This window comes from Miniopterus schreibersii, assembly GCF_964146895.1.
Source record: "Miniopterus schreibersii genome assembly, chromosome: 3".
NCBI classification, from domain to species: domain Eukaryota; kingdom Metazoa; phylum Chordata; class Mammalia; order Chiroptera; family Miniopteridae; genus Miniopterus; species Miniopterus schreibersii.
In genome coordinates this window covers 40950912-41023000 of record NC_138103.1, presented here as the reverse complement: position 1 = coordinate 41023000, position 72089 = coordinate 40950912, and the positions used below count along the sequence as shown (strand labels likewise).

At 39.1% G+C, this 72089-nt stretch overlaps 1 protein-coding gene across 2 annotated transcripts; it reads right to left on the bottom strand.

Annotated features, from left to right (window-relative positions):
- Window positions 1-26109: 26109 nt before the first annotated feature.
- FEM1C (fem-1 homolog C) lies at window positions 26110-55563 on the bottom strand. Of its 2 annotated transcripts, none has more exons than XM_081132413.1 (3): window positions 55385-55563; window positions 53795-54529; window positions 26110-32419 (listed from the first exon to the last, which is right to left on the bottom strand). In XM_081132413.1, exons 2-3 carry the CDS (start codon window positions 54336-54338, stop codon window positions 31110-31112), a joined length of 1854 nt encoding a protein of 617 aa, XP_080988539.1. In that variant the 5' UTR covers window positions 54339-54529; window positions 55385-55563; the 3' UTR covers window positions 26110-31109. The 2 variants fall into 2 exon arrangements, with proteins under 2 accessions (XP_080988539.1, XP_080988540.1); XM_081132414.1 differs by having other exon boundaries at window positions 55441-55534.
- Between the last annotated feature and the right edge of the window lie 16526 nt (window positions 55564-72089).

Below are 72089 nucleotides of genomic sequence, written 5' to 3'. Positions count from 1 at the left end.
TGCAAGCTCCTTGAGGGCTGTGGCTGGGTCCTGTTCACTGCTGTGCTGAGCCCCAAGCCTGAGCACATGGTTGGCACCGAGCAAATATTAGTTAAATGTTTGGGTGGATGAGTTATCTCCATTTTCTGAAAGTTCTTAATACATCCAGGATAATAAGAAGTAAAACCACAAGGAAGAAGTAAATCGATTGGAAAAGAAACCAAGTTTGTATGATCGGTTGCACTCTGGGTCCACGTGGGCAGAGTTGTCATTGGTACCTGAAAACTGGTGCTCAGGGAACGGCCACTCATAAACTGGCACAACCTTCCTCTCGGATAATTTGGCAAAGGGCATAAAACCTTGAAAAGAAGCACAATTTGACACAAAATTCCAAGTCCAGAAAGCTATCAGAAATACTCATAAAGACATGCATGAACATGTAACTATAAGGACATTATATACAGAAATGCCAGAAACCACTTTCTTGCCCAACAATAGGGAATGGCAAAATAAATTATGTATATCCAGACATTAGGACACAGTGCAGCTAGCCTTTAAAATTATTGTCTAGAAATGTGTTTATTAACAAGGAAAGATGTCTAGAATACACTGAGAAGAAAAAAAAAGATTGACAACTAATAAACACAGAAGAAAAAAATACATGTTACAAAATGTTAGCAAGGATGACCTCTGGGCTTATTCTTACTTCTTTGTTTTGTTTTTCTGAATTTTCTCATGTTTCTATAATAAGCATAAATTCTTTGTGAAATTTTAAGAAACTGGTTAACAACACAAAAAGAAAATATAGTGTCAAATATACGGTGTCCCCCAAAAAATGTATACACGCACTTTGAATAATTATAAAGGGAGTGTTTATTAAAATACCTTTCATTTTCAAAATTGAGCTATCAGCTATTAAAGTGTGTATACATTTTGGGGGGACACCCTGTATGCTTTAAAGAATTTGGGAAGATTGGGAAATACATTAAAAAGTCCTAGAAAACAAAGCCCTATGTTTGTATAGCAGTGAGGCAACTTGAAGGGTGAGGCGGAGTCTACAAGATGCCAAACCAACTGGTCACTTGACCAGCTTTTGTCCAAAGAGTCATTCGGTTGAAGGAAATGCCAATGATCTCTACTCCAGCTTCCCCAGCCTGTGTGGCACTGACTTCTAGTCAGCCTCACTTAGAAACCGCTCAGCATCACCTCCTTGTCTCCCCCGCTTGAGGTCTGGGCATCTGTATGAAGCAGTGAGGAAATGTCCATGCTCCATGTTACTCAGCCAAGACCCCAGCAGGAGCTTACCTCCCAGAGGATAGGTGAGCCAGGAGACTTCAGGTTGCCACCCACAACCAGTCCTCCCCAGAACCATGAATAAGGCATGGGCCCAAGGCAGAGTGAGTGCTAGGAATAAATGCACAGACAACTAATTTCCTCCTGCTTGGTAAACCAATCTGACGACTCAATTTTTTTAAACTTGGTTCCATGAAAAAAGAAAAATGAAAAAGTGCCCACGTAGTAAGAGCAGCCAAGGAAGTATCAGTTCTGTTTTTGGGTTTTTTTTGCAGTTGCTACATTTTCCAGCTGAAAATTGCTTCATTATCTACAATGTCCTCTCAGCTTCATCTCTCTAACTTTCTTGCTTTACTGACGCTGGGAGACTCCCCATGTTTTCAGAGCAGTGATTTTCAACCTTCTTCATCTCATGGCACACATAAACTAACTACTAAAATTCTGTGGCATGCCAAAAAAAAGTATCATATTTTTTGTTGATCTGGCCAAAAAAAGAAAAAAGGTATAGTTTTGATTCATTCACATCGGACTGCTATTGTTGTGTTGGCTGTTGTCATTTTTTTATTTCACAAGCTAAGTGAAAAGAGGCCAATGCCCCTGACTAGTCAGGTATTGCATGTTCTAAAAGTTCTTGCGGCACAGCAGTGTGGGTGGCACATCAGTTGAAAATCACCACTCTAGAGTGTATAAACTTGTTCAAAAATCCACGCCACAACCATGAAAGTATTAGAAATTCTCTATAGCCTGTCCTTTTTCTGATAATGCCTACTTGTTGCTGTATCTCTAACAACCTTCAAGCTTGTGAAATGTGCCCAGGTCCCTCAGTCTGCAGAGGGGCAGGAATGCTGGGCAATTTCAGAAAAGGCCCGGCACCAGGTTTCCCCAAGAACAAAGGTCCTTTGGCATAAACATCACACTGGGCCCACAATTCCATTTTATAAAGCTCTGAGGAACTGTGCTCTGTTCCTTCTGTGCATGGATTGCTGTTCTGAGGACAAGTCCAAAGCCAAGGCTCACTCTCCTACACTCCTTGGGAGGACAGGAGGAAGGCAAGGAGGAACTATAGCATTTGTTGTCGTCTTTGTTGAATGAAAAATACTTCTTTTTCTAGCAAGTGTGGGCTTAGAACACAGGTTTAATAATACACTATTGGAAACTCCACTTGTTAGTGGATGAATCTGTTGGGACTCTTTGTGAATTCCAACTGAGAAATAGCCCAAGACTACGTAGGCTTAAGCAAAAGGGAATTTATTGTCTCAGGAGATGAAAATTTCCTGATCTCGCCCCCAAAAAAGGGTGAGTCTGGCTGGATACATAATTCAGATCAAGTGATGCCAGGAATCAGACAATCTCTCTCTTGCTAACTATTAATCTAATTTCCTCGGTGTTGGCTTCATTTCCAGCACACTTTCATGTTGAACCCCCAAAGAGCCCAGGCTCTCATCCAATTAGACTAAGGAAAGAGAACTTCTTTCCTTTTTAATAGCTCCATGTAAGTCCCAGGGCTGATTCATATTGGACTGACTTGAGTGGTATGCTGTACTTGAACAAATCAGGTGACTTGAGAGATGAAATAAGCTGATTGACCACACTTACCCTCTCCCTGCTACTCCAAAGGAAGACTGAAATGATATCACCAGAAGAAGGAAAGGATGGAAGTCAGACAAGAATATTAATGCCCTCCACCTTGGGCTTGTGATGGTCTTGGGTAGCAGACTGTGTCAGGTTCAGGCAAGGAGTGCTCAAGGGTCAGCAATTTCAAGGATCAGTTATGAAATTGCCCATAAGCTCAAAAGGCCATCAAGAGAGCAGGGAAACAACTTTTAGGCTCTGGGTGGGCAGAGGTGAAGCCAGCAGAATCAAAGAGGTGGCCCTTTTGCCCTCGTCGAGGGGAGATACTACATACAGCACAGGTCTGCCACACAGCAAGGCTCTTCTGGGTTGCCTGGCACCACACTGCTGGCCTGAAACTCCAGTGACAACCCTACCACACCACTCCAGGGACAACATCCAATGGCCAAGCCCAAGTTACCTGTCTTCCCTAAGGCTATTCAAGGCAGGGCTCCCTCCCAAGACCACATACAGAAATGGAGAGGCAATCTGCCAAAGAAAATCAGGGTGCTGTGGGCAAAGGTGATTGGTCAGACAGCTCTAAAGCAACAAATATGTGTAGCTACCTCTTAAGACTCGTGACTTTTCGACTCATAACAGTTATTCACTCTGTGCTAGATCTAGAAGCATGACCATTACCAGTCATACCCACAGGAAAAGAAATCTCTAGTCAATACTAAATTTTTTTCATATACTCATCCATAAGATCGAAGGACAAAAAGGTGTTTATTTATTTAATCATTGCTGTCATCAATCACATCAATTTATCTTCCACATCCTTCTACATATCCTCAACCCCTACCCCAAAATGATCTTCACTACCCTTGGTACTTATGTAAATCAGCAGGAGTACTAAGAAAGATATCATAGAATATCAGTTTAAAAATCCCTCAAACAGCCCGGCCGTCATGGCTCAGCAGTCGAGCATCGGCCTATGATCCAAGAGATTGAGGTTTGATTCCGGTCAGGGCACATGACTGGGTTGCAGGCTTGATCCTTGGCAGGGGACATGCAGGAGGCAGCCGATCAATGACTCTCATCACTGATGTTTCTATCTCTCTCCCTCTCCCTTTCTCTCTCTGAAATCAGTAAAAAGAAAATAAAAATTTTAAAAATCTCTCAAATGGGACAGAATCCTTTTACTATGGCAATGAGGAGAGACTCAGTTCTAGGACAGGATTGTGCTGGCATGGGACCTGAAACAGACACTCCTGCTGTGGCACCCTCCTGACAACAATACCATCTTGGACACATGCCTGAGACCCAAGGCAAGGAGGAAAACAGCAGAAAAGAAGTTGAGAGCACGACAGAATCCTCATTATGCAGTCAGACACCATAAGTTTCTATAACTATTACTTTATTTATTGAAAGAGAGAGATCTAAGCATTAAGTGTGCAAAAAAATTATTAATGAAAGCTTCACATGCACATGCATATACACAGGAGGGGAAGAAAATCACCCTTTAGAAACATGGAAACCTTTGTGTACTGATTTGTAATACCAGCCAAGACACTATTCAGAGGAAAAGGCAAGTTGATGAACACTGCCATGAGGATGGGACCCGCTGTGTAAAAATGAGTAATTACATAGACATTCATACTTGTATATGTTTAAAATGTCTCAGAAGGGTATATGAACAAACTAATGAAACTGGTAGCAGGGACTGGTGGTTGAGGGACTGGGAATGGAGGGATACTTTTCACCAGTTTCTCTGGTGCAGTTCCTCTTGAAAGCAAAGAAAAATGTTGAGATGCACTTGTTTATATTGCACCATAGATGTACAAAAGAATGGAACACCCACATGTATTTATCTATTCCATACTGTAAATGGAAAAGCGGGAAGTGAGTTACACAGTTAAGCCAGCAGGAAAGTAAGCTGCAGTGCTGGGGCTTCCCAGGCGACCCCACCCCCCTTCAAAGAACACAGCCTTTACCCACCTTCCTAGCAGCAAAGTATTGAGCAAATGGGACCTTTTTAAAGAAGTCATTGGGAACTCCTCAATTGCTTGATTGATGTGTGATTAATCGAAACCTGAAATTTGCTTCAAGAATTTCTTTTGTTTTCTTGCTTCTTATTTATTCCTTATGTAGAAGCACAATCATTGGCAACATGATTTTCTAACCTTTGGAGAAACAATGAAACATGGGCAAAGGAGATTCTAAGAAGCTAAGAAGCTCAGGAAGAAAGAAGCATCCAAATGCTTTCGTCGATTTCTTGGAAATTTCATAAACATACTCAGAAATGTGGAAGGGCAAATTTGTTGAAGGGAAAGGAAATTTGAAGGCCTGGCAAAGGTGAACGAAGACCATTATGAAAGGGAAATCAAAACGTACATGCCTCCCAAAGGGGGATTCAAGTTACTCTATTAACTAACTGCTACTCTAGAATTTCAAAATAAAGAGTTGCGAGTATATTGTTGACACTCTGAATATATCTATATTACATTTTTAATAGTAAAAAGGAAAGAAAGATGATATCAGCTGTTTGAAAAAATACCGGAATCCTCCAAAATTGCTTGAATGCTTGTTTTAAAAGGTTTGCTCTTCTCTGTTAAAAATGTGAATTGTGGAATAATGGACATGTGGTGCATGGGCACTTGATAAACAGCACCAGATTTAATCCTTACAAGCACTTGGTGAGGTAGGTACTGTTCTTCTCCCTGTTTTTCAAACGAGGAAACAGGCCACAAGAGGTTAAGTATTTGCCCAGAGCCACCCAGCTGGACCTGAGAAGTGAGTTGCTCTGTTGGGAGTGGGCAGGGAAAGAGTGCTGATGGAAGGGGGGTGCTCAAAGGCTCCCAGTTGCTCCTAACCTCACTTCTATCGGGGCCAACCTAATTTCACGCATGGCCTGAATTCCCTTGTGCTCAAGTTAATTTGTAAGATTGTCCTACATTTTCCTTTAGAGAGCAACTATTTGAAGGCTCTTCGTCACAAGGGTGTGAGCATCTTTTCTAAGTGGGTACTGTTTCTGCTAATTAAGGAAGGCCGGACGCTGGAACAGGCAGCAGGGCAGTCCCTGACTCACCCTCTTTGGCTTCAGCTATGAAAATGGACCCTGGAGATTCAAAAGAAGAGAGACAATAAAAGGCATGGCTGGGGCACCACCCTTTAACTGGTCGAGAAACATCTGAAGATGGCTCTGTCTGACCCAGAAATGAGGCTTCTACAACTGAAATTTGTTCAGATACTCATCATACATATTGCTGCCTCTTCTCTCTTCCAAAGTGCCTCTGGAGCCACAGAAAATCTCAACTCAAATATTCCAGAATACCTCCTCCCATTGGCAAAGAAGGACCAAAACTGTCTAATTTTAGGGTCTAACAGTTGGCATGCAATTAACACTCTATTTATTATGGGCTTCAGGGGAGATAATTTATTTATGGGTAAATTAGGATCATTGCAATACAAACATGCTCCCACGAATCAGGATTTAGCTACGTTCAACCAGGGACAGTAAGAACTGTGCCATTTTTACAACATGGAGCTTATTGTTTCAAAACAAGCAAAACACCAGACACTTCTTGTCCACTTTTCAACATCAGCCCCCAATACTGCAACAGAGTTCCAATCAAGGCTATATTTCAGCATTGCTGATGGTTTGAGATCAAAGGAAATTATAAATAAGAAGGTGTGTTTCCCTTCCTGAAAAGAAATTATATTAGTGTTAACGTTCAGGAAAGCAGACTGAGAATATTTGTTTTTGTTTTGCTTTAAAAACTTTGCTGACCAGAAATTTAGGCTGGGATAGATGAGTTTAATTATGCTGGTTTATTTTGTATTATTGATTTGCTAAAATAGAGTGGAGAAATGCATACTTATTATTTATATGAGAAAAAAAGAAAAATAAATAATACAGCTTACAGTAGGCAACCACTGTTCTCCTGAGAACAAGGTTACCATAATACCCTTGTCACTCAGGATCACCTTTTATTTAGTTTAAGAGTTTTCCAATCTAATCAGAATATGTTTCCACCTCCATCATAGCTGCTTTACAAAAAGATATAAAGCATATAAAAATACACAAAAGTATATGTCCCTCCCAAATAAAAAACTATATCACAATGTTCTATGTGGGGGCAAAACATTTTGTTTTTGAACTTGTTTTTGTGTTCTGATAGAGAAAAACATCTAAAACCTAGAGCAAGGATTTAGTTTTGCAGCTCTATTATTTTATTTATTTTCCCCAGATTGAGGACTTTAAATTATTGGTCACCTACAACTACATACTCTGTGTTATGTTTCTGCTGTTCTTTTTCCTGCTCACTCACTATTAGGTGTTGGCCCAGGCATTAGTACTTACACCTGACTTCTAACTAGTACCTTTATGGTCAAACCCATTTAGCATGAAGAGAAATGGAGAGCTGATAATTACCCCTGAACACTCACCCTAATTGATTACACAGACACCCTCCCCTTAGGTCAGTCTTCATTATAGAGCCTGTTTTGTTTTCATGGAAACATTCATTGCCATATGAAATAATCTTGCTCACTCATTTGTGTACTGGTTTATTGCCTGTCTCTTCTTACTAGAACATGCTTTCCATGAGATTAGAAAACTTGTCTTTCTAATTTATCTGTGTCCCTAGCACCTAGAAGAGAGCTTGGCACATAACAGAGATTCAACAAAAGTTTGCTGAAGGAATGAATTACCTGATGCTTTGGGGAGTATAAACAGTGGGTCTCTACATGAATCCCTAAAGATAGCACAAAGATATTGGAATATTCTAGATAGAGGGAATCTCACAGGTGACTCAGAGTTGGCAAATTTTTGTTAAAGGAACAGATAGTGAATATATCAGACTTTGTGGGCTATATGGTCACTGCCCTGACTACTCAAGTGGGCCACTATAGCATGAAAACAGCTACAGACACTGTATGAGTGAGCACAGCTGTGTTCCAACAAAACTTTACGTACAAAAATAGTCGCTGGTGAGCTGAAGTTTGCTGACCTCTTCTAGACCAACAGCTTTCCAACAGAAGAACTGTTTCCCATCCCACACTCATGCCCAGCCACTGCCTTACTTTACTCACACACTTCTCCTAGTCTCACACACACTTGTCAGATTAGCTGAAGCAAAGTCACATGCAGAACCCTCATTGCAAGGGAGGTGGAGAAATGATTGTTAATTTCTCCAGCCTCTTTTAACAGGAAATCAAGCTAGAAGGGGGTTGGAATGGGTTTTGAATAAACCAGTTCATAGCATCTTACACAGGGATCCTGAGGTCCAGAGCTCTTTCCCTTTATCTCCACAGCAGTTTAGACTATCCAAGAGGACAAGGGAGCTTCAGCCCAAGGATCTGTGGCATAACTATATTTTATGGAAGAAAAGTAGAATCTCAAGTGGCCTAGAGAGTTGACACCCCAGGAATATTTTCAGCTTGTTAGTAAAGGCCACACAAGTAGAAAAGTGAAGAACTGGGATAATTACCCAGGTAATTCAGATCTCAAAACAACTTTGCCTGATCACTAAAGCAAAAAAGCACAAACAAAAAATACCCCTCAAAATTCAAATAATTGCTTTAGTCATTTTTTGCACTTGTAGACACACCTTTAAACCCTGAAGTTCAATGGGGTGGGGTGGGAACTGCTCCTTCTAAGTGCTGCTCTGCACGCACCTTCCAGCTCTCAACAGGAATGTCAATGAGGCTACTCACCCCTGAAGACAGAGGGTAAATGAAATAAACCAAGGAAATCACATTAGCCTCTTTTATCTATTAATAGGTAAGAGCTGGAAAGAGCGCAATTATACAAAGACAGTTTGACTTATAATGAAAGTTGTTTGATGTGGTAGTTCCACTAATCAGAGACCAAACTAAACCCACCAAAATTTCAGTAGTTGTTATGTCTGAATAGTGGAATTGAATGGCATTCTTCTCAAATTTTCAAAACTACATATAGACTGTGTATATGATCCTTCCGTGGTAGATTTATTGGTTATTTATCGGTTATTCTGTGTTTACCCCTCCAGAGTTGTTCTCTGTCCCGCTCTGCACACAGGAGGCTTGCCTGCGTGGACTGCAGCACCCACCCACCTTGCTGCCACAGGTGGCTTTCTCTAGAAGGAGACACTGGAATGGAGTTTGGAATATATAATCCTTTTAAAAAATTCACTTCCAAACAATGTGTCAATATAGAGATATTTATTTATAATGCATTTATTATTTTTAACCCTTCATTAAATATTTATAGTCCATTAAGCACAGGATGATATCTAAGACAAATGAGCCTACAAGATGCTTGAGATATGAGCCTTCTCTCAAGAAGCTCACAATTGAATAAACAAAACTTGGTTACAAATGATATCATTACAAATACTACAAAAGGCAAAGTGTCCTTAAATATATTTATGTTAAGAGAAACTGTTCGTTTTTTAAGGAACTTCAGCTCTTGGATGCATGAAGTTTGTTATTCCGTGAGCAGCCGAGGGGGGTGGGGAACAGCTGCAGGGAGAACCTCACACTGCAGGGAAGAAACCAAAGACATTCGCGCAGGGCGCTTGACGTCTCTGAGAACCTCAGTTCAGTGGCGTCCTCAACTTCTTACTAGAACCCGGGGACCAAAAATATCATGTGTGCACATATATCAGGGTTAAAAACACATCGGAAAAGTCATGGCCACTGAGTTTTCTAATGAAACGAATCAAAACTAAACATGTGTCTCAATTTGTTTGGGCTGTTACAACAAAATACCAAAGACCGGGTGGTTTATAAACAATAGAAATTTATTTCTCGCAGCTCTGGAGGCTGGAAGTCCAAGATCAATGGGCCAGTAGATTCACTGTCCTATGAGACCCTGCTTCCTGAGTCATAGACCGATGGCCTCCTTCTCACAGGGCAGAAGGGGGAGGGAGCTCTGTGAGGTCTCTTTTATAAGGGCACTAATCCCATTCATGAGGCCTCTGCCTAACCACCTCTCAAAGGCCCTACCTCCAAATACCACCACACTAGGGATTAGGCTTTGACATGAATTTGTGGGGGAGGGGACACAAATATTCAGTTCATAGCATTATCTCCTGGCATTTGCAAACATCAGGTTAAAAGACAGGAGGGTGCCTAGCCCGTTCTGAATGTCAGAGCCAGCCCCCTGCCCCATCCCGAACTTCTTTCTCTACCAAGTGTTTTCACTTACTAAAGCAGAAAGCAAGACTTGAAAGAGACTGGGCCAAACCCTGTATTAACCCTCTTTCTTTAGATTAATGGGAATATTCTGTCCTAGGCTTGTGGTCAATTTCCAATCTTAGATTCTTAGAGCAGAGTCTACTCAGTGGTCTGAGAACCTTTTCTCCACCAAACTGGAAACACTGGTCTGCTGCAGCCTATGAGATGTCATTTACTTTCAAGGAATTCATTTACAAGGAAATAGTCCTGTTCACCTCTGTCTAGGTTGCAACTTCATCACAGTTTCATAAAAACAGAGTTAGTATTAGGACAAAGCTGAGTTCATTGGCTATGAAGAGGGAATGTATCACCAGGGGACAAAAACTGGAACCAATGTGTGGTCCTCCCCACTAAAGGATCTCTAGCCAGAACATTCGAATACGTATTTAGAGTTGGACCACACCCTCCCTCTTCACATCTCTTCACATCTACTAACCTAAATTAAGGCCAAGAAAAAAAACAAAAAAGAAGCACGTCCACAGAGAAGTCCAAACATATACAGACAGGCTGACAGCCTTCAGGCTCTGACAGAAGCCACCTTGCAGGGACAGAGAGGCTTCTAAGAGCAAGTTCACCATTTTGACACAGCCTGGCAGAATCAGCAACAAGATTTGGGTGTCAGAGGTAAGTGACTTCAAATAAACAATAGTTGAATCCATTCTGACCCAACTACCTGGTGGCATGTCTGTGCCCTGGGGAAAAGAGCCTTGTGTTCCAAGGCTCACAAAGCTCTCTCCAAACTGCAATGCTCCAGATCAGACGCAGCCCTCTGCAGGGGTAGTGGAGGAGAGGTAGCACTCTCACCACATGCGGGGAAGCTGAGAGATATTCAGGTTTCATAGGAAGATTTGTGCTCAATGTAAAAATAATGTTTTAAAAAATAGTCACATTAACATGACTTTTTATCTTACAAAATATTGAGCCCCCTAGCCCTGGAAGTGTTAAGTAGAGATTTAAAAATCTACATTGGATGGAAAGTTGACCTAGGCAGCCTCTAAAGTCCCTTCCAGGGTATCTATGCTTCTAGCTAAAAAGTGGACTCAAATGTGCCATTTTTCTTTGCCACTTTTGTCCAGCTCACATGCATATACATGAGAAAGTGTTAGGAGAATGAAAGAAACCAACTTTCCTACCTCACTATACTGCTGTGATGGTTAGTTTCATGTGTCAATTTGACTGGAGCACAGGATGCCCAGATATTTGGTCAAACATTGCTCTGGGTGTTTCAGTGAGGGTGTTTTAACCAGTAGAGTAAGTGTGGGTGGGCTTCATCTAATCATTTGAAGGCCTGAATAGAACAAAATGATTGACCCTCCCCCAAGTAAAACAGAATTCTTCAGCAGACTGCCTTTGGACTTTGTCTGCATCATTGGCTCTGCATCACTTGGTCTCAAGCCTAACAGTTCACACTACAGATTTGGACTTGACAGCCTCCACAATCTTATTAGCCACTTCCTTAGACACACACACACACACACACACACACACACACACACACACACACACACTCCCCACTGGTTTTGTTTCTCTGTAGAACCCTGACTGATACAACTGCTTTCTCAGTCTCTTTTGCTGATCCAGATTCCACTTCCCAATTTCTAAATATTGGAAGCACTTTAAATCTCAGTCCTGAAAAATCTTCTCTATATACAACTCTCCATAGGTGAGATCAACTAGTCCCATGGCGTTAAATATCAGCATGTACACGTTGGTGGTTTCCAGGTTTATATCCAGCCTCAACCACTCACTGGAGCTTCAGGCTGGACTACACTTCATGTTTCTTCTTGAACATCTAATCAAATCTCAAATTTGACACACTTCCAAGACAAAACTTTACCCTCCTACTGCCACTCTTTCCCCCTCACTCACCTATCTTAATTAATGGCTCGACCATTATTTACCAGTTGCTCAGGCTCAATACCCACAAGTCATCCTTAATTCCTTCTTTTTCCTTCATATCCAACATACCCAACATCCAGTCCTTTATTAAGACCTACCGGATATATCCAAAATACACCCTAGATCTGTTCACTCATCATCTTCACTACCACCTCTGCTTCTATTCTTGCTCCTTTCTGTCTTCTCCTTAGAGTTGTGATTTTTGTAAAAAACATGAACCTGATCACATCACTTCTGTACTCAATACCCTCCATAGTTTCCCATCTTGCTCAGAATAAAGTCCAAACTCCATACCAGAATACTTCTAGCATTCTTTTGCTTAACAGTCACAGTTTTATTAAAAACCAGGATTTGTTGCTGCACATGCCTTGTCTCTCTGACCTTATGTCCTACCACAATCCCACCTTTCTGCTGTTCCTGAAACATCCAAGCCAGTTCAAGGCCTTTTTATACCTGCTGCATCCTATGCCCAAACTACTCCATCCCCAAATCTTCATGACAGCTTTCTCCTTCACAGAATTCACATCTCAGCTTAAATACCACCTCCTCTGAGGGGTTTTCTCTAATTACCCAGCCTCCTTTTCTCCCCACTTCCCATCCCCTAACATTGATTTCCTCATGGCACTAAGGTCTGGCTTGAACAGGTGACCTCTAGATGGAATCCATATCACTTGCTTCCTGGGTCCACCTACAAAAGAGGCTGGGCCTCCAGACTACCCGAAACTTACCTAGTCAGCGCCAGAGGAAATTGCTGCCTTGTAACCTATAGAGCCCTGATGGTAACGACAAAGAGAAAAAAAATTTTCCAACGTGCATCCAGAAGGTGGGTTCAGGGCCTGACCAAGGTGAGCTTACTGCATGGAAGAAAGTGCAAGGAGAATGCATCTGTGGTGAGGGCCAGGCTGGCCTGGGAGAAACCTGACAGAGCTGAGCCTCCAAGCTCTACAATCAGATACTGCTTCTCCTTGGGAGTAAGGGACAGAGAGGAGGCCTGCAAGTGGAAGATCGTTCATGGAAACACAAGGCCTGGGGAGTAGGGATTTCTCTATCAATTTAGGGTAATAAAAATATTGTTTGACATAAAGGGCTGAAAACCAAGTTGACTAGTTTATCTCTAGAAGACCCTTCTCCAATCACAACTCAATGCTGGAAGAAATGCAGTCTCTGTGATGACATCCAACCTCTTATTATTTAATATGAACATTACTCACGCTTTACCAGTACCTTAACTTTGGCAAATTAAAGCACATGTTGCCCTACCCCCATCCCCAACACCTCTTCTACATGAACTTGGTTACATAAGTTAATGATCTTCCTACTTCTCCTGTCTTTCATGTCATTTGCAAATTAAGTTGCCTTTCTCCCTGGTGGCTTTATTATCCTTCAGTATCTCTGTGACTATCGTGCTAAATTGTAGGTTCTTTATTTCAACCAAGGTAGCAATATAGCAGCAACAGACTTACTGTGCAGAATGACACCATGTTGAAGGTGCTTAAAAAAATAGTAAAGGAAAGAAAAAACCAAAACACCCTCTCTTTCTCCCATCTTCCCAAATGCACCCTCATCATTCTCCTTGTGTTGAATGCTAGGCGAGGCTTCGCCCTGGTCAAGTCACATGACCCTGCAAGCCTGGCCACCCTGCCCTGATCTGTGCCTTGGGTTTGATCTGCACTTGTACTATTTCTCTTAACAGCAAATCACAGATAAAAGAGTGGCATTTTAATTAAGTGTGAACACTTTTATTTTATTATTATTATTATTATTATTAATCCTCACCTGAGGACATGTTTAGAGAGAGGAAGGGAGAAAGAGAGAGAGAGAAACATCAATGTGAGAGAGAAATATTGATTGGTTGCCTTCCGTACTCGCCCCGACCGGGGATGGTACCCAGGTATGTGCCCTGACCAGGAACTGAACCGCAACCTTTCAGTGCATGGGACAACACTCCAACCAGTTGAGCCACTCCTACTGGGCCATTGTGAACACTTTTGAAGACAAAAAAAGCAACAGAAACTGAATACGGACCTTTAAAATATGTATGACATGTAGTTGTTTTTTTAAAATACATACAAAGAACACTTATAGGAATAAGGGCAGCAGTAGCTTGAATGAATATCTGTATCACAGCAAGGATTGACCTGAGAAAGTCATGGGAACTGATGTGACATCTAAAGCCATTGCTAAGTACACAGGTTCTTAACACCATTATCTTTGAAGCCTGCTCTGGGAATCTAGGTAGCTGAAATCAACAGGGAGTCTCTTTAAGATGCCACTGTTGAGTTTAATAAGTTCCAGTCATTTTTGTTTGTTTGTATTAAGTCTGCAGAGATAGTGCATCGATTGCCCTGCGTTGGTCATGTCAGTAGGACATCCCACTAAGACTGTAATCTTTGGGAGAGGGGTTAGTCTATCAAACAAAATCAGGAAGCTGTTACTAGAAGACAAGAATGGATGATGTTGGGGAGTGGGGTTGAGGTTTGGATGGGGGAGAGATGGATAAAGGTCCACTCTAGACCAACAATGACTTATTGATGGAAGATGTTTTCACCTTAGTCCTGTACTTTAAGTATTAATTTGATGACAGTGACTAATACATTAAGAAAAGTCTCTTTATGCATTGGCTTAACAATCAGGGACAGCTACCTTACATAGTGAATGGCTTGAATTTGCACCAAGGAAATATCCTGCCTTCCACTGAAGGCACTGTCTTCATTCTCGTTAGCTCATAAATTCTTTTTGTCAATTTCTCGTGGTGTATATTCCACATATTTAGTTTGTGCTTCTCTTTCAGTTTTGTGGCTCAGGTGTATCTAAACTCCTGCACTTCTTGGAGACCCATAAGCTGAATATTGTTACTTTTCTTTTTCTTTTTGCTTTTGCACTACTGTTATTTGGGGGAGAAATATGTACGCCAAACATGGATGGTTAGATTGCCTTAATATGTCCTCTCGTGAATCTCTAAATAGGCAAACAATGTTTTAAAATGACTTTTTCACTGTGGATTTTATTTTATTTTTTTAATCCTCACGCTAGGATATTTTTTCCATTGCTTTTCAGAGAAAGTGGAAAGGGGAGCGGGGAGAGAGAGAAGAGAGAAGAGAGAAGAGAGGAGGGAGAGGGGAGAGGGGAGAGGGGAGAGGGGAGAGGGGAGAGGGGAGAGGAATATCAATGTGAGAAAGACACATCGATTGGGTGCCTCCTGCACTCACCCTGACCAGGGCCAGGGATCAAGCCTGCAACCGAGGTAAGTGCCCTTGGCCTGAATTGAACACGGGACCCTTCAGTCCGCGGGCCAGCATTTTAACCATTGAGCCAAACCACTAGGGCTGGATTTTATTTTTATGTTCCATGTGAACCAAAGTGATTTGCACAGTTCATTTATTTATGCCTTTGGGGGTTTTTTTCTTTTTAAAAATTCTAACACCTACTTTCAGTAGCCCCTGTAAAGCAAATATCATTTGCAGTGGTGTGTGTATGTATGTGTATTGAGTGTATATGTAGATGGATTCTTTTTTCTTTTTAAGATTATGATAGCTAAGGAAATATTTTCTCTTTCCTTTTTGAGACAAAATTAAAACAATAATTTAAAAGAAAACATTTTAAAGCTTCAATTTTTAAAATCCCATCATCACTCACAAGTGCAAATATACACTGCTAGTCACTGCTGCTTTTTCGAGGTGTGACAGAAATGACTGGGAAATCATCAGCAGGTGGCCTTTTGTTTTATAACCGTAAGAAAGTGACGAGTTGCCAAGCATTTGTTGAGAGTCCCTGATTCCTCTTCTTTCCCTCCCACTCATCTTTCAATCCTTTAGGAACTCCCTCTAAGCATTAGCGTATATCCTTCCACTTCTGTTTTAATTCTCTAACCCTAGGCCCAGCCACCATCATCTTTCATCTAGACTACATAGTAACAGCCTTCTAAAGTCTGCCAGCTTCCACTTACAACTGATTCTCCAGATAGCAGCCAGGGTTATCTTTCAATAACACATAGCATGTCAATTTGAGGTCAGAACCCTCTGATGACTTCCCATCACACCCAGAATAAAATGCAAACTCCTCACACGGACAAGGCTGATATGATGCACCTGCCAGCCTCTCCACTCATGTGCTCTGTCCTTGTCATTCCTTAAATAACCAAGCTGAAGCCCAGCTCAGGGCCTTATACGAGCTAGTCTGCCTCGAACACTCTATCTCCTGAAGGATGAATGAATTCTCCTACTTCTGGATACAATGGTTATTCCCATGAGCTATTTATGAGCCCAGTCATAATCATAGAGAAAACTTATTTCAGGGCTGAAAATGTGAGAACAGATGTCTGAAAATACGGTGGTATAACAGAAACAAAATCCGAAGGGGCCCTAGAAATCCCAACGATTTCAGAGTCTCCTACATCATACCAGATCACATTGCCACTGAACGACTGTCAGTAATTCCCTGCTCTCTGCACCCTAAAGACCTCTAACAAGTCCCTTGAGGGACTTGAGGGTATAGTACTACAGAATGAAATATAGTGAGAAAGCGCCTGTTCTTTAGCGGGCAAAAGAAACCAGAAATCTGTGTCTTCTTAACCATCTAGGCCTGTGTCTTGACAGTACAGAATCTGCCTAACCTCCTTGGCAGTTGTGGTCTAACTCTGACTATACTTTCTTTAATCTTTTAAAATGGAAGCTGTGTCTGGCAGGGCGTGGCTCAGAGATTGAGCGTCGACCTAGGATCCAGGTGATCGGGGTTCGATTCCTGGTCAGGGCACGTGCCCGGGTTGCGGGCTCGAGGCAGCTGATCAGTGACTCTCTCATCATTGATGTTTCTATCTCTCCCTCTCCTTTCCTCTCTCTGAAATCAATGAAGATATATTTTAAAAATAAATAAATAAATAAAAATAAAATGGAAGCTGATGGGTGGTAGCTATAGTGGCAAGAACTCTGCACCTGGAGTAAAAAACATAAGCTTGAAGTTAGGAGCACTGACATTTTACAGCCTTTGGTCAAGTTTCAGATGAACTTACTCCCTTATCAGTAAAGTGGAAATAATGCCACGTACTTCACAGGTGATCAGGGAGAGTCAGCAAGACATGGTCATGACAGAGTCCAGCCCAGTGTTCGTGTGCTCGGTGCATGCTAACTTACTTCCATCCTTCAAACTCTGTAGCTGTTTTCCTTTTGTCCTTCACTCACAAAAGAATGATCTGGCAGGCCATATATGCTTTTAGAGCGTCAATATATAGGCTTTTAAGGTTTGTTTTCTGAGCTTCACATAATCAGATGAGTTATTTCTAATCAGCCAGAGATGCAGTCTTCTTTGAAGAGTAACAGCTTTAGATTTTGAAAATACATTGCCTTCACTGCATTTCATTCTCAGTGCATCACTAAAATGACAAGCTGCGTTCCTCAGAACGTATCAGAAATTCTGTTTCTTAGCAACACCCCTCCCACAGGCAATAAAAGACAGAACATAATTCCCTTTGGGCATTAGGAGACTGCTTGCTCATAATACTGAAAATGTGGCCAATGTTCCCTTAGATGCAGAATCAGTAATCAGTTCTCCACCTCTGAAAGACAATACATTTGAGACCCTTCAAAGTAAAGCTTTTTAAAAGTTTGGGACATTTCTCATTCCAATACTTGCTATTTCATGGCTTGTTTTTAAAGGCATACAGAATTTTAACATATTAGGTCTTATAAGTTGCTCTTCATGATCCAAAATTAAGTAATGAAGCTTTTCTAATTCTAAGCTGTTTCCTCCTACCACCTTCCAAGTACACCATTCAAGAAAGTATGACAAATTTCTAGTTTTGAACACCAGCTGCACTCTTCAGTTTTATATTCTAGATTTCAATTAAAAAATTTACATTTTTGATCAAGTATAAAACAAGTTCATTGTACATGTAAAGTTTATTTAAAGGTTACAATCCAAATAAATCCAGTATTTATCTTAATTTATTATCAACTTTGTCACCAAATAATAATAGTTACTACATTTACTAAGAGATTATGTGCCAGGCATTCTACCTAGCACTTTAAATGCTTTATTTACTCTTCATAAAAACCTTATGTGGTGACCTAAGATTGAAGTTCTCCATAGGATGTAACAGACACTTAAAAGTGCTATGTTTTCCAGAGGAGATATAAGATTTATCAATGATTGGTGATGAGTGAAAGTAAATAAATGTTCCCCAAGTTTTAAAAAAACACTTTATGTTGTAGGTATTATTAATTCTCATTAACTGTAGAACGAGGGCTTAGAAAAGTTAAGTAACTAGCTCAAGGTCACACAGCTAGTAATAGAGACCCATGCAGGTAAGTAATATATTAATTTTTATATGCTAATAAACAAGTTATGCATTAGTTCCCTTTTTATTTTGTGTTCTGCTCATCACTGCCTTTCACCTACTTTGTAAAATCTAATGAAATGAATAGATAAAATCACATGTAGTATTATATTTTAGAAAAGTTAGTCTTCAGTAGTTACCTAAGGAAATTTGAACACATTCACAATACTTAATCCTTTAACACCATAATTGAATGTTACAAAGAAATGTTGGATGAATTCAATGCAGTAAAAAGGCTCCAATGAGCTTTGACTTGCTTTCTGAACAGATAAGTTTCTCATCACCAGAGCCAGACTATTTTTTCAGCTGTTTGACAATCAGAATAACCTACCACATCTTCTCTGCAATTCTGTCCTGTCCTGTCCTGTGGGTAACTAGGAGACCAGCAAGCACAACAAATGTAGTCACAATTATTTAAAGTGTGTTCCCATCTGATGGATCTAATTTTTTCTTAGACACCTGACATTTGAATGGCTATCATTTTCTATGACGAAAAACATTCTTGCCATTGTAACTTAATATACCTCTCCTTAACTTTAACATAGTACTCCAGCAAATATACTATGCGCTAGGCTTTTGGCACAATCCAACAAAGTACATTATTATTTAGCCATATATTAAACAGAGTTTTGGGAGGGATTGCTCTCTCTCATATGTGTGTATATATAATGTAAATTAAATATATCAAATATATCACATAGAGATATATATAACATATATGTATTTGCATATAAATTTATACATTAAATGAAGTACTTTGAGGGTCAATATATAATATATAGTAAATGGAATGCTTGTGATAAAAAGATATATTAAGTACACATTTCTTCTTTCAGCTACCTTGTGATGTTAGTCCATTGATAGAGGCATGACATTCTCTTAAAGAGCCATTAAACACTAAACGCTTCACATATGTGCAAATAAAAACAAAAGTTGTACTTTGTACACCAAAATAACCCATGACTTTTTCTAGTAAATTAGAGGAAATGCAATATACAAACTTTCACCCTCCCCTTCGAACTGGACATGCAGGAAGGTTTACTTGAGCTAGGGCTACAGTGACTACAAAATGAAGACTGCTCAGTGTGGCTCAAAAGGTTCTCAGTCCCAAATCTTGGCCTCATTACAGGTTGCTCTAAGCAACTTTGCCTTCTATTGTGGCAGAGGGAAAACGATGTTCACATTCAGAGCTAATCCAGGGGCATACCCAAGGTCATACAGGACTCTCAACACAATTATAATTCTATGTTTTGTTGATCCATTAACAAAGTACAACTAAACTCTAGGGATAACATCAATGTAAAGAATGACGTTGATTGAACTCTAATTTATAAAACTGAAAATCCCTTAATAACTCTGGTACTTGTGATCCAGCACAATTTGAAAAGGGACTGGTGGACTAGCTTAGTACAGAATATCCACTCATTCCAAACACATGGAAATGGTGGATAAACATACCTTCCCTCCCTGCCTCTCAATTTGTTTTAATACATAGCTGAGTTTGAAAGAAAGGAAAACCCTTAAGTTTCAGAAATAAAGAGAGGAATTCAAAGTGTAAGTGCACAAGCTAATGCCAACACTGATGGAAGTGGGGTGTCGAATGGCCAGGGACTGAAGGTTTAGCACCTACAGAAGGCATCTCCTTGAGTCCCAACTGGACAGGGAGCTGAAACTAAATTCTACATATAAGAACTGGGGAAAGACTATTCCTTGAGTAAATGAGCTAAGAAAACATTAGCCCTTACTACAAAGCCACTATAATCAAAACAGCCTGGTGCTAACACAAGAACAGACATATCGATCAGGGGGACAGAACGGAGAACCCAGAAATTGACACATGCCATTATGGTCAATTAATATTTGATAAAGGAGGAAAGAACATACAATGGAGTAAAGACAGTCTTGTCAATAAATGGTGTTGGAAAAATTGGACAGATACATGCAAAAAAATGAAACCAGACCACCAACTTACACCATACACAAAAGTAAATTCAAAATCGACAAAAGACTTAAATGTAAGACATGAAACCATAAAAATCCTACAGGAAAACATAGGCAGTAAAATCTCAGACATCTCTCATAGCAATATGTTTGCTGATATATCTCCTAGGGTAAGAGAAACTAAGGAGAAAATAAACAAATGGGACTGCATCAAAATAAAAAGCTTCTGTACAGCAAAATAAACCATCAACAAAATGAAAAAGGAGCCCACTGTATGGGAGAACATATTGCCAATGACACATCTGATAAAAGGTTAATATCCAAAATATATAAGGAATTTATACAACTTAACAAAAGGAAGACAAACAATCCAATTAAAAAATGGGCAAAAAACCTAAATAGACACTTCTCCAAAGAGGACACACAGATGGCCAAGAGACATATGAAAAAATGCTCAACGTCGCTAATCATCAGAGATGCAAATTAAAAGCACAATGAGATATCTATCACCTCACCCCTGTCAGAATGGCTCCATCAACAAGTCAATGAACTACAAGGGCTGGTGAGGGTGTGGAGAAAGGGCACCCTGGTACACTGCTGGTGGGAATGCAGACTGGTGCAGCCACTATGGAAAGCAGTATGGAGTTGCCTCAAAAGATTAAAAATTGACCTGCCATTTGACCCAGTGATCCCACTTCTAGGAATATATCACAAGGAACCCCAAACACCATTGCTAAGAACTTATGCACCCCTATGTTCATAATAGCAGCACAGTTTACAAAGCTAAGATTTGGAAACAGTCCAAGCGCCCATCAGTAGATGAGTGGATAAAAAAGCTGTGGCACATTTACACCATGGAATACTATGCAGCTGTAAAAAAGAAGGATCTTTTATCCTTTGAGACAGCATGGAGGGAACTAGAAAGTATTATGCTAAGTGAAATAAGCCAGTGAGAGAAAGGCAAGTACCACATGATCTCACTTATATGTGGAATATAATAAACAAAATAAACTGATGAACAACGTGGATCCAGAGACATAGAAGCATGGAACAGACTGAGGGACCTCAGAGGGAAGGTGGGGGGGGGCCGGGTGGGGAGAGATTAATCAAAGAACTTATATGTTTATAAGCATAACCCATGGACATAGACATTGGTATGGGGAAAGCTTGGGGGTAGGATGGATGTGGGGTGGAGGGGATCAGTGGGGTTAAAAAGGGGACATCTGTAATAGTCTCAACAATAAAGAAACATTAAAAAAAAAAAGCTATAAAAAAAAAAGAAAACCTTAGCCTTCTAGTCCAGTGAGGCAGCTAGGAGTCTTTGTCGTCTATCCATATGAATTGTATTAAAAACAATATGCTCCCATGAGAAAGCAGAACTTTAAGCCTGAACTTTCTGCATAAAATCCAAATGAACTTCAGCCTCTTCATATAGGATGTCCAAGCTGAAATTTTAATATAAATACTGATTCTGGAACCCCTGGGGCCCTGGTTGCTCTGGAGAGATATTTCCAAAGCCTGGGACACAGAGGTATCCCACTTGAAGAAATACCACCTGCTGAGGACAGCTACAAAAGTAAAATTACCACCTCCAGGAGGAAAGTCTCCATCATGAAAAAAGCAGCACTATAACCAAGAGAATAAATAGTGTAACTACAGGGGAGCACAAGGTAGGAACGTTTAAAGACGTGAGAGAGAAACTGAAAAAGCAGCAAGAAACGTTGAACAAAATAGAACTTCTAAAAATAAAAACAGAGGCATTGACGTTTTAAAACTTCATAGATGTGCTGGCAGATTAGATTGGTGGTAACAGAATTAGTGAATGAAAGAAAGTTTTAAGAAAATTACAGAGCATAGCACAGAGAGACTAAAGATACCAGAAAGGTCCAGAGACAGATTGGAAAAGTCTAACAATATGTCTGATAAATTCCAGAAGGAAAGAATAAAGAGGAGGGGAAGAGTCAATAGACAAAGATATAACGGGTGATAATTTTCCAGAACTAAAGGACATGAGTACAGACTCACACTGTCACAAGAAAGAGAAGTAAATGCATCCCACCTGATCAAATAATAAACAGTAAAATGCTAAAGACAGAGAAAATCTCAAAGAAAACGAGAGAAAAAACAATGAGTATCCACAAGGAAACAAGGAATGACAGAACAAGGCAACAGTACAGGCCAAAAGACAATGAAATGGTATCTTCAAAATGCCGAGAAAAAAGCCGTCCGACTGAGAGAAACATAGTTCAACACACACAGTACCCCTTTCCCCTGCCTCAAACTAAGAATATTAAAGGTACTTTATAGATCTCTAAAGTCTGAAAATTAATCAACAGGACCCTCATTTAAATGGAGTTGGGAGGCTAGAAAAGAGAGCCCTCACGCACGTGTCACTCCCGGCGCAGGCTGAACCCCGACAGGAAGAGGCACACCTCGCACCCAGCAGGAAGTGACGCCTGTTACCACCTCGGCAGGAGGAAGAGCGGTTTCTCCCGCCTGGTAACAGCCCAGCCAATGGGAGGCTGCCGCAGCTCTGCTTCGAAACTCCAGTTTCCTCCAATGAACGCGTCATTCACAACAGCCCCTCCCAAGTCGGTAAGAGTGTTTTTCCCCTTTGTTTCTCTGGACTTGCACACAGCTCACCACTGGACCGCAGGCATGTCCCAAATTACAATTATTGTTTTGTTCCCAAATATACCCATTTTGCTGGAGAAATATCTTGCTGTTTGTTACAGGTTAATAGAAGTATCTAAATTACTTTAGAGGTAAGAAAATTTTTCCCCGAAAGTAAGGTATAGAGTGTAATAAATAAAACAAGAAAATGACTCATTTGCATGGGAGGAATATTAAAACCAAGGTGAACTACCATTTTAGATTTCTAGCAATCTAGAAAATTAGAGATAGGTGGTAAGAGTTAAAACATTTAAAAGTCCCTGCAGCATGTATAGCTCTGGTAAGCCAGGATGCATGTTGTGTCAGTTTTTTAGGGCTGCCATAACAACTTACCACAAACTTGGCTTAGAACAATAGTGATTCATTCTCTCACAACTGTGGGAGCCAAAGTCCAAGATCAAAGTGTCCACTGGGTTAGTTCCTTCTGAAGGCTCTAGGGAAGAGACAGCCATGCCTCTCTCTCCTAGCTCTTGGTGATTGTCAACAACCCTTAGCATTCCTTAATTTGTAGCTACATCACTCCAATCTCTGCCTCTATCTTTAGTCTTCCCCTTTGTGTTGGCTCTGTCTTCACATGGCCTTCTCCCCTGTGTCTCCATGCCTTCTACTATTCCATCTCTTATAAGGCTATTTCCACCCACCCTAATCCAGGATGATCTAATCTCAAAATCCTTACCTTAATTATATCTTCAACGACCCTTATTCCAAACAAGGTCACATTTGGAAGTTCTGAGCTGACTACTCTTTTGGGGACCACAATTCAACCCAGTATAAAGTATGTTAAAAATGTAAAGGTAGCCACTAAAACATTTTTTTAAGTAAAATATATAAATTCTAAACAGAGGGAAATAGAAATACAAAAAGCAATCTCCTTGAAAGTAGGAAAAGAGAAATAATAGCTAAGCAAAAGCATAATAAGATGGTAGAAGTTAAGTCAAAATGAACTAGAAATAACTGTAAATTTAAGTTAAAAGTAAAATTCAAATTAGGTTCAAAACAAAACAAAACCCACATATACCACTGCTGATCAAAATATTCACAGACTTGAGTTGCAGTCTTTTATACTTTCCTCAGTGCCTTAGCTTAGCAAGGCAAAAGTATATTCCCACTTGATTAATGTCCTGAAGTCATTTTCACCTGTGACAACATTAAGACTAGGTTGCAGAATAGAAAAAAAGAAAAAATTGCTTTCAAACCAAATTTCCCCAATTCTAATTGTAGTTAAGGAATTACTTTTTTGAGATCAGTTTCAAGACTTTTTAAAAGTAGTTTTAGATGGCTTAAAAGATTAACAAAAGGTTAAAACTGTGAAATTTATTTTTGATCCCTCATCTTTGTGCTGCCAAGTCTCTCTTAAAAAAGTTTTTTTTTTTAATTCCAGACTACTGAAAACAGATGTCATTACTGAACCTGGTAGACTATGACTGATTTGCAATCATGGTGAGCACGAATTCTGCATGCACCACATGGGCCAGATTTAATGAGTTCACAATACAAAAAACGTCACACCTGCAAACACACACACACTCCTACAATTTTATGTAAGAAAAAAGGTAAACATTTCAAAATAAAATATAAAGTACAAATTTTAGCACAATAATGATGTCAAAACATAGATGAAGAAAATTCAGTCAATGGACTACGCACTTTTCCTCTAAACATTTTGAAAAAAAAATGAAATAGCCAGCCAAATAGCCAGTCCAAATGTGAATTGTTTTGTTTTGTTTTTTTTAAAAAGGTATACAATGTAATATATAAGCAATTTTAATTCAAGACCTATCTCAACTCTTATTAAACCAAAAAGTCAGAAAAATCCACTGCCCTTCAGAATACAATTGAAAATTAGCTTTGTTTGCCTCCCCCAAAATATTGCTCTCTTTAATGATAGGATTGTATGAGTAATCTTTACATCCCTGACTAGCTGCAGTGTTTGATGATCAATAAATTTATTGAATGTATGAATTTACATTATAAATTTCCTCCAAATACATTTCCCTTTGATCATAAAGACCCTTTATCCTAAACTTTCAGCACACTGCAGTCTAGAGGAGTTTAAGTTTTGACCCAATAATATTCTTTCGTGTTATGGTATATACAAAATAGTGGGAGCCTAAAGAGAGGCCAACACATTCAATACACAGCACCATGAGGTGTTATGAGGTTTACCAGCAATTCTCACATTTTGGTTTTTAGCACAAATTAAATTATTTCAGTATTTAAACATGGAGAATAATTTCGTTTTAATAAAGAGATACTTAAAAGAGTCTTTCCTAACTTTGCCCCCACCTACTCCTAGTCAGCCTCAAACATTTCAGTTTTTAAGGCCTACTAAAAACGGCAGGAAGACAAATTTCATCAACTGAAACATTTGATTCTATTTCAGTAGTCACAACTTCTAAATTTAACATAAAAGTCTAGAAAGTCAGCAAAAGAAGGATACTAGTTAGATTCGTTGAACATTCAGCTAAGACAGGAAGGAGAGCCATTTTAGTTGGCAATAGATTAAATGTAAACATTTCTACTTTAACATTTTATATAGTCTTTTATATACTTCCTTATTTTGATGGTGAGCTATAGCTTAGTCAGAATCTTACATTGCACAATAGTTACTCTTTGATACCTATATGAAATAGTCATTAAAAAAAAGTTTTGTTACAGACAAAAGGTGCTGCCTTAAGTTACCTTAGAAAATGGTGTCTGGATACTGTAAGGCTAACAACAAAAAGAAATGGAAAAAAAATAAGCATTGTACTTTCGTAGGTAAATTTCTCACAAGGATAATGGGTTAGCAATTTGAAACTACATAATATGTGCACTAGAGTTGAAAAAATAAGTAAATAAATTGTAGATAATGGGAGTTAGGTTTCTCACTGACAGAGAAATAAGCAATAAGCAAAAGGAGAAAGCTGGAATAAATTCTGTGGTGCAGGAATTGGCGATATCAGTATAAACTCAGGCTTATTTTAAATATGTACAGATAAATACAGAATTATAGATACATGTGTGTGCATGTAAACACATACTGTCAACAAGAACATCCAACAATCAAGTCTTGGATTCTAAATGCCATTCTCTGATTAAAGGAACAGGGTTCCTTGGAGAAATGGCTGATTCTAAGGCCGGGGCAGAGAATATATATATATAAGATGAGCTTGGAGTATCTTGTAGTGCCAGAAAGTAAGGAAGAGCTGATGGAGGAAAACAGCTAGAATAATCTGAGCATCAAAAGAAATAATCATTTTATTACAACACACAAAAATAAAATACATATCCATGAGCCTTTATGAAAACTGATTGAAAGTGACAAATCTTCCTTACATTAGAATTCCAAATAATATATGTGAATATCCCCTCTAGGGAGAATTCCTCTTCTCCATGAGCAAGGGTTGGACTTAGTGACTGACTTCCAAGAACAGCATATGAAACTGAAAAAAACCAGCTCTCCAGTATACAAAGAACCTGGCAGATACTATCTTAACCAAGTGATCAAGGAAAATATCACCAGTGATAAATCATACTGGTATCACGTGCCAACTGATGTGATGAGAAAAGCAACTCATCTCTGCGGTATTCATCCTCAGAAAATGAAAATCCCAGTAAAATCATGAAAAACTATCACATAGATTCAAATTGTGGGACAATCTACAAAATATCTGACCAGTGGTCTTCCAAAATGTCAATGTCTAAGAAAACTGTTGGAGAAACTGTTACAGACTAAGGAAACATGATGACTGAAAGCATTATAGTGTCCAGCAACAGAAAAGGGACATTAGTAGATTAGAACAACTGTGAAATCTAAATAAAGTCTATAGCTTGGTTAATTGCATTGTATCAATGTTAATTTCTTAGTTTTCATAAAGGTACCATGTAAGATGTTAACATTAGAAGAAACTAGATAAAGGGTATACAGGAACTCTCTGTAACTACCTTTGCGACTTTTCTTGTAAATCTAAAATTACACCAAATTGCCCTGGCCAGTTCGGCTCAGTGGCTAGAACATCGGCCCACGGACTAAGGGTCGCAGGTTTGATTCTGGTCAAGGGCACCTCAGTTGCAGGCTCAATCCCGGGGCCCGGTCGGGGCGCGTGCAGAGGCAACCAATCGATGTCTCTCTCTCACATGATCTCCCCCCCACACAAAAAATTCCCACAACCAAAATTACTCAAGAATCTGCTCATACTTCAGAGATAGGGAAAGGGTAAAAAAAAATCTTTAAAAAATAGAGTATCCTGAGGATATAAGACTTTTCTTTTGTTCAAATCCTTAAAAATGTAATATCCTTATCCTAATAAATTTAAATTTCCTTTTAAATATTGGTGCCGGTGCTCAGAACCACCACAGAACCAAGGGTAAAGAAGACTAAGGTTTAAAGGGGTCCTGTCAAAAGGATGACAAAGCCCGTATTTGTTACAGGTATGGAAGGTTAATGATTCAGAAGGAGAAAGCCTACTCAATTGGATATTTCAGTCTATGCTTGGAGTTTAGAAATTACAGCCAGTGCATTTTCTGGACCTATTAAAGTTTTTTGTATTACAAAGCTTACATATAACGAAAAGACAAGGAGCACTTTTTATGATTTTATGATTTAAAAGTGATGGAAATAAATTTATAAAACTTACCTTTATAGTAATATATTTATGACATGCTTCTGATACTTAATACCAAAACAGTTTAAAAAAAAGCAAGAACAAAAGTTAAGAGCAATCTGTCTCCCATGCATTTGACAACAAAAGTCTTCCCATCTTTAGTTTCTATGGTCTTCACTGGAAAAAAAGTTAGAATGAACTGTACCTACATCATCTTTTTTTACATAGAAGTATTAATAATAAACACTCTCTCTTAAGTTCTGACCACAAATTGTTTTTTTGAAGCAGGAATCTACTATCAAAAGCATTAAGAGTACATCAATCAAGTATTAAGAGTTAATAAGAATACACTTGTATTTGGTGCAAATTTAATTTTATTAAACCTTACAATGAATGTTGTGGCATATCATTTTCCATTGTGTGACAATTTATTGGCTGGCACCTGAATACAGTACTTCTTCTGAAAAATACACAATGGGAACTGACAAAAGGGAGAGAAACTAGTTGTTCAATGACATGTAAGGGAGGAAAAAGATGATAACCAATTAATTTTAGTTTCCTTAGTATCTAATTCTAAAATGGTTAAAGTTCCAAGCAATAATGCTGTTACAGTGCACAAGAATGATTATTATCTCATTCAGCCCCCACAATTCTGAAGAAATTAACTTACAAGGATTATTATACCTGTAAAATTCAACCTTAGGTTTCTGTTGGGCAGTCTGATTTTAAAGAACTACTTTTTCACATATAGCCTAACAATTTTCCCAAGTCACAGTAGATGGGGGTCTCTAGAATATTATACATTAGGTAGTCACTTTATGAGTAAGCAATTACTTAACTTCAGAATCATACTGGGCACCAAATTATCTTTTGCTGACTTGGGCTTATGCTCCTGTCATATTTATGGATAAGAAAATGATGATCTTTTAAATCTATAATCCACTTGTCTTGATAAAGTAGACTGGTATCGAATCTGAGTAAAGTGACCTTTTCTTTTATAGAAATGATCACTAGTGGAACATCTAAAATTCAGCAGGCCGTAACAGGGCATTTTTATAGAAATGTAATAAAAACTTACATATTAACTCCAGCCAACACCACCATGCTACAGTGTAAAGTTTAGATTGACTCAATTAAGCTCACTGAGTATTAAATTACTCAACTGGGATTTAAAAAAAAACCCACAAAATTTTATTTTTTTTATTCAGTCTCACAATTTTGAGAATACTTTCTGACAAAGGCCTAAACAGTGTCTGAGGTCACATTTATTAACCAACCTCCTAAAAATCATGGACAACTTTTAGCTATTAAACCAACTGATTTTCAAGCGCTCCTAATGGCATTTGGGGAGATGGAAAACAGAGGAGAATTGCATCCTAAATGAAATAAGGAATTTCAGTTATCAAAACTGAGGAACAGTTCTAAGTTATATTTAGTGGTAGGAAAATGCTAAGTAAAGAAATCCTTATTTTATACTAGAGCTGTACAATTTAAATTCACCTGTAAAACAGTGTGAGATGTTCCTTACTATAAGAGCATGTTGGCCCTCCTATTCCCGCCCAAAAAAGGAGGAAATTTTAAAATACCTAAAAATCCAATTGCTCATCTTTTACCCCCCAATTATTGAGATCAACTAATGTAGATTTATTCTACTGGAAAAGGTTTTTCTTTATTTAAAGTAGCTTATGCATATATAATTCTTGTACCACAAGGTGAAAGTCAATGATTTAAAAATATTGATGTCTGATATTTCTGGAATATTTGTTTAAATCACAAATTATTCTTAATATATGTGGCAGTTCAAATATTTCATCAAATTTGCCCATGGTAAGATATTAAAATCTCTTCATTAAAAGGCTGTAGAGTGACCATTTAAATCCAATTCACTGTTTTCAATGGTGAAATTAAATTTACAACCTAGTAAAATAAGGATATCTTTTAAAAAATTAAACCTCAATTATTTAACCACAAAGTCTAATGCTGTTTTATTTACTACTCTTCATTACAAGCTTTTTACTGAATAAAGATAAAGATGAAATAAACCTAATGTGACTGTTTGCAATGATGACTCCTTAAATACCATTATATCAACCCTCAGAAAAAAATGTCAACACAAAAATCCCAGTGATCCAGCTCACTAAACTCAGAGCTAAACTGAGTTTTTCTCAAGCCAATAAGGAGTTTTTATTTATTACAATTTCATTAAGACATTTGCAGGGCAAATATGCCATCATAAATTTTATTCTGAATAACAATAAAGTGCTGAATGATAATTACCTGAATCTTTTTTAGTACTTTTCATTTATCTTAAGTTAAAAGAGCCCTTTCTGTGGCATTAGCAAAGCTGTTTAAAAAACATTTTTTAAAAAAAGGAAAGAAAAGAAAAGCTAACTTTCAGTAAGGGAAAAGGAAGCACTGCAACCTTTTGTGTTTAACTATGGTAACAAATAATTGAGACCAAAGTAATTCATGCAAGTTATTTTTAAAGGTACACTTAAGCTTGAAGAGAGAAAGAACACTGTTACTGACCTTTGATACTATGGCGGTCAACTGCATACTAAAATACCTTAATTATCCTAGATGTCTAGATCTGCTTGGCAAGCATCATGCCACTGACATGCTTTAGCTCTTTTTGTAACTAAAAGTGATTTGCAGTTCAATTACTGAATATTTCAATGTGACTGACTCATTAAGCTGTGTGATAAACTTTAGGTTAATTTAAGCGAATTCTCTACACTTAATCACACCATCAGCACAAGCAGGACAATGCTGGTGCAGCATGAAAGGTGGGTCGCTTTAAAAAGTGTCTTCCTTTTACTGCATGGTATATTAAGATAACAGACCTAAATTTCAACTGGGTTAATGAGTCAGAATAGATTTGTTTCCCAAATTTAGCACACAATAATTTCAGTGGATTAGAGAAAGAAATCTCAGATGGGGGGGGGAGCTTGCGCTCATGTAGCTAACCAATAGCTCTAAAAATTGTCATGCTACAAGAGTACTTTCATAAAATGAACTTTGTAACAAACTCAACAGTGTTTTGAGTTGAAGTTGACCAACTGCTGCATAGAAAATAAGCTAACATACAACAGTCAAGTTTAAGCCGGTGCGTAGAGAAGATAAAGCACTTATGGTAACTGCATATGGTAACAGGTCCATAAAGTCTGTACAACCTAGCATGGGTCCATGGGGCGGGGGGCGTGATAAGTAGAAATGGTTAAGAAAAAAATAAAGTGGAAATGGGAGAAACTTGGATAAGAGAAGGAAAAAGCAGAAAAGATCTTCAATTGTATAAAATTCACAAACCGGTAGAGTATAAAGATACCACTGAAGAATGGTTAACTGTCCCAAACACCCAACGGCAAACAAAACCAGAATGAATAAGCCTTTGGCAGACAATTTTAGAAATTTGAATTATGACATTACATTTCTCAATAATTCACAAACAATATATTATATGGTATATTTATATTAAATACTGGGAAACCAATCCTGTAAATCTGATGCTTATAATGCTTTAGCCAATGAGCACGATGATATCAAGCTAAATGAATGCTGGTGTTATCACAACAGTGCTCATGTATGAAACAACTGTTAATTCGTGCTTTAACAGTGCTAAAATAAGAGTCAAATTATCATCTATGAAGTGAAACAAAGGTCTCTAGCTTTTCTGGGATATGCCCCTTATAATATATTCTATGATTCACTATGACACGAGCAGCAAGACACTGCAACGTGGTATGATTTATGGGCTGGATCAAATTTTTAGCTATTTCTTTCTCGTCCAACAAGTCACTAGCAGTTTGTTTGTGCAAGTTTGTGGCATCAAAATGTGCACCTGATTTGATAAGGAGATTCATGATGTCTGGATGGTTGTTCAGAGCAGCAATATGTAGAGGACTGTTGTCATCGGAGTCTCTGACATTCACATCAGCACCACATTCTATCAGTATGGCAGTAACTTGCAGAGACGGAAATTTACAAACAGGGTACCGCCCTACACATGTAGTATTCCTGTCCACAGCCAGATGAAGAGGGCTGAAGTTATTCTTTCCCCTTGGATGCAGCTTAAGAAATCTGTATATAGTCTGCTTTTTGAAATGGTCCTGTTCTAGAGTACAAGGAACTTTTTCTAACAAGCAAATTAAGTGCAAAATGATGGAAAGAGCCTTATTTAACTGTAAGGGGTCAGCTGGACACTGAGTCTGTTTGATAGCTCGCTCTATTTCAAGGACACTTTTGCACAATATGCCCATAAGATCATCAAATGTAACAGTGGTGCCCAGCAGGCCTTTAGCCCTATCCTGTAGCATAAAAGAGAACAGTTCTGCAAAAGATAATAAGCTGCTGGCGGTCATTGGGCTTAAAGGGTCCAAATTGTTCTGCTGCATATCCAAAGCGTACTTCCATAGGTTGATGCATCGTTTGAAATTTCCAGAGTCTGCATAGACAGCGCCTCTATATCTAATATAGTAAGAGGTATCAGGATGAGAAGGACCAAGAATACGTTCTCTAATTAATAGTGCCTGCATTCTCATCTCATCAGGATCAGCAATAAGACCTTCTAGCTCTTCTGAACTGTTTACCTCCTTGGCATAATCATAAGCCATTATTAGTGTCTGAGGTACTGGTTTGCTAATTATATTAGTCCTATCGCTGTACCTCATGTTCATTGCCTTTTTCCAGTATTTTAAAGCCCCAAGTAGATCTCTTTTTTTGTCTACAAATGTAGCTCCCAGAAGCTCTAAAGCATTGATCCGCTCTGTCTTGCTGGTCTGTGCATGGTGAGTCAGAAAATCCACAATATTTGTGTGACCGGTCACACTTGCTGAGAGAAGGGGAGTCATTCCATAACCATCCTTTTCCATCTTGGCACAATACATAAGAAGCATCTTCATGATGTCCAAACTTCCAGATTCTGCGCAATCATGCAATGCAGTATTACCTTAAGGGGAGGGAAAAAAAGACAAAATATTTTGAGGGACCAGGATACAGTGTAATACATGCATATACTTTAGAACCTACAGAACAGGCAGCTCTAAGCCATCCTTGGTGGGACATACTTTAATTTGATTACAAATAAATAAAATGACAACCAGCACCTAAAACTAGTGTCTGACACATAGCAGGGATGAAAGAATTACTTGTTAAATTTGTTGAATAAATGAAATGACCAAATTAGGCATGAAAAGACACCCAAGGATGAAATTCAAAATTAATTTATGGCCTCTTGATATTTTTAAGTACACATTCTATAACTAAAACCTGATGAAATAAAATTAACCAGCTATTCAATTTCACTGATAGTCGATTTCCTGGGTCAGCTTCTACATTTGGAAATGAGAAATCTAGTCTCTAATATCTAAGATTCTCCAATTTGATTCTAATGGTAGTCAGAATTACTTTTTTCATTATTTCTGATTACCAAGAGAAAACTGTTCTAGTCAAAATTCTTGGTAACAAAGTACTTTCCTCAAAAAGCTCCCATAAGAAAAACAAGTCCACTGAAATCTGAAAAATATGTGGGTGGTTCAATATGAACTTTAAAAGGAGACATCTGAAGTGTCCTTTTATAATAGATTATTTCACATTGTAATTTAATTTCTAAACAATCTTTTTACATGAACTAAATGTTCTAACACTGTCTTGTTCTTCCCACATATGGATTAAAACTGACAACAGGCACTGGCACATTAGTAAAAACCTGTATGGAACATAGTAAGACATTATAACCACCCAAATATTTTAGCTACATAAGTTTAATAAACATTTTACTAATTATCAAAACAAAAGTTCTCACGCAGACCTTTGATATTCATATACAATGTTTACAGAAAATTTCAACAGTCGTTTTAGGCTTATGTGCGGAAAAGAGTTAACATAGTTAGCTGAGACAGCTATCCTTAGAAAGACCTTCCTGCAAGGCCATTGGCTGGCATCGGGAACCATCTGGGAAACAGCTCCAAGACATAAAACTTTTCCTAAATGATTAAGGGTGGCTCACCGTACAAACAATGCAGTTTATGCTGAACATCTGCATTCCTTCTGGGAGTTTAGAATTTTGGATATGTGTTCAGGAAAGGGTGCCTACATGACCAGCACCTAATAAAAATCTTGGGCTCTGAGTCTCTAATGGACTTCCCTAGGCAGAAACATTGCACACATGCATTTGTGTTGCTAGGGGAAGACTGTGACCTGTGTGACCTCTCATGAGAAGGAGAAAGCATAAAAAAGCCTGCACAGATTCCTCTAGACCTCACCTGTGCCTTTCTCATTATGACCCACCTGCATCTCCTTATTACATCACTGTAATAAATCTTAGCTGTGAGTACAATTATATGCTGACTCACCTCCAAATACGGGGGTAGCTTGTGGACCCCAGACAGAGTGTATACTAGAAAATAGTTTAAATCTGAATGCTTCACATAACAATTCCATAACTAAAATTCCACAATAGGAGAAGTAATAGTACACTAGGACTTTAATCTCTCCACAAGTTTATCATCTTTATTCTTCCATGATATCTACAGGGACTAAATAATTATTTGGATATGTTTATTCTGACCCAAGATTTCAGTGGTCTACAATGGAATGGTGTCTGATAAAATGTTTTAGCAATATGTACGGTAACCAAGCACTGAAAGAGTCCATAACTTCAGACTACTGTTTGTTGATTTGCTGAAAATAATTGCAATTAAACATGACTACTACACTTAGTATATTTTTTAAACTCTTGAATTAAGGATCATTAATATTCTCATTTTTCTTTAAGAAATAGACAATGTAAGAGAAATATAAATCCAGGGTGGTCAAAAGTAGGTTTGCAGTTGTTCACATGGAAAATAATACAATAATAATAATACAAGATTAATCTCTGTTTTGTGTAGTCACAACTGTAAACCTACTTTTGCCCACCCCAATAAAGAGAAGGCTTAGATGGCATTCTCTATTCACAGTAACAAAATCAAGAATAATTATACAACAAAAGCAAGTTTTGTTTTTTTCAATTAACTGAGTTGATGTATTGGAAAAATACAGAATATATACTTTTTGAATACCCCACATATTGAAAAAAAACTGTGGTTTGAAAAAAAATAAGGAAGACTTTCCATTTAGAATTGGCAGAGGTAACACGATCACCCTCCCACTAAGAACTAGAAAAGCTGAAAAATGTGTTTTTAAAAATATGTTTGACATCATGTAAGAGCTAACAAGGGGACAACATCCAAAGGAATAAAGAAAATTAGAGAAGTGCACAATTTGGGGAAGCTTCCCTCAATGGCTGCTACCAATTCTAGAGGCAGATGAAAAACTGAGTGTAGAGCTTTTGACAACCTTACAGGGCTAGGAAAGAAAACTAGAGTCCAGAGCGCACAAATCCCCCTACACTTTGGGTAATAGCTCTGAAGGTCTACACTCTAGAAGTTAAGGTGAACTGCAAACAGACCAGCCATCACAGGAACTAAAATCCAATTTTAAATCATCTCAATAATAAAGTAATCCAAGACTGCTTATATACATAATCAAAAGCCAGAAGCAAATACAAATAGTATTTAGAAGATAGTATCATACTAAGGCTCAAATTATTTTTTTATATTCACAGATATATTTAGTATCCAATCAAAAATAATGGACAGAAGAGAAAACAAGGAACCATAACAGAAAAACCAAGAGAAGAGCTGACAGAAAAGCCTAACAGAAGATCCAGATAATATACTTATCAGACACACACTTTAATAGAATAAAAATGCTTAGCATATTCAGAGAAATTAAAAAACAATATTGAGAATTAGATAGAAAACTGGAAACTACAAAAGGAAAAACCAAATGTGCATTCTAGAAATGAAAAGCTCAGTGAGTATAAAAAATGGGCAAAGGGCTAACTAGACACTTCTCCAAAGAGGACATACAGATGGCCAAGAGACATATGTAAAAATGCTCAAAGTCACTAATCATCAGAGAGATGCAAATTAAAACCACAATGAGGTATCACCTTAGACCTGTCAGAACGGATACCAACAACAAATCAACAAACAACAAGTGCTGGCAAGGATGTAGAGAAAAGGGAACCCTAGTACACTGCTGGTGGGAATACAGACTGGTGCAGCCACTATGAAAACACTATGAAAACTTAAAAATGGAACTGCCATTTGACCCAGTGATCCTACTTCTAGAAATATATCCTAAGAAACCCAAAACACCAATCAGAAAGAACATATGCAGCCCTATGTTCATAGCAGAGCAATTTACAGTAACTAAGATATGGAAATAGCCCAAGTTCCCATCGGTAGATGAGTGGATAAAAAAGCTGTGGGACATTTACACCACGGAATACTACACAGCTATAAAAAAGAAGGATCTCTTACCCTTTGCAACAGCATGGATGAACTATAGAGTATTATGCTAAGTGAAATAAGCCAGTCAGAGAAAGACAAGTACCACATGATCTTACTCATACGTGGAATATAATAAACAAAACAAACTGATGAATAAAATAGATCCAGAGACAAAGAAGCATGGAACAGACTGAGGGATCTCAGAGGGAAGGTGGGGGTGGGGGAGTGGGTGGGAAGAAGTTAAAGTACTTAGTTGCTTATATGAATAACCCATGGACAAAGACATTGGTATGGGGAAGGCCTGGAAGTGGGGCGGATGCTGGGTAGAGGGGATCAATGGGAGAAAAAAGGGGACATCTGTAATACTTTCAACAATAAAGATAAATTTTAAAAACAAAAAAAGAGAAAAACCCAGTGGGTGGTTTCAAAAACAGACTACATACAGCTGAATAGAGAACTAGTGAATGAGAAAATAAAAGAAGCATGGAGGTGAAGGGATGGCAGAAAAGGAGACTGTAAGAGAAAGAGGGAATGTTATCAGGAGGGTTAACATACTTAAAACCAGAATGCTAGTGGAAGAAAATTGGCCCAAAGCAATACCTAAAAAGATAAAGTCTGAAAACTTTCTGAAGCTGATCAAAGATTAACTATAAATTTAATATGTTTTAAAAACACCAAGAAAGATAAATTTTTAAAAATCACTTTGAGGCACACTACTGAAAAATTACTGAAAACGAAAGACAAAGAGAAGAATCTTAAAATCAGAGAATAGGTGGGAAAGACTTGCAAAAGAACAACAGTTAAGACTGACAAAAAAGTTTTCATCAGGAAAAACAGAAGCCAGGGATCAAGAGAATGATATCTTAAAAGCAATAAAGGAAAATAACTGCCAACTTAGAATTCTATACCCACATCAAAAATATGAAAGAGCCCTGGTGGGGTGGTTTGGTTGGCTGGAGCATTGCTCTGTACACCAAAAGACTGCAGTATGATTTCCAGTCAGGGCACATACCTAGGTTGTGGGTTCGATCCCCAGTTGGGGCACATACAGGAGGCAACCAATTGATGTGTTTCTCTTGCAATTTCTTCTTTCTTCTTTCTTTCTTTCTTTTTCTTTCTTTCTTTCTTTCTTTCTTTCTTTCTTTCTTTCTTTCTTTCTTTCTTTCTTTCTTTCTTTCTTTCTTTCTTTCTTTCTTTCTTTCTCTCTCTCTCTCTCTCTCTCTCTCTCTCTCTCTCTCTCTCTCTCTCTTTCTTTCTTTCTTTCTTTCTTTCCTTTCTCTCTCTCTCTCTCTCTCTCTCTCTCTCTCTCTCTCTCTCTCTTTCTTTCCTTCTTTCTTTCCTTCTTTTCTTTCTCCTTCCTTCCTCCCTCCCTCCCTTCCTCTTTGTTTTTATTCCTCCCTCCCTCCCTCCCTCCCTCCCTCCCTCCCTCCCTCCCTCCCTCCCTCCCTCCCTCCCTCCCTCTCTAAAATCAATAAACATATCTTCAGTGAGGATTTAAAAAAATAATAATAAATATGAAATAAAGGGCCATTTCAGGTGAGAAAGAAAAGCAAGAAAAAAAAGCTAAGAACTTATTAACAGCAGGTATAAATTAAACACTACAGGGTGTCCTTTGGGCTAAAGGAAGATGAGCTACATGGAAGCCTGGAGATGTGGTCATAAACATCAACAAAAAGGGTAATTTATAAAAATTCTAAATAAACATTGACTTAAAAAATAATGTCTTTTAGGGCTTGAAATACATATAAAAGTAAAATGCTTGACAGCAATAGTACAGAAGTAAGGAGGGTATTTGGAGTTAAACTACAGCCTACGGAACAAAAGTAGGTTTATAGTTGTGAGTACACAAAACACAGTTTATTCTTGTATTATGTATTAATTATTGCACTATTTTCCCATACAAACAACTGCATAACCTACTTTTGCCCCACTCTGTATTCTAAAATGTCTGCATTGCTTGAAAAGAGGTAAAATTTGAAATTTATGTTAGTCTTTGATAAGACAAGGTAGTATTATCAAGGATAACCACTAAAATAATAGTGGGTATGCATATAATTACTACATATTCTCTAATACAGAGAAAAAAATTAAATAAAAAATAACCTAAACAAAGACAAAAACGAGAGGCAAAGAATACAAAAGAATAGCGCAAATAAAAACCAAAAAGCAGCTAGTAGATTAAAGCCCAAATGTATCAGTACTTACATTAAATGCAAGCACACTACAAGTTCCCATTAAAAGATAGAAACTGTCAGACTAAAAATGCAAACACATAAAATTGAACTGCATGCTGCTTATGAGACCACACATTAAATATAAGGAAAGAAACTGGTTGAAGTGAAAAGATGAAGAAATACATATATGCCCTCTGCAAAAACTAACCATAAGAAAGCTGTCTGATACTAAATTATCAGAGTAAGTAAACTTTAAAGTAAAATGCACAATTAGAGATAAAGAAAAAACATTTTATAATGATATAAAGTTCAAAACAACATAAAGATAAACTTCTAAATTTGTTTTCATCTAAAAACACAGGTTTGAGCCCGGCCGGGCATGGCTCAGCGGTTGAGCTTTGGCCTAGGATCCAGGAGATCGAGGTTTGATTCCCGGTCAAGGCACATGCCCGGGTTGCGGGCTCGATCCCCAGTCGGGAGCGTGCAGGAGGCAGCCAATCAATGCCTCTCTCATCATTGATGTTTCTCTCTCTCTCTCCCTCTTCCTTCCTCTCTCTGAAATCAATAAAGATATATTTTAAAAAACACACACAGGTTTGAATTATATAAAGGAAAAATCAACAGAACTACAAGGGAAATCAGACTAGCCCATAATCATAACCAGAAAGGTGAACACACCTTTCTCAGTATAAAAGACCAAAACCAATAAGGATATAGAAGATCTGAACACAATTAACAAACTTGATTTAACTGACATTTAACAGAACTCAATACCTGTAAAATACTGTTTTTCCCCAAGGGTACATGGAGTGTATATAAATATTGATCATATACTCTGGGCCATAAAATGAGTCTCACACAAATGTCAAGAGACTGAAATCACCAAGCATGTTTTAAGTTCATAATGCAAGTTAGATATAAAAAAACAAACAAAAAACTAGGAAAATCTCCATATATTTGAAATTTATAAATAACCCATAGGTCAAAGAAGAAATTCCAATGGAAAATAGAAAATATTTTCCCTGGATGATAACGAAAACATTAAGTGACAAGTCTTGTGGAATATGGCTAAAACTGTGCTTTAAATGTACATTAAAGAAGAAGGCTTTTAAAAAATTATCTAAGTTTCCATCTCAAGAAGTTATAGGGAAAAAACAGTAAGTTAAAACCAGAGGAAGTAAAAGCAAATAATAAAAAGCAGAAATAATGAAGAAAAAGGTATCAGTATGCTAGCACAGAATTTTTTATTTTCCTAAATTTAACTATTGCCCCTTTGTAATCTTATATTAATAACTATGCAAAGTAGAAAAGATAAACTTACTGTACTAATAGAAAAGAGGCATTGATAATAAAACATAAACCCATGTTTCCCAATCACCATTTCAGAGTACCACTCATTTCTGATGACTGGTCATATTTTAAATGCTAGTCATACTAGATTCCAATGAATAAGTTATACCTAATATAACTCAAACCTCATAATAAAGTTCTCACAAATCACATTACTTTCCAACTCAAAAGCTTCATGATTCCTCTAAGGAAATAGCTGAAAATCTTAAGATGGCTTTCGAAATTCTATAGCATTGATTCTCAAAGCACCATCTGTGTGAACGTGTGAGGGCTATGAAGAAGAAATCTATGAGGAAGTCATGACGTGAAGTAAAGCTTAATCGTGGTTAGTGGGAATACACATAAGAAGATACACTATGGGAAATGGATTGTAAAGACAGAAATATTTCCCTACCCTACCTCTCCAGCCTCATTTCTTATCACCTCCAGTATGAATACTGCACTGTGAATCTAGCCCAAAGTTTTGGCAAAGAGTTGGCAAAGTTTTTTTGTAAAGGGGTAAGTAGTGTTTTAGGCTTTGCAGGCCATAAGGCCAACTGCCACATAGTGAAAAGGATCCAAAGGCAACACAGTAGTCCCCTTTATCCGCAGGGGATACATTCCAAAATCCTCAGTGGATGCCTGAAACCATGGATAGCACCAAACCCTACATACAGGGTGGGGCAAAAGTAGGCTTACAGTTGTTTGTATGAAAAATAATACAATAATTAAGAAATAATAATACAAGAATAAACTATGTTTCACATACAACTGTAAACCTACTTTTGCCCCACCCTGTATACTGTTTTTTCATAGATATATGTGTATACACACACACACTCCCCTATAATAATGTTTAAACTACTCCTGCACTTTGGGGCCATTTAAGTAAAATAAGAGTCACTTGAACACAAGCACTGCAATGTAGCAATAGACAATCTTACTGAAGTATACTAAGTGACCAACAGGCGAGTAGTGTATACAGCATGGACATGCCCGACAAAGGAATGATTCGCATTCTAGGTTGGACAGTGTGAGATTTCATCCTACTACTCAGAACAGTGTGCAATTTAAAACTGATGAATTTTCTTCTGAAACTTTCCATTTAATATTTTCAGACCGTGGTTGACCTTGGATCACTGAAACCATGTAAAGCGAAACTGCGGATAGGAGGGAAACTACTGTATATTACATTAATGGGCATGGACATGGCTGTTTTCTAACAAAACTTTACTTATGGACACTGAAATGTGATTTTCCTATTATTTTCACATCATGAAATATTATTATTCATTTGAATTTTTTCCAAGCATTAAAAAAACAAAACAATTTCTTAGCTCTCAGGCAATCCAAAAAATAGGGAGTGGGCATGATCTGACCCTTGGGCCACCATTTGCTAACACCTACCCTTATCCAAAAGACATTATCATACATAACGCAGATATTCTGCTTACGCTTCACATCATTCCATCCTAAGTATCTCTCCCAGCACCAGGAACAGTCTGCTCACTCCCATCTCCAATCCTCTGCTGTTAACTTTCCTGCAACATACTCTTTCTTTTTAACTTCTTGTCCTTCAAGTTTCACCAAGAATTTTAGCTGCTCAAAGAGGCCTCCTTAGTTACACCATATCAACTTGCCATCTTGAGAATGCCTGGTAAATAAATGTATCACTCATTCTGATAGGTACTCATATTGCATCTACTATTATAATATTATGTACTATCTTACAATAGTATAATGTCACTGCTTCAGAAATAGGTTTTCCTACCTAAGCTTTAGATATTACTACAGTACACAGATCCTATATTTCCTTTATATTTCAGATAGCAGTTGGCACATTGTTAAAGCTGAGGTATATTCTTACATTTTTAATACTTGATATCACAAAAAAGTGATTCAAACTTAGCCTCTGAAGACAAGTTTAAAAAGTAAAATCTTAGAAGGGGATCTTAACTGAGGGAATCTTGTTAATACTCTACATAGTATGCTTTAATAAAGTTGTAATCAGTACATATTCAACTACTGCCTGCTTTTCACCTACATCGTGGTCATTTTGTCATGTTATGGTACTACATGGTCTACATGAACTACATAGTTACTACTTAAACGTTTATTCTTAATGTCTTTATGGTGAAAGTTTAAACAAGGAAGCATGTCATAATTTACATAAACACTTCCCTATTAATGGACATCTAATTTATATAAAGACTTCCCTGTTAATGGGTATCTACAGTTTCAGAATTTTCACTATTAGAAATAGTGCCTAAAAAACATAAGGACAAACAACAGACCAGTGATTGCCAGGGGGTGTGTACTGGAAGAGGGGCTGACTGCAAAGGGGCATGAAGGAACCTTTTGTTCTATCTTTATTGTGGCAGTAGTAAAATCAGAGTAAATAACTGTCAAAAGTTACAGAAATGTACACTAAAAAGGATGGATTTTATTTTATATATATATATATATATATATATATATATATATATAAAATATATACATAAATTATACTTCAATAAACACATGACAAAAAATTAATGCCTACCTTAAAACAGAATCACAAATGTGTGAACGCTTAACACACATCTTTAATTCACTTTCAAAGGAATTATGAAAAAATTTCAGAAGTTCCACTTTATAGTATTCTTTCTAGCACTTGAATCAATCTTTGAATTTTAATTTATGTTACTTTTATACCTAGTTATATAGAATACTTTTCTATGTCTGTTCACAAACTTCATTTTCTTTTATGACATGTCTATGTCCCAGTTTCTGGGATTAGTCGGGCTTTCTATATAGAAGTACTTTTTAAAATGATAACCAGTTGTCTATTATATTTACTGTAAACGTGTAAACCTCAGTGACATTGCAGGTTCAGTTCCAGACCACTGCAATAAAGTGAATATCACAATAAAGCAAGTCACACAATTTTTTTTTTCAACAGTGCATATAAAAGTTATGCTACACTATATTGTAGTCTATTAAGTGTGCAATAGTGTTATGCTTATAAAAACAATGTACATACCTAATTTAAAAATACACTCTTGCTAAAAATGCTAAACATCACCTGAGCCTTCAGCAAGTCGTAATCTTTTTGTTGGCAGAGGGTCTTGCCTTGATGTTGATGGCTGCTCACTGATCGGTGGTAGCTGCTGAAGGTTGGGATGACTGTGGCAATTTCTTAAAATAAGACAACAGGCACTGACTTCTCCTCTCCAGCTATGAAAGTCATAGATGGATGGCATCTTCTTCCAATATAAGGCTATTTCGTCGACACTGAAAATCTGTTTAGTGTAGCGACCTTCATCTTAGCTAGGTCTTCTAGATAACTTGCTGCAGCCTCTACATCAGCACTTGCTGCTTCACCTTGCACTTTGTTATAGAAGCAGCTTCTTTCCTTAAGCCTTACAAACCAACCTCTACTAGTTTCAAACTTGTCTTCACAGCTTCCTCACCTCTCTCTCATCAACAGAGGTAAGGCCTTGTTCTGGATTAGGCTTTGGCTAAAGGGAGTATTGTGGTTAGTCTGATTTTCTATCCAAAGCACTACAACTTTCTCCATATCAGCATTCAAAGCTGTTTCACTTTCTTATCATTCGTGTTCACTGGAGTAGAACTTTAAATTTCCTTCAAGAACCTTTCCTTTGCATTCACAACTTGGCTGTTTGGCAAAAGAGATCTCATTTTGGGCCTATCTCGGCTTTTGACATGCCTTCTAGCTTTTGATTTAACGTGAGGAAACTGTGACTGTTCCTTTCACTTGGACACTTAGAGGCCATTACAGGGTTAACTGGCTTAATTTCAATACTGTTGTGTCTCAGGGAATAGGGAGGTCCGGGAAGAGGGAAAGAGATGAGGGAACATCCAGTTGGTAGAGTAATCAGAACACAAATGACATTTATTGATTAAGTTCATCATCATATGGGCATGGTTCATGGCACCCAAAAACAATTCTAATAGTAACATCAAAAATCACTGGTCACAGATCACCATAACAAGTATAATGAAAAAGTTTGAAATATTAGAGAATTACCAAAATGTGACACAGAGACAAACAGCAAATGCTGTTGGAAAGATGGCACCAACAGGCTCGATCAATGCAGGGTTGCCACAAACCTTCAATTTGTAAAAAACACAGTATCTGCAAAGCACAATAAAGCGAAGTGAAATAGAACAAGACATGGCTGTATATTTTGCTCTATCAGTTGTTTCATCCAAGAGTGTTAGATATGCTGGAAGTATTAAATCAAAAGTTCTTGTGAAAAATATAACACGCTGAATAAGTTACTACGTTCTGATTAGTCTAAGTTACATGCCATAGACCAATAAAATCATATCTAATTTTTGCTAGGTAATTTCATTGATTTCAACTTTTGGTACACAATAATATATACCAAGCACTTTTGAAAATTCAACTCAGGCACGTTTTCTGATTTACATGCCCCTTAAAAATGCTCCCACAATACAATAATTGCACTTGCAAAATTTTGTGTCTCCACCTCTTAGTGTCTTATTTTTTGCATCCTCAAAGTGAGAAAGACAATGAAAATAGAACACAAAGTTCAAAAATAACTACTACCAGGCATCTTAGATAAAATTGAGGATATTAAGCAACAATATTAAATGAATTTACCTTTAGCAAAAGAAAAAATGGAAGTACTGTATTATATAATTCTCAATGCCCAATTAAGAAAAAGTTAATTTGGAGAAAAAATTAAATTTCTGAAACTGAATTCATAATGGAAAATTTTTATTTCTCAAAATACGTATCTGTTAAATGGACAATTCTTAAAACTCAAGATAATAGTAACCTGAGTGTTAACTCAGTTAAAGTATTGTTGCAGATATTAAAACAATATGATCCAAATACATTAATTTTCAACTCTATAATTTAACATAGAAATAGTGTTAAGAAAATTTAAAAGAATAAAAAGAAGACATATTGATTGGGATGCTTCTGGGATGGCTATTAAGAGAAGGAAATTATGGGAAGTGCTCATGCATTAAAGCATGGTAGTATTCGTTAAGAAGACCTGAAGGGTCAATCTTAGTTGTAATTTTAAAGAGACCTCTAATCTTTTGAGAGCAGGCACATAAAAGACAGGAATTCATACTCAACTGTGATAGTTCAGCAATGGCGTCAAGAGTTTTTAAAAATAAGCAATCTGAAACATACTAGTATTTTGAGTAAAAACTATTTTGGGCCCCAAGTTTCCTGGCTCCAAACCAGATGGTTTGGGTTTGACTAAACTAGAGGTGATTGTTTGCAAGTGAATGTTATCAATCAACCACTTAAATTATAAAGAACTTCAACAGAGCATTTATAAATATCTCAATTTGGATAAGATTACTTGCCAGGATGAGTTTCTAAACCACTCCCACAATAAACAGAATTAATTTATCTTTGCAATGAAACAAAACTGTCCTCATAAGGCAGTAAAATATTTAACAAATACAAAACGTTCGTTATAAATTATTTTTTCTAGCAGTATCAATTCAACAGATTCCACTGTCTATAAAGTCATCACATAGTACAAGCTTTGTGTTTGTGTTTTTTTAGTATAAGTCAAAGTTGTGCTTCTCAAACTTTAGTGTACAAACACCAGAGGATCACAGTAAAATGAAGGTCTGACTCAGAGGATCTAGGGGTGGCTCCAAGTGGTGCCTATGCTGCTGGCCTTTGCTATTTTGAGAAGCAAGGAAATAGAGAAGGAATCTTATTTTTTTGTTTGCTACACAGCAGGTCTTCAAATAATGTCATTCCATTCAGCATCGTTTAATTATAACATTGATGAGATGTCTGTCGTAGGAACTTAGCCTATCGTAAAATTAGCCTATCGTAAAACTGGTTTCATTATACATCCTTTCGCTAAAAGTAACTATTGACAATGTTAAGTGAGGACTTACTATATAGATAATTGCCATATAGCTAACATATCTATTAGCTATATCAAGTGATATGACTACAAGTTTAAAAGGAGAGTTAGGTCACAGCCGTTTTACACCATATAGAAACAAAACTTCACTATTCCTCTTTACTCTAAATTTAAACATTTATATGCCATAGCAGAAACAGGGTGTGTCTTGCAAGTAGATTACACAGTTCATCCACAGAAAAGTTCCTGTTTATTTAGTAAAGGGTATTAGTAAACCCCTTTCCTGTTAGGAAGGCTATTCCTAACAACTTTCTTGTTTAAGTCAAATCTAAGTAAGTGACCCACAGGCAAATTTTTTTTAATTAGTTTGTGAAATGTAATCCAAATTGCTGTAAATGTACCTTCAAAAGTGAAAATCCACAAAATGTGAGAAAATATTTACAAGTTACATATCTGATAAAGGACTTGTATTCAGAATATATAAATTACTCTTACAACTCAGTAATAAAAAGATAAATAACCCAATTTAAAAGGTTGCAAAGGATATTCAGGCACTCCTCAAAGATAGACAAATGGCCAATAAGCACATGAATGGATGCTCAGCATCATTAGCCATTGGAGAAATAAAAATCAAAACCACAATGAGATACAACCTCATATCCACTAAAATGGCTATCTTAAAAAGGAGAATAACAAATGTTAGTAAGGGTGTGGACAGAGTGGAACCCTCCTACATTGCTAATAGGAATGTAAAAGGTGCAGCTGCTTTGGAAAACAGTTTGGCAGTTCCTCAAAAGGTTAAACAGAGTTACCATGTATGTGACCCAGCAATTCCACCTCTACCTATGCTAGAGAAATGAAAACATACATCCTCAGAACTTCTACACGAATATTCATAGCAGCGTTATTCCTAATAGCCAACAAGTAGAAACAACCCAAATGTCCATCAACTGATGAATAAATAAATGTGGTATATCTATACAGTGGATTATTCAACAATAAAAAGAAAGTACTGACATGCTACAAAATGAACGAGCCTTGAAAACATTATGCTAAGTGAAAGAAGCAAGTCACAAAAGACCCATATCATGATTCCATTTATATGAAATGTCCAGGACAAATAAATTGATAGAAAGATTACTGGTTGTCTAAAACTAGTCTATTTGGGGATGAGGGAGGAGGGGGGAAATGGGAATGAATATTAATGGATACGGAGTTTTTTTTGTGGGGGTGTAGGTGGGGATGAAAAGGTGATTGTGGTGATGGTTGTACAGGTCTGTGAACATACTAAAAACCACCGATATGTACTTTAAATCAGGGAATGGTATGTGAAAGCTGTTTTAAAATCAAAGTACTTGTGTTTTTGGGAAAAGTGTAAGTTTTGACTTATAGAAGCAGCAATTAAAGTGTCTTTTATTGTAACAGATTTGTCTGGAAATGCCCAAATCTGTTACAATAAGACCTCTTTTAGCCTACAGTGTTTGGCATCATTCTTCTTCAACTTGGGAGCTGGGACTAAGCTGAGTCCATAAGAGATCTACCTGTAAAGATGGGGAAAGGATGAGCAGTTCAACTGCATAATAATGTCAATTCCAAGTATTTTATTCCCGGAATAACTAACTGGTATGTGTTAAGGGAGGAGGTGAGTACCGGTAGAGAGAAACACTTTAGGATATCATAGGAGCACTAGAAGGGTTCCAACTGCTAAGTATGTTTCACTTCCCCAGGTATATTCTAAGATACTCAAGGACAGGAGTTGGGGGTGGGGGAAAATGAAAAATAAGATCAGACTCATTGAGCCAAGATTACCATGTGACCTCCATTTTTTTTTTTTTTTGGTATAAGGCATTGAGCTAGGAGCATACAGATATTTAACAATACAGGTCACTGAGCTCATGACAACGTTAAATGCTGAAAAACACCTGCATCCGTAGAGGTAAGACGCATTCTTATGACTCAGATGGGATGAAAAATTGCCTTTGAAATGGCTCTTGATATTAAGTAGAATTTTCAAGGCAAGAGCACCCAAGCTAAGGAATCAAGACTAAAACAACTAATAATAGTGTAATTTGATAAAAATTACACAATGTAAAGTTTATAAAAACATCAACATTACAATTCATACTTCATTAAAATTTCCTTTCACTCTATGCAACTGCAGCTCTTCCCAAAGGGAGGGGAAAAAGAGAAAGACATGTTTTAGTCAGATTTGCATCCTTGTGACTTCTTTACCTGGGCCTCTCCCCACCACTTCCACCTCCATCTTCCCTCACGTTACATCCTGGTGTCTCACTAGCATAAATCTCTAGGATGCCAAGGGCTTCCTGAATTTTGTTTTATTTGTTTGTTATGTTTGTTTTAATTCTCACCTGAGGATATTTTTTCCATTGCTTTTCAAAGAGAGTGGAAGGGAGAGGGGCACAGAGGAGAGAGAGAGGGAGAAACATCAATATGAAAAAGACACATCAATTGGTTGCCTCTTGCACACACCCCAACCAGGCCCGGGGATGGAACCTATACCCGTAACCGAGGTACCTGCCCGTGACTAGAATCGAACCTGAGCCCCTTTAGTCCATGGGCTGGCACTCTAACCACTGAGCCAAACCAGCTAGGGCCTGAATTCTGTTTTAAACAAACAAATTTAATCCATCAATCTAGAAAAATCTGATACAGATGAACTATGTGAGAGAACCACATGTACCCACAGGTCATTAAGTAAAACTTAATCCCTGCCTTAAGTTCATGGTGCTGCCTACAGCTCTAGAAATAGCAGTAGTGCAAAGGATCAACACATTTCAAAACCCAATCTCCAGGGTTAGAGGGTACGCTATTTTCCTACTGAACTCAATTTACACATCATCTATAGCTTAGCTTCTCCAACTAGGATACCAAGTCCCCCCAGGATAAGAGAAGCTTTGAGGAGATACAAGAAGGAAAAGAATGAACATGGAACAACTTGCACAAGCAAACTGATGATGTGGGATTAAAATGTTAATGAATTAAACTAGTCAGCTATTTAAATATTATTAAATCAAAATAAATACAGATATGTTAGAGAGTAGAATAAAATTTTAAGTCCCTCCCTTTTACTCTTCTCTGCAAATAGGTATGCTGAGGTAACCAACAGCTGAGAAGCCAAGGAAAAGGGAACTTCACCTTCCAACACTCTGATAGTCCTGTAGTACACTGAAATAATTTATCTATATGACAACAATTATCTTTGTTGATTATCTTAAAACTAAGTTCTTAATTTATAGGGTAGATTTTCTTATTTGAAATTCATTTGTATTAACAGTAATATATATATAATTTCTTTTTTTGTTTTTTACATTTTCTTGACTGAAATACATCTATACCCTAAAATACGTATACTGTGAGACAGAAATAATGTGTTGCCTGGGGTTTGTTTTAAACTGCTGCAGAAAACAAGAGAGGAGAAATATATTCTTTTAAAACTCTGGCAAATGTGGATAATTGTTGAAGCAAGGTGATAAGTACATAGTGGTTCAATGTATTCTTCTTTATACTTACATATAAATTAGAAAATTTCAATAATAAAAAGGCAAGTAAACTGCTTAAATTAGCTCTCTCTCAAAACCTTACATGCTAGCTATACTTAACATGAGCCTACCTGGATTTCTCCCTTTTCTAAACCACTATAGAGTTCCACCTATACCACTCATTTTTCACAATTATTGTCAATTCTTCACATATGTATGTATTTCCACATTGAAAGGACTACAAAACACAGTCCTTGCTATGAAGCTTATAATCTTTCCTCTCTTAAATCCAAGACATTCATTCAACAAGCCCATTTCCTAAATACTCTCTATGGGTCAGATACTCTTTGTAATGCATGGATACAAACACCAGGTCTCTAGCCTCAAAGAGCTAATTAGAATGTAGTTAGATGGGCTTCTCTAAAAATACCCATTATTCCTCTGCTGAAAACTTTCACTAGCTTACCACTGCATAAAGGAGGGGTGGGGAATGTCCAGCCCATGGGCCAAAATTATTTGGTCTGGCCCTTCCAAGGCCTCACCAAAGAAGAGCTGTTCCAGCCATCACATTAGGGTGAGTTAATTGTCTGACCAAATATTGCAGGCTAATTTTTAAGTTGATAATTCTGTATGGCCTGCGAATGATGCTGTAAATATCCAAATGGCCCTTGGCAAAAAAAGGTTCCCCACCCCTGGATAAAGAATAAAATCAAACACCCTTACCTAGAAGTCAATGTCCTTTATAATTTAACCCTCAGTGCCCTTTGGTCCGAACAGTATACCTACTTTCCAATTCCTGACCCTCCGAGCACATTTCTCAATATGTCTTTCCTCATGCCATTTCCTAAGCATTAAAAACTGTATCAAATCCTTTCTGCAGATCTGAACCCCAACAATCCTTTCAAGGCCCACCCAGTTCAACTTCTCCATGAAGCATTCTACTAGAATACTTACTAAGTGTACTTTTATAAAATCCTACAGTATAGATTTATACCATTCCTTTAACAATTAACAAATGTGATGTCCAGTATCTTCTCATAGCCTCCACAATGCCTGGCCTACAGAAAATGCACAATAATTATCTTACTACCAACTTACATAATTACCTTGGGTATCTAAAATGACTGACCCATGCATGAGGATATTGTGTCCTCTAGGGCTAGTCTCCGCAATTCCAACTCAGAGTTGTTCCATTGGTGTGTAGAACTCAATCACTTCCAGCTGCTCAATTACCAGTTGAATTTTGGTATAAAAGCATAATTCAAGGGCTTTAAGTAACTTTACCATAGATCTGCAAGGTCCTATTCTAAGTTTAAAAAAAATAATAATAAAGAACAAAAGAAACGCAAAGATGACTACAACTATAAAGGGCTGAGATCAATGTGACAGCTCCAAGATTGGCCTGTATAATCACTCTGATTTGGGGTCTATAGTTTTAAACAGCAACCAACCCTCCTGTCTCAAAAATCAACTGTGTTAAACTGGAGAAGTATTTCTAATTATCTCAAAGTTTTTCTCCCATTTCTGAATACCATGGGAAAAGAAGGAACCCACTGTGCCCTCAGGCAATGAGTTGTTTAGGAATAAAGCACTCCCAAATATCTAACAAAGCACTACTGTTGCACTTACCATATTGTGGTTTAAGTATCTGCTTATGAACCTGTCTCTCCGATCAAACCACGAGCTCCTCAAGGGCAGGGAATCAAGGACTGGATATCTTGTCTTACTCATCTTTGTATATCCTAAGTCTAACAGCCTGGCACACTGAGGGACTCAATAAATGCTCTCAATTAATGAATTCCACCTTAGGTTAAAACATGTTCAAAATGCCAACAGCCTGTTAAAAAGTAATGTATAGAGGTTAAATAATATATTCAAATGCCAACTGCCTGTTAAAAAGGGAATGTAGAAGTTACATACATTTTATATTTAAGCAGACCAAGCATTATCTATTGGCATTTTCTTTCTTCAGAACCATTTCCAACAGCTGACATAAAATTCCCTAAGAGCCCTAGCCAGTGTGGCTCAGTTTGTTGAGCATCGTTCCATGTACCTTGAGGTCGCTGGTTTGATTCCTGATCAGAGAACATGCCCAGGTTGTGGGCTCCATCTCAAGTAGGGGGCTTGCAGGAAGCAGCCTATCGATGTTTCTCTCTCGTCAATGTTTTTCTCTCTTTCCCTCTCCCTTCCTCTCTCTCTCTAATCAATAAAAACATATTTTAAAAAATAAAAATAAAATGAAATTTCCTAAGATACTATTCCATTTCATCCCTAGTCTTATCAGTCTTTTCCATTTTTTAGATGGGGGTAAAAACGTGCGGAAAAAATTCTTCTTGATGCTCTATCAGATCTTTCTCCAGTGTTCCCACCTCAGTTTCAATTGATCCTTGCTTTTTTATTACCCCAACCCATAAAAAAATCTGAAGTCAATGAGAGTGATTACCAAAGAATGGAAGCTTCAGGATCAGAGTAGGGGAAGAATACAATGTACTTTAATCTGCCCCAACAATTATTAAAAATCAATGTGGAAATTAAAATGCACCATGAAAAGATAAAAGTACAGCACACAGAGTGATATATATTATATATATAAAACACATAGATATATATGTGTATATAAGTAGGTACATAAAATTGGGACTACATATATTTTTTAAAGACATAAATATCTGATATTGACACTGGGGGGGAAAATAACTCTAGAATAAGCAGACCATTGGCCAAAAGGAGTATACACATCCTCACATACATGGCTATATGATGATAGCAATTAAAAAGGAATATTCTTCTAAAATAGCAAAGGTAATCAAGTTAAATACTGTTCACAGTTTATTAAGGAAAATGCTCACAAAATAATGAGCTATTTATAGTATATTTCTCTCAAATAGTGTATCTTCAGGAGTAAAAAAAGCAGCTTTGAAAAACACAAGGGAAATAATACCAGTACTCATCTCTCCAATGACATATAAGAGTTTTATACCCCAATTTTACTTAAATACATGAGCTTATCAACAATCTGTCCATCATAAGGCTGATAAAGAAAAAGCCCAAAACAAAGAAACAGAAAATCCAACATGCCTAAACAAGCAGCCACACCTTTTAACCCTTTCTCTTTTAGTTATGATTTTAAAGCATTCCTAGTATTAACATGGTCTCTAAGCAGTAATTTGTTCTCTTAAAACAAGTGTTCTTTAAAACAATAATGACTATTAAAAAAAAAGTCATGCTGTCCTCTGACCCAGCAACCTATCTCAAAGACAATCAGATACAGTTGAAAACATTTATAAGAAAGAATGCTTTACAGAAACATTTTTACCATACTGAAAAGCTAGAAGCAACATAAAACTCCATTAGTAGAAGAGTATGCAGTTATTGAAATTAAAGAGCTATAATTAGTGACATTAAAGATAATATTTATTAAGCTAAAACCAGGCTATAGAAGAGCATATAAAATAAAACTGCATAAATATATCTATTCACAAAATTCAGAAATATCTTTGGAAGGATTACCTCTAAGTGTCTGAATTTTGTGATATTTTATATTCCCTCTGGGGAAAAATTTTTCAGAAAAATAACAATGAGCCTGTTTCATTTTTATAACAAACCTTTTTTAAAAAGATGATAATAACTTTAATAAATATATCCAGTAACTACATGCCCCATAACTGTAGTTCAGCATCTCTGAAAGGCAATCGGACACTATCACGGTGATAAACGCACATTTACGTTGATTCAGCAATTCCACCTACAGGCATTTATAATATAGCTATTTTCAAACAAGTGTGCAACACTTTTGTTCAAGAATATTCACTGCAGCATTGTTTATATTAGGTGTGACAGAACCGTCCATCAATAGAGACTAGATAAATAAATTATATACAATGAAGTACTGTGTAGCCATGAATCAGACTGAGGTAGCTATATGTGTTGGAGTTGAATGACATCCAAGATAAATTAAGATTTTTTTAAAAAACAGTATGTATCAACTAACAGAGGAAAGGTGAGAGTGATACAGAGAAGTATACTTGTATTTGCATAGACTATCTCTAGGGCACACACAAAAAACTATAAATAGTGGTTGCTGGTCGATTGGAGATCTAGAAATCAGGGCTGATAGGACTTATTTTTCATTATAAACACTGTAAACCAATCTGTACTGTTTGAATATTTTTTTTACTATGTATATATGCTACTTTTAAGTTTTAATAGTTTTTTTTTAATTAGGCTGTGAATTATTTTGCTGCTGCATAAATATGTTTAAGAAAAATAGGTTTTCAAGTATCAAAATTACAGTATCAAGAGTTGTTTTTTAAGAATTTAAAAACATTCTAAACTATCATGTGCTGTGTTAAGTTTATTACAATAGCTGGAAATTGTACTCCATCCTAAACCTTAACTCTTCTGCACAAAGGTTGTTTACATTGTTGCTAGCCAACAAATCCACATTTGTTTAACCTAATCCTTGTTTTGCTCTCTGTATTGTTATCAGTTTTTAAAAATCTGTTTTCTTTCTTGCTATACTTAATACATGTTCTATATAAAAAGATTTCCTATTGGCCACACAATAAATAGGGAATAAGAGAACAGATTTTTCTCCTTTTCCATCGATACTAATCCTTCCAGGTCAGTTTGTCCTAGCCTTCCTTGACAGAATAACAAAAGAAATGCCTACCTAAAGATAAACAAGAAAATGACTCACTAAATATAATAGTTTTTACTCCAAGGGTGTAGTACAAAAATTAAAGCTAAGAAAAATATATTACATTGAAGTACATTCCGAAGATTAAATACAAGCTAAGGGCTCAGATTCAACTGCCACAAACATGCTCTGTAACTCTGAAGAACCCATTTCCCAGCAATTAGAAGTTACTCCAAATAAGAGACAGAAAATGCTGCTTAACACAGTAATAGAGGTCTTTCTATCACCCTTGTTCAATATTATCAAATATCAAAGAAACAATCAACAAGGTTATACTGGAAGGGATACCTAATCAAAACAATTCTGTCAGCGTTGGCTTACTCAACACCACTGCTCATAATTATGTATCAAACTTCCAGAAAATAAGTGGTAAACAATTAAAAAATTTAAATGAAGAAGCGAAACTCACCTTTAACACTTTTTCTATTAACATCTGCACCCTTTTCAAGTAAATACTGAGCAATCTCTTTGTGTCCTTTGTAACATGAAATCATCAAGCAGGTATGCCCATGTCGGTTTGACACTTCCAAATCGGCTTTGTGTTCTACAAGGTACTTGACGATTTCCAAATGGCCATCGAAACAGGCGGCTCTAAGAGGAGTTGAATTGGTTAAAGTCGTGTTGTTGACAGATGCTCCATGATTTAACAAAGACTGAACCACCTTCAGATGTCCTGCTGCAGAAGCGGCCCACAAAGGGGGAGCCCCCTCAATGGTTTCACCATCAAAATTGACGGAGCCCCCGATTTCTATGGAGGCACTGCACTGCTCTAGGAGGAATTCCACCATGTCAAGGTGCCCATACCTGGCCGCCATCAAGAGTGGTGTGGCCCCATTTGTTTTTTCAGAGATCAAGGAGGAAATCTCCTCTTTGGATTTGCTTGCCAACAACTTGGTGAGAAGCCGGAGTTTGCCATCCCGAGCTGCGTTAAATACTGCCGTCTTTAGATCCATTTATGTCCAGGTGAGAGGCTGTGCTTTACTTATCCTTCAAAGCAAAGCTCCACCTTAACTCTATCGACACAGGCAAGAGTTCCAGGAACCAAAGTTCACTTTTAACCACCGAACCCCAGGGCGGATTTAAAAAACCATGGAGGTATGTTTTATCCTGCTGCCTTCCAACATCTGACAACCGGAGCACCAAACTGGAGAAAGAAAGAAAAAAAAGTAGTAGTTTTGAAATTTTCATAGGTAAAGGCAAAAACCATTAGTGTTTTTCTTAATTTCTACTCCTGTGGGAAGGGAGGAAAAGCCATACTTTAGGGACTACCTCGGCCCCAACCCCCCACCCCACCCCCGCCGCCAAAAGGTGAAAAAGGAGAATACAAAAATTTACACACAGACCCAAACGTTTTGGTGGGAGGCGGTCTCTTCTCCACATATGGTAAATTTAAACACTACAGGCAACCGGTTTTCTCGCCTCCTAACTAGCCAAGCTTTAGTTCTAGTTTTGTTCTGCACACGCCCAGGGAGAGTACAGCCAAAGGAGGCGAGAGACGCGGGCTCGGAACTGTTCCTCTTTCTCACATCTGCAGAGGAGAGCGGACCAAGGGCGCGCGGCTGGAAGGCCTCGCTGTGGCCAGAATGGGTTTCGTGGAGGAACAAAAGTCAGACACAACAAACCACGGCCAGCTAATGCCAAACCCTCATCCGAAAGGTTCTTTCCTTTAAAACTACTCGAGGCGCTCAGGAAATCCGGCTGCCCTTTTAGCTAACTTCGCCCGCCCCATTTTGACCCCCCCTCTCGCCCCCAAGGGATCGGAGGTTCCCCCAAACCACAGCCGCCCCTACAGGACCTTCACCTCTACCTTTTCCAGATCCCTCCCCAAGGTCCTCCATCGACCACGACCCCCTCCGGGCGACCGGACCAGCCCGTGGCCTCCAGCCCGCTGCCACCTTCAGCTGCCCGGGGCGCCCTCCTTCCCCTTCCCGCCCGGGCCTCCCCGCCGGCGCCTCAGGCCGCAGCCCGGGTTCGGGCTGGCCGCCGCCGCCGCCACTACCTGCCCGTGGGCTAGTCCTTCCAGCCGCCGCTGGCCGCTCGGGCTCAGGCCGCCACCTTCAAATTGAAACCGTTGTCCTCGCCGCCGCCTGCACCGCCCCGCTCCGCCCGCGGCCGCACAGTTCCTCCATGCCCCGCGCCCCACAGGAATGAGTCCCGCCCCGCCGCTCGCCCCGCCCCGCCCCGCTCCGCCGAGCCGCCTCCCGCCCTCCCTGTCTGCGCGGGCTGCAGCGGCCGCAGCGAGCGCCGCGGCGGATGGTGTAATGGGCTGCGGGCCTGGAGCCGGACGAGCCTGGGCGCTGCTTCACATCACTGACGCGGCAGCCGCGCCATTGGGCCGAGGGAGGGCGGCGGCCGCCGCGAGCAACCGCCTAAGGGCGGAGCAGGCGGCCGGGGCGGGCCGGCGCGGAGGGGGCGGGCCGGCGCGGAGGGGGCGGGCCGGCGCGGAGGGGGCGGGCCGGCGCGGAGGGGGCGGGCCGGCGCGGAGGGGGCGGGCCGGCGCGGAGGGGGCGGGCCGGCGCGGAGGGGGCGTGGCCACGAGCCTGGCGGAGTTCGCGCCTGCGTGCGGCGCGGCGGTAGGGTGGGAGGGGGCGGCGGAGGGGACTAGGTGCCACGCGGGGCGGGGCCGCTCGGTGTGGCGGCCGCCGGAGGCCAGGGGAGAGGCTACGTGCGTCTCGCGGTCTCGGCGGGTTCAGCTTTCTGGGCTCTGGTTTCCGGAGGCTTCTTTCTGGAAACCTCTGGGTCCCGGAGGGATGGTAACCAGTATTACTCTCTCACACGCATGAACTGTCCTCTCCTTCCTTTGGTGGGCCCTAGAATATACCGAGCTCATAGTTAGATTTCCAAAAAGAAACAAACCCCCACGAGAAACAAATTGGGAGCCTGCTAAACATGACTTTTTTTTAATACGGACTTTAAAAAATATAAAGGCTATAACAAATGGTCAAACTTAAGAGCAGTAAAAGTTAAGCAAGGTCGAGCTCTTGAACTCTGAACAACCAGTAAATGAAAGAAAGCTGAAAAGTTAATATGAATGAGAAGATTACTACTTCACACAGCAGGAAATAAACTTCTGGACTTCGTCACGTTAAGACATCAGATGTGTTCAATTAGATCGAAGAAGAGGTTAAATATATTTGGGGAATAACACCCATAATGAATCATGATGAGAAATGAGTTTTTGAAAAAAGGATCTTCACTCTCTTGAACACTTTATTTTGGGGAACTTAAACTCTCAGTTTCTCAGTACCATTGGGAAAAAGAGAGTATTAGATTTGACAGATTAGCTGACCTGCCAGCATCATTAACTTATTATTTTGAGTCCTGCAGCACTGAAGACATTTTACAAAAAGTCACTTCATTTTTGCATATTTATTTATAGTGTCCAGAAGTTTATGTTTTGCATAACTGAAATTGTAACTGTTGCTTATATCCCTTATCATACTCTAAAGACTTCTCATATTTTTAGTGGCAATAACTGTGAACCCTGAAAAAATGGGAAAAAAGACACCTAACTCATAAGTGCGCCTGGTGGCTAACAGGCTAACTGGGCTCAACTTTTAAAAAACAGACCCCAGCAGCCATTTTCTGCACAGGGGCCTCTGACACAAACCACTTCAAGGAGAAGCCTGCCCTGAACTGCCTACCTGCCTCTATGCTGAACTGCCCGCCTGCATTGTATTGCTGCCATTTGAGCCACCCTATAAAGGAGTTTCTGGAATCCTATTTCAACCAATAGGATTGAGGATTTCCCCACCCAATCAGAGCTGCAAAGCTCCAGCCAGAAGTGGCTCTATTCTGACCAATTAAGACAGTTCATTTTGGGCCAATCAAACTGTGAAGATTTGGAGTCCTCATTTGCATGAGGGCAGATCAATCAGGGACCAGAGGCAAGACTTTTGTTTATATAAATTGGCTGCCCTGTGGCTGGGACAGCTTGCTTTGTCTTTCACTGAGCTGAAACACCCACAGGTGTGGCCCTGGCCAGGTAGCTCAGTTGATTAGGGCACCAATATGATCTATTCCTCCCCCCCCCCCCAAATCAGGGTGCATACAAGAATCAACCAATGAGTACCTAAATAAGTGGAACAAATTGGTATCTCCCTCCCTCTCTCTCTCTCTCTCTCTCTCTCTCTCTCTCTCAAACCAATAAAAAGAAAAGCACCCACAGATGTCTCTCCAGTGCCATATAAAGTAGACCTGCCCTGAGCAGAAAGGGCAAACAATCCAGTAGAGCAGATGTGTCTACCTAGAGAGAGGCCCTGCTCCAGAGCTGTTCTACAGCTGTGCTGTTTTCACAGCACTTTGTACTGAATAAAGTTTCCTTTTCACCGTACCCCAAATTGGGGATTCTTGTTGGAGTTGAATTGGTGCCAACAACCATCAGTTGACATAATCATTTTTAAGTGGGGCACAATATTTCCCTTAGATAGTCAGTATATAGGCTCAACATAACTACCCCAAAATTGAAGTTAAGGTCACTGCCACTGACAAGAAAATACAGAACGAATATAAAGGATGAGGTCAGCCATCTATAAAAATGAAACAACCAAGAGGACTGGCTGTTTGGTCCCTAGTGTACAGGTCGCAATTCTATACTGCCAAGGTATAGACACCAGTGTACAGTGTCCCAACTGAGACCAAACCTAAGCTAACCTGTCTCTCATCAAATTCAATAGGATGACATAAAAATTGACACCAGTGATCTTCAGACTGAGATGTGCATCCCCAAGGGGATTTTGGAGGGGTAGGTACACGCTTAGTTTTAAGGCCACCAGTTTCTGAATCTTCAACTTGCATCAGTATGTAATATTTCCTAAAACAGATTTGGGCGTGAAGGAATGCAGTTAAGGTGTCTCCCTGTTTCATTTTCTCTTTCACACTAGCCATATATTTGCCAAATTGCAAAAAGGGCATGATCTGTAAAAACCTCAGGCAACTCATGTCAGTTCTTAATCCATTTAAAAGATTAGGCTGTGTCCAGATAGTGTATGCATCTAATGACTAGGTAACAAATACTTTTACAAGTCCAATGATTTACGCATAATCACTTTCAACAAAGTATGACCTTAAAATCCCTAAGTGAGTTTCTAAATTGGAAGGAATTCAAAGAATTAAGCGACAGTGATATGACAAAACTTCTTACAGCCCCATCCACTTATTAATGCAAAGACATTCTTAGAATTTATAAAAATAGAAAATTGAGAAAACATTAATGCTAAACTCTGTCTCATTCTTGTAAGAAGTAATATTTAACAACAAATGCATGCGCTAATTGTAAAAAACTACGTTTAATCATTATAAAAATTTGTATTATATTTTGTATTGTTTTGAACACTTGATTATTACTAATAAATGTAATGATATCTCAATGTAGAAGAAAATGTTTCAGCATAGTCTTTCAGTCATAGGAAATTTAAATTTTTTAAATTTAAGTGTATACATATTTTCATTGCAGAGAAATATAATAGAGTGATTGATAAAACACATTAAAACATAACAATACAATAAATTAGGATACCCTCTTGAAGGGTGGGGATATGGAATGGAGTTATAAGTGTAAGGAGAAAAATAAATTATGTAAAATATAGTGTAGATAGGAAAGTTTGTTCATATAGTTTCTAAATGGGTGGTAGTAGGCATGATTACTATAATATTTAGATTTCATTGGATTCATTTAAAAGAGTGACTATTCTATTTTAAAATGTCAATGTTTACCGTATGCAGGGAATTGCATCCTTTGAAACTACTTGAACTCTTGAAAAACTTTAGATGTTAACCTAAAAATATGTAAGAGGGTAAACAGTATTTGATGTATGTGAGCAAAAGTGTTCGAAGACCACTGATTTACTCAACACCCTATTGGAGGTTGTCTCTATTGTTAAAGATTTTGGCAATATTTGTTCTTCGAATCTTTTGTTTAGTTTCTTATTTTCTTAGGTGGAAATTCAATGTAAATTCCTTTTTCTTTTTTGTTGAAAGACCTTACGTTGTTATTCTAAACACCCACGTCCTCCCTACCCTCTGTGAATGAGAAGGAAATGGTTTTTGTTTGGCATGTTTGTTTTGGTTTGCGTTGATTTGGTCGTTAAGGCTTTGGTTTTATCAGCAATTACTGTCTTCCTGAACACCTTAGAATAGTTTGGGGGGTATAACAAGAAGAACCATGGACTCAAGTTTAAGGAGACTGTAGGTGGTCCAGGTGGAAACTAGACTGGGAAAGGGGAAAGGGTGCAGAGGGAGCCTCTGAATGACCCACTGTAGTCAGTGCCCAGAGATGGCAGACAAAGAGGAATGAGGGCAAGGAGCCAAGGCAAATAGCCAGTGTGCCCTTGAGGGAGGGCCCTGTGTCACTGCGTCCACAGCTCTGACTCATCTGCCTTACCTGACACCTAAGGCTTCGCAAGTGCTTGTGAGGCTACCTCCCAATAAGGCCACTACAGGGGACTTGTAAGCCCAAGAGGGTACACTACCCCATTCCTGAAAAGGTGTTGGGAAGAAATTGGACTAGCAGAGAGGAGGCACCCTTATTACTAGAACAATGAACGTTTTCAAGCGTATACGTTGTTTTCTTCTTTTTATGTATTGCTTTGGAATAAATTTCCAGGAATGGCCCATCTTTCTGGTTTCTCATGCATATTGTCATATTGCTTTCCCACTAAGGCCAATTTGCTATACTAGTGGCAAGGGAGTGTGCTGAATTTACAGAACCTTGTCCCGCTGGATATTTTAAAAATTATTGCTAAGCTAGCAGTATGTGTAAAATAATACATCAAACCTTCCCAAATTTGCCTGGCCCCTCTTGTGATTTTTTTGGTCCATATAATCTCCTATAATTAGTACAGTATTCCTTCTACAATTTTCCTTCTGGGGATTTTCAACTGTTTAGTTCTTGCTAGTGTCTGTTTAAACCAAAAACCTCAATGAAATGGCTTGCATGGTTTTGGTAAATTTTTTACTTGGTCAAATTTGGGGAAAGGCAGGATGAATGAAAACAACAACAAAAAAAAAACACCTCTTGTTTTTAGTAACTAACTGGGCAGCAATTTGACTTTTAAAAGTATGAAAAGAATCTACTTTAAAGAATATAAAAGTTACACAAAAATAGCATAGCAATGTGTATGCTCCCCACACTATTTAAAAATGTCTTTCTTATATAAGAGATTTTTTTATTAACACTGATAACTTGTTTAGCCATGGTGAAATATTTTAACTGTCATACATCTATTCATCATGTCAATAGTTATTGAATTCTATTGTGTACTATGTTAGATACTAAATGAATGTGATCCCTGATTTCAAGGAATCAAACAGATCAGAGTCGAACGTGTGCACATAAACAAACGTGAGAGCCTAAAGGATGGAGCTTCTAACTCTCCTTGGGCAAGTCTAGGAAGGAGGTGATGGTTAAACTGGATCTTAAAGGATTAGTGGAAGCAGGCCCAGCCAAAGGGCAGTGGGAGAAGGGAGGAAGTCCTATGGAGAAAGCCCTATGGAATCTGTGCTGAGGAATTTTTTATAGCTTAAAAGAGTCTTTTAGGTGTGGGACAGATGAAGGATACGAGACCACCGTCAGCAGTACACTCCTGTCAGATATAAAGAACAGCTGGAAATGATCCCTACGTGTTGATGACCTTGGCGACAGCTTCGTTTTCAGTCCTTCCTCCTGCCCTAACCTCTGCCCATGCCCCTGACTGGCTGTCCATCTTGTGTGGATGTCCCTCCAATCACCAAGGAACAGCTCCTACCTCACCAGTAACTCCTTGGCCCCAGCCCCAGTCAGCCTGATGAGTCCAGAAATTATCCAGCCTCAACATCTATCCATTTTATATAATTTTTATCAAATATTGCACTGTCTGATGACCACATCTCTTCCAAACTGCTTACAGCCACATCTAGGCTAGCATAAATAAGCCAAATCAGGGCATTTTTCACCAATCCCCATAAAATAAAAAATCCATCTCTCTTTGCTACAGCAGAATGGGCCTCCATGTGTCTCTTCAAATATGATCCACAGATCTCAGGCATAAGAACCACCTAGGAAACTTGTTTAAAATGAAGATTTCTGGGACACACTCTCAGGAATTAAGATTCACTAGTTTTGATGTCAAACATGAGTCTGCATTTTTAATAAATCCTAGAGACAATTCTTATTCCCACAAGAACCATGGGCTGTATAGGTCCTTGTCCTACAATTTTCTAAAGAGAAGGTGACATCAAGGTGTGGATCCTAGCCACATTTCCTCCAATTACGTTAGCATCTGCTCAGTAGGACACACTGGGCAGAAAACTCAAGATTGTAATAGAGCTCTTTAACCTGAGGATATGGCTTTATGGCTGATGGATTACCCTACCAATGCTGTGAGATTTGCTTATTGGGGATTTACCAACTCGGTTGACAGCCTGATGAGTCACACTCCAAGTGAGGAACTGAGATGCTGAGTTCTCTGACACCACCCACACTGATGTGAGATGGGGCAGGCTCTTGTCAGTTACAAACATGAGACCCCACCCAGAGTCTTAGGAGCAACACATTATTTGGAGGAGTCAGATGGCTTCTAACCCAGTAGTCCATTTAGGTACCCTATTGCCACCCCAACCTGGATCTAGGGCACTCCTACCCCCTCTCCCAGCCCTGGGGACAATGCCTTAGACACCACTCCAAAGCCCCTGATGGCCAGGCCCTAAACACCCAAATGACCTTCTGGTGCCTTACCTTTTACAGAGCCCAGGAAATAAATTTTGCTTTTAACCTTCACTCCTTTTGTGTTTTCACATCCTGCCTCAGTTTCAGACTCTACTTCAAAGCTGCCTGCTCTCACACCCACCTATACGTCCCCACGCAGGAGCTCCCAGCCACCTCCTGGGACACTCAGCTTGAAGGCCCTCTCCTTCTTACATAGGGATGGATCATCATTGAGGATTCTATCTCTGCCAAGGTGACCACCCCACATTCTAGAGTTGCCTCAACACCTCCTAGGTGCTCACAGCTCTAGGAGCCTCATGCCATTTGTGCTCCCAGTGAAATCCACTATATCCTAGCGTGGAATTCTGTAAGGTGATTCAGCTCCACCTCATTTCCTATCCTTCTGACTTCCTGAGCATCTAGTGAGTGTGTCCACTGATTTTTGTGCCTCCCACTCCTTCTTTAGGTCCTTTCTAGATGGCCCCAGTGCGTTTCACTGCTGACCCCTCTCTAAAAAGGCCAGTGCTACAGCGGAGTCACTTTCCCTGACCCCAACCCCACTTGTTTCTGGCTTCTTTCTCCTGCAACCAACTGGCAGTTCCAATATGTCTTGTGTCTACTCTAGTTCTGAATTCAGCCATGACGCTAGAGCCATCCATGAACACAACTTCAATCTTCCAAAACTTATGATTGGAAACCCATTGCCAGCTGTGACAGAGGCTGCTGTATTCCTTTATAATAGTGGTTCCTGTCTGGCTCTTCTATTGTCATCATTCTCTGCAACTAACTTAGTCTTTTAAGGCCTGTCCAATGCTAGTAAGTAGGTCTCATGCTAAATCTCAGCCTTTCTTCCCTTCCCATATGGCCAGAGTAGCCCACCATACTTATAATCCAATCTTAACTTAGAATTCCGAGTCAGAAGGGGATAAGGCCCACAGTGTCAGTTTTGTGAGCCTAGTACTCTTGCTGAGTGCCCCTAAGGAACCATCTGAAGACTTACATTAGTGATAGATTTGTGTTATAGGCATAAGGTTCTCCCCTTGAGAAGTAGAGATCAAATCCTCAGGAGCAGACTGGCAGATGTATCCTTGAAGCTGAGTACTGCTGTACTCAGTACATCGTATTTAGGCTCAGTACAATCCACTTACCATGATTTATTTTATTTTGGCTATATCAGTGTACTATTTTATTTATTTTTTATTTATTTATTTATTTATTTTTTATTTATTTATTTATTTATTATTTTACCTTAGTGCTTTTCATGCCTTTTGGACAGGCTTCAATTCCTTAGTCTAGGGTACCCAATCTAAGAACACCAAAAAAATCGTTCACCTTCTAGGCCCCTATTCAGAGAAACCCTCTGATTGGTCATTTGTGGTGAACAGGCATATTTCATCCATTCATTCATTTACTGATTCATTCAGTCATTCATTCTTTCAACACATATTTTTTGCTGACTTTGTGCTATGCCCAGCACCCAGCAATGAGGCCTTGGAATATAGTGAGCATGAGCAAGATCATGTTGAACGTGTCATCCTGGAGCATCTGAAACACCTCTTCTGGGCTGGGCAGTGATGATTATGCAGAAGTAGGGGACTTTCCAGAGGCAGCAATGATTATGCAGAAGTCTGCACAGATGAAGAGGTGATGTGAAGAAAGTTCTAGGCAGAGGGAAAGATTCAGAGGCCAGAGAGTGCCTGGCATCTAAAGAACTGAAAGAAGTCCCATATGGCTGAGAAACAACCTGCAACAGGCAGTGGTGAGAAATAAAGGCAAAGTTTTGAAGGAATCAGGTCAAGGATCATCTTAGAAAACCATGTAAAATAGTTTGAACTTGATGACATACAACTTTCCTCAGGTGGAATTCAAACCTGAGCAAATGGGGCAGGGCCAGGTATAGCTTCTGCTAGCCTAAAGGGTGCCAGGTAAAAATCAACTTCTTCTTTTACTGAGAGCAAGCCAGACATGATGCTGGAAACTGGCTAAGTTACTGGTTCCATAGCCAAGGTGCTTTCCTGAGGACAAGTCTGTACCTAGATCTCCAGGTCTGCCTTCTGGGTCAGTGAGTAAAAAAAGCAATATTTCCATGTTTCATCTCCCTCTCAACAACAACAGCAAAACAAACAAACAACAGCACACACCCAAACTCTAATGCAGTACATGTATTCAGTAGGTTCTGGCACTAGAATCCCATATTTTCCTTGCCCAGAAGAGCCCTACCTGTTAAAGTTCTGCCTCATCTGCCCTCAGAATAAACAATAATATCCAGGGCATGTCTGTGTGTGCGTGTGTGTGCGCGTGTGTGTGTTTAAAGTAAAACCATCAACCTTGGTCCCTTAGCTACAATAATGTGACTCATCTCCGAGTCTGAGTCTGTTTCTATGTCAGGTACCTAGCTAGACCTTGGGCAAGAAGACTTAGCCTCTGCCCTACTTCCCAGACCAAACCAGACACAGGGAGGCAAACCCAAATGTCCTTATTCATCAGAACAGCAGGAGCCCCTGACCTTGAGTAAGAGATGTGTGAGCTGAGACCTAAAGGAGGTGGGGAAGCTGTAGCTAGACACAGAGGAGAGAGATGAGGTTCCAGGCATGTGGAGTATCTTATGCAAAATCCTGAAGGAAAAGAGGGGCTTGGCAATTCAGAGGCAGCATCTTAGGGTTCTAGTGCTGATCATGGGTTTCCTAATTAGTACTTGCTGCTGCTGACAATAATAGTGAGCATTTATTTAGTGTTTCTGTGTATAAGGGGCTATGCATAAAAGCTTTAGGATTGTTACTTTATTGAATTTTCCTAACAAATAATGTTAAGTACTATTACATAGATGGGGAAACCAAGGCATCACAAGGTTGAGTAACTTGAGCAAAATCACATGGTCAATCAGTAACAGCTGGAATTGGTATCTAGACAATCTGACTCTAGAATTTAAACTCTTGACCACTGTGCTACACTGCCTCCTCAATACATTTCCTCTGTAATGGTGTTTGCTTGCTAAGGCGCCACAACTTTAGTCCCCAGGTGCTGGAGCTGAGCTTCTGCTTATAGTTGCCTCCTTGAAGGGCTCCCATCCCTCTGGGACCTGCCCCACAGCCTTTAGCTGGCAGGCCTGCCCCTCTGCCACTGGGGAAATGCCAATGAGAATGGGCCCTCCACCTTGGTCCTGCTCATAGTTTATATCCTCAGCTATTTCCTTAATTGTTTTCTATCTGTCTTCTCACAAGTTCTGACTCCTAGACTCCTGCTCCCTGAATTCACTGCCCATTTATAAACTTATTTGCACTTTAGATCTGATATGTGACCATGTTCCATTGGAATATGTGTGGGTGGCTCATAGTGATTATGGTTTGTACTTACCCCTTCCCTATTGCTGTATCTGGCTCATCCAGGAAATTCTTTCTGAACCTTACCCCCTATGATAGGCCTCCATGAGGGTGCCCATTCTAGTGTGGGGCCTAGATGTCAGGCCTTGGTCTATGGTCAGGGTAAATCTGGAACATTTTTGTGCCCAGTTCACTTTACCCACAAGGTAAAAGGGGCCTGAGGGTAGTATTAGCCCCAAGGGCCAGATGGCAAAAGTTATGGTAGAGGTATGTATTTAACCTATTTTGTGCTTTGTTACCCACTCACCAAATCTTCATTGAGCATCTACTTGTATAAGCATAGTGCTAGGCATTAGAGATTTAGTCTCTGCTCACATGGAGGGTGATAAATGTTCCCTGGTTGCCTACCCAATAATTGTCCTTCCCTCTCTCTACTCCCTAACAGCACCTAGACGTCACTATTGAGAATTCTCCTTCTCTCATTTTGTGGTAGCCTTGCAATATCACTGGGATGGACACCATCCCCACCTCCTGGAGGTGGGAAAATGGTGAAGGCCCAGTTGGTCTCTCACAACAAAAGTGGTTGCATGACACAGTCCTGGTGTGATGTGGTGTGCAAACGTGACATCTGGAAATGCTGCCAATGTTTAGCCATGATAAAGAAAGCCAGATAGGATGAAGGTTATACAAAACTGTAAACCCAGCAAACAGATGACAGATTCTAAATCAAATACTCCTAAGTTCACTCTACTTGTGGAATTTTTGTTTACATAATTCAATAAGTCTCCTTTAAGTTTACAAATATTTGAGTTGAGTTTTCCATTGCTTAAAAATTTAAAACATAACTGATGCATGGAACTCAAGTCTCAAGACCCAGGAGCCATTTTCCTTTCTTTGGATAACAGCACTCATTTTCTTTGGGTTCAATTTCAGGAAAATGCTTTTAAGGGAAGAGACTCTGTCTTTCTTCCCCTCATGTCTGGCTGAAACATAGCCTCATGGCTGGAGCCGGAGCAGCTATATTGGGCCATAAAGTAGAAGTGGGCTGAGGAAGAGGTAGGAGTTTGGGTCCCAGGCACTGAGGAGAAACATGCAAGCCAGAGACTACTTAATTCTGGATTTCTTTTACATCAGAGAGGAATAAACTTCCTTTTATATCATACTATTATATTGGAAATCAATTTGGGGACTTCCTGTGGATCTGGTGATAAAAATGAATCTTTACTCAAGGGATTTGCAGCTGGGAGAATAGGAGCCTGAAGCTGCTGGGTGCCACCATACGAAACGAGTCTACCAGAAACTGAAATCAACATACATGAAGGAGATGTGGACAGACACCAAGGCTGATGGCTCTGTTTGAGCCCCTGGATCCTGCCATTTCAGAGGGCAGATAAGCCAGTAACACTGTGCTGCTTACCTCCGGAATTGTCGAATGGTGCTCCCTGGAGTAAGACAACATGCTAATCCTGTCCCAGCCACTCAGTTATGTGAGACAGTACATCTCTCCTCCCACTTCTTTTGGTTTTTGCTTCAGCCAGTTTCAGTAGGGTTTCATTCATTTGCTATCAAAAGATTTCTGAAAAATAATAACAAATAAGCAATAGATACAAACTGAGATGAGCACTAGGAAGGAGAAACAGGATGTTTTTGAGAGTATGAGAGGGGCCTCACCTACTCTTAGGGGTCAGGGTAGGCTAGAGGAGAAGCAGTTAACTCGTGGAAATGAGTAGAGCAGGGAGAAGGAGTGGTCCAAGTGGAAGTAAATACCGTTTACTAAGAGCCCAATGTGAGGTTAAAAAAAAAAGAGCTCAGTGCACTTGAGAAAGTGAAAGAAAGCCCAAACGTGCATAGTGTGGTAGACGAGAGAATCTGGACTGGACAAGCTGCAGAGCAGGACGGGCCGGACCAAGCAGCCCAGAGCCGCTCTCACAGTGTCCAGACTCCTGCTGGATGCAAAGTAGCTTTCACCTGGCAGAGAAATAACTTGGCGGTAGATGTAGTCGCGGTGCTGCCAGGGGGCAGAATCGTTTAAAGACTGTCCCATTAACCTTCCCAGACTGAGGCATTCATCTCCTAACAATTGCTCTTGCCTCCTTCAACTAACTTTCCGCTCAGCTACCCAGAGAGGAAAGCGTACGTATCAGGCTACCCCTCTACATCCAGGGGCTTCTTTCTCACTGCTCCTAGGAAGAAGCCTACACATCTTAAGGAGGTTTAAAGGCCCTCCAGGATCTGGCCTGTCCCCACTCTCCATCTTCGTGCCCACCACTCTCCTCCACGCCTTCTCACCTGCCCTCCAGGTGTTGCAGTTCTGTCTCCGTGTCACACTCTGGCTCATCACTTGGCTTCAGGCCTCACACACAATGCTTTTCCAATGAATGCCTACTGAACCACACTGCCTCAGGCCTCCACTGAAATATCCTTCACATGTTCCCAAACCCTGACGCCTACCTTGGGTCTCCCTACTATGTATTCCCATAGGTCCTTGCTCCTCACTATTGTCAGGCCTTGGTCACTGTCTGCTAATCTGTGAGCTCCATGGGCCTCTGCCCAATCCTTTTCTGTCACCTAGTGCCAAGCAGTAGTGCCAGGAACATAGGAAACATGCAGTAATTACCTGTTCAGTATTCTGTGTGCTCTGGGAGGTGGGGTGGCGGGTGGAGAGGAAGTTAGAGGAAGGGAGAATTTCTACGACAGTTTTCTATGTGTTGTCATGGAGTCCAGGTTCTCATCATCAACAAGAATTTGGATGAATGAAGAATTTTGAGGGCTCTTCTAAAAAGAAGGACATAGATCATTTCTAGGGGGCCTTCTAATGCTAAACTCTGCGCTCTCCTTGCCTGCAAGCCTTAACTGTGTCCATGCCACATTTTTATAATGCCCTTACAGCTACTAAGGTTGGGTAGATGATAAGAGCACAGGATTTAGTGGCAGACAATTCAGTTCAACACACATGTATCACCTGTACTAGGTTCAAAATAAGACAAGAGTCCCTCTCCTGGTGACCTTACAGTCTGGTGTGGGCAAAAGACACATAAGCAGGTCATTTCAATTTCAGGGGCAAGCTATGAAAAAAGTATGCAGAGTGCTTCAGAGGCAACCACCACTTATAATTGTGTCCTTGGGCAAATAGCAACCTCTCTTAGAGCCCCACTTTCCCCAACTATAAAATGGGCCCACAGTTCCTACTATCAAAGGATTGCTTTGAGAACTAAAAGAGATAACATTTGTAAAATGCATAGCACAGTGTTTTACACACAGGAAGCACTCAATATGTAATATTGTAATAAAGCCAGAAGCCAGAATCCTTGTTCTATCTGTGCTGGCTAAATTTGTAGGATTCTCCCACCACAAACTGATAAATAACCCTATGCACTATAGTAATTTTAACAGAAACACACTGTGATACTTGTTCTTGCTCACAGGAGAGTCTGGACAAGAAATGACGACTATATGAGCACAAATCCATCACTGCTACTCAAAAAACACCTCAGAGAACATTGTGTGCTCACAGTGAACTTAAACAGTTGTTTTAATATCTGAGGAATGAAATGCCCACATTAGCACTGTAACCTCTTCCCCCTTCCACTAGTCCGTTTTTTACTCTATTGCCAACGTTATCTCTGACCTGCTGTTCCAACAATATTAACCCTATTCCCTCTAGAAATCTCAAAAATTCCCTCTAAATCAGAATCAGACTCATAATTAAGTTCTAGGCTTCCCCTTCTAGGTGGTTCTTAACTTGCCCCTATCTGCTACAAATCATTAAATTAAAGATCTTCTCTTTTGCCCCTATCAGCCTTCTCATGCCTTTGTCCAAGGGTCCCACTCGGGACAGCCTTGAGTGGAAGTGACATCCAAGGTTGTATGATTGAAATGCCACTGTCAAAATTCCCCCCCAAGAGTCTTCCATATGCTGGTCACTGTGCTCTAGATTAGGTTTTGGGGATTAACCAAATGCAAATGAGATTTGGTTGGATTTTTCTTATTGATGAAATTTGACTATTCTAGAGAAACCTTGGCTTAAAGAAATGCTAGTGGTCTTTGTTTAAAGCATTTATTGTGAACTTTTTTCTCAGTTCTTTAATTTCCTCATACTCTGTTGGAGATAGTCAGATGACTATTCCCAGTGGATGCTCCTTTCTTTTAGAAGTCATCATCTTGTAGGTATGAACTCATTGCTGGGGGAATGACCCATAATCTGGATATGATGGTTAATATCATTGTGCTTAAAAACTTGGAAGCTATTTTATTAGCTTTATGAACATTGGAGTTATGCTTAACACGAGATCATGTGTATACATAGATTCTTTATGTATCTGCCATAAATTACTCAAGAAACCTGAAATGTGAGCTATAACAAAAAAATCAAATAATTGCTACAGTAGCATTATTCTAATAATGGCCCTCACCCAGAGGGCAGAACCAAAAGCCAGGAGGGAGAAACCAAGAGCCTAGAGAGTGAAGCAAAGAGTGAGGGAGAAATATTTCCAGACCTTGAAACCTAATGGAGTTGGCCCAGCTGAATATCAAACTGCTTTGGATAACTCCTTTGTACCTTCCATTTACTCCCTTTTTGAACTGAAAGGCCTGTAACTGTTATCTTATGCCAGTCCCACCGTTGTATGTCTACAAATAGAGAGGAATTGTGTATGGAATTAATTATACCCAGGAGCCTCATCAGTGCCTGATTTATATGATGATATTTTGGACATTTGAACTGAAAATATTTAGATGAGATGTTGGACTTTGAACTGATTCTATATAGGGATAAGCCCCTTGGGAGGCTTTGGAGGAGGTACATATATTTTGCATGCGGACTAGACATGGTTGATTGGGGGTCAGAGGGTGGACTGACGTAGCCAGAATTCTGCCCCAATGTCCCTCAGTCCTGTATAATCACCTCCCCTTTGAATGTGGGTGGAACCTATGAATATGGTGAGATATCACTCCCAGGATTGTGTCACAGAAAATTTCAAAAGGGAGATTATCCAGCTAGGCCTATTCTAATTATGTGAGCCCTTCAAAGGAGAGAGTGTTCTCTGGCTGGTGGAAGCAGAAGTCAGAGAGATTCCAGGCATGAGAGGATTCAATGCGAGGAGATGCCCCTTTGGTCTTGAAGGATTCTGTTGCTGCTGTGTTGCAAGAGAGCCTGTGAAAAGGAATGTCAGTGACCTTTGAGAGTGGAGGGTGGTCCCATCTGACAGTCAGCAAGACAACAAGGACTTAGCCCTACAATCACAAAGAACTGACTTCTGCCAACAACCTGAATGAGGCTGGAAGCAGATTCTTCCTTAGTCAGGCCTCCAGAGGAGCAGCCAGCTGACACTGATTTCGGCCTCCGCAGCATCAAGTCATGAACTCAACTCTTGCTTCCCAGACTTCTAACAGACAGAACTGTGAGCTAATAAATGGGCGTGACTTTAAGACACTAAGTCTGTGGCAATTTTATTACACAGCAAGAGAAAACTAATACAATTCTTAAATACATATGACTATGTTCAATGTACGTTTGCCTTTGTATAACTGAGGTCAATTGTATTATTCAAATGGTCAAGTGCTCATTCTCTTTTTAGTTATAATAACTCAACAGCTAATAATCACATAGCCCTACTTTCAAACTCAATCAAATCACACGTTTTTATTTCCCTTTAGTCCCTAAGGAAATTCTAATACATTATATTAATCACAGCAATGGAACTGTACCAAATAAAAATTCTATAGGTGGTAAGTTTCACAAGGGACTTGGGTGATAACAGAACATGTCAGGCCAAGAATGGTGGATGCAGGCAGAAGATGGGTTGGCAGGCACTGCAGATTACATAGGTGTGGGAGGCAGGCTCGAGGCAAGGCCAAGAAATGTTTTAAGGATACAGAGCCCAGGCTAAGATATTAGAGGAAAAAAAAAGGTCAAGATCATGAGCAAGGAGCCTGCAAAACTGGTCTTAGAATACTGGGATCCAAGACTCACGCCCTAGACAGGAGTCCAGGAAAGAGACTTGCAGACTAGCAACAAGAGGAGACTTGAGACTAGGCTCCCCGGAATTGATCTCGGTGTGTTGAAAGGTAAATCTGAAAAAGGAGCATATAAACCACACAGCTGAGGGTTCAACAGATAAAAATATACTATTAAGTAAAGGTTTTTAAAGTGTTCTGTATCAGCAGTATGAGCACCAGCCAGGAACTCATCGGAAATGCGAATTCTTCAGCCCTACCTGAGACGTCAGGAATCAGAAACTCTTGGGGGCAGGGCTCAGCAATTGGTGTTTTAGAACATCCTATTTTGATGTGCAATAAAGTTTGAGAGCCACAGCAAAGTTGTCTTCACTCTTACTTTCCACTGAAAAGCATCTTGAGGACTGTGGGACCAAGCCATTAGCCTGCTTCCTCTATTTTTACACTAGAGCTTTTCGGTCAGGGCACGTGGAAGGTGAGCAACAGACAAAATGCTGTCCATTTGCTTTTCGCTTGGGGAATATCGTTGGTATTAGTAGATTATTGTTGAGCTGCATGTATGCATATTAATTCAAGACAGGCTTATAACAGACTATAAATACAGGGTGGGACAGAAGTAGGTTTACAGTTGTGAGTATGCAGAACAGAGTTTATTCTTGTATTATTTTTTATTAATTATTGTATTCTTTTCCATATGAACAACCGCAAACCCACTTTTGCCCCACCCTTTATTACCACAGGAACAA

What these genes read in the sequence shown, in the direction of transcription:
- FEM1C (XM_081132413.1), bottom strand. Translation starts at nt 54,338, where the DNA reads ATGGATCTAAAGACGGCAGTATTTAACGCAGCTCGGGATGGCAAACTC. An exon ending in TAATAGAAAAAGTGTTAAAG is followed by an intron (nt 32,420 to 53,794) that starts GTGAGTTTCGCT and finishes CCTCCCCTTAAG; the next exon opens with GTAATACTGCATTGCATGAT.